The following is a 72,089-nucleotide window of genomic DNA, read 5'->3' as shown; positions in this document are numbered from 1 at the left end:
GTATTGCTTGTGAATTTCCCCCTCCTCTTTTTGTTTATATATGAAAAAAAAAAAAAAAAAAAAAAAAAGCCTGGTCATACTGTGTTTTTATTGCCATTACATTAGGATGACAATTATATATTTAATCAAAACAGCTAAAAATAGAGACTCATAGAGAATTGTTAATGCTCAGGATCTGTGGTAAAATGACACTGTTTTCACCTAGGGCTCATACAATCTCAAAATATTCAAAAGGCAAACCGGAAAAGAGGCCTCTACCTGGTTATATAAATGTCTGTGACATATTATGTGAGAGACTGAGACAGAATTGAGGAATAAATCAATTTAAATAAATTATTTTTGGAACAAAATACATGTCCATTCCTTCATTAGCACTACATAGAAACACAGATGCATGAAAGCACTCCACAAAATTGTAGAACAGAACCTAAATCTTCACAAAGCTATTAACCCTTTCACCTTTCTTTATTCATCTTGAATTCAACATCCAGTTGTCAAGATATTTCCCTTTAGGTTTTATCTACAAAGAGATGTTTAGAGAAATTAATCTAAATCAGTTAATAAGTTTGATTTCCAGAGGACTAGTTAAACACTACTGGCTCCCTGTATAGACATTCAAAATCAAAAGTGAGTTAAATTGAAAGGGTTCTAACTCACCTGGAAAAGAAGTGAGTTAAATTAAATAAAGAATACTTTCCTTAGGAAGAAAAGAGTCTCCATAAATGTTTAATGTATTCTAATTAACCCTTTTAAAATGTACATTTTTGATTAATTTGAATGAGTTTTCTTGATTGTCTTTATAGACAATGACAGCTAATAAGCATGGATCATATATTAGACTAGTTTTTGAACTTCAATATGTTTATATCTAAGAAAGAAAGAAATTGTATCGGGGTTTCCTAATTAAAAGGAACACTTCAAAACACTAATTAAAATGATTAGGAGTGATAAAAAGCAGTGCCAGGATCTCTCCAAATATTATTTACAGTTAAATTATATTATCTGAGGAACAGAAATACATATTAAGTGTGTAAAAAAGATATACCATTTTGGATTAAATAATAAATTTTGAAAAAAAAAAAGTCATTTCTTCTGTTTTATTTGTTGCATTTGTTATTGTATTTTTTCTTGTTTTATTTGTTGTTGTGTTTTTTTATTGTAACTGTATTTTTTCTTCTTTTTTTTTCTCCTGATTCCTTAGTCCTGCCTTCTATTAGCTAAATTGCAGCTTAGCTTCTAAACTTTAATAATATTTTAAAATATTGCTATATTTTAATATATTAATATTTTAAAATATAATAATATGCTTTACCAAAATGAAAAACAACAACAACAACAACAACAAATGCCCTTTAAAGTTTATTTCAAGCCCACAAAAATAATAGAGAATATTTTCAGGAATTGTATGAATAGTAATTTTCCAAACTGCTTTTGAGTAACACTTTTTGTTGAGATTTGTGATCCACACAAATAAATTTATCTCTAGAGAAGGTTTGCCAACAGTCATTGCTACCTAATTCCAGTTTCATGATTAAGAAATTAGAATTCAGGATGTCCATGTTTTATTGAGATAATTCTCTTTCTTGGAGCTATTCTGCAATACTTTCGGGGGCTTTTCCCAGTTTTGTTTGTAGATTTAAAAATGTATATATATATTTAGGAGAGCTGAATATTTGTGGGGAATCTTGAGAATAATAGCCATTTTATTCCCATTGCTTCTTCTAGTCTTACAAGGCTTTTCATGAAAGGTCTGATAGTTCATCTAGTCAGTTTCCCACTTCATCATTATTCCCTGAGTTACAACTACTACAACTACTTTTTTTTTTTTTTTCTAGTCACAAAGCACCCTTCCACACATACATCTCTATATATTTAATTTTATTTTTTTCCTATACCAGTAAACATGACACTATTTGAATATCTCATATCTTCATATAAATATATCCAATCACCAAAGTTAATCACTTTGACAAATAAGGAAGAAGACATGAAGAAATTATCCGTATGTGGTGCTAAAACCAATGTGTAGAATATAGAACAATAATAGGGAATGTTACTGGCATGTACAGGATTCATTGCTTCACTATAAGCATTTCCCATTATATGAAGTTTTTCTTCTTGAAAATATAAATTGATAAATTCCTTTCATACACTTAATAATTTACTTATCTTCTTAATTCACTGTTTTAAATAATCATGGACTAAATTAACAACAATTACAAAAACACAGCAGAATTAATGAAAATATACTACCTCCTTTCACTGATCAACTACTATATTCAATTATAGTGAAATATTTTACCACTTGTGCAGAATTCAAATATTCATAAATCTCCCAAATGCCAACAGATACTCTACATAACACTCCATTCAATAACAAATACCTAAATAAAGAAAATATGTCATTTAACACACCTTGACATCATTAATAAGAAGAGTATCTGGGCTATCAAATAAATAAATGTTGAATATGAGAAAAGGAAATAAGAAAGAAAAAAAAAATGGAAGGGCTTGGTTCTGATTTTATCAAACACAATATAGAATTTTGTGAAGTGAAAAGTGAAAGCAGAACTCACCACATCAGACTTTCCTGCACTTGGAGAGTGACAAACTAGTAAAGGGGATGACCAGAACAAACCTAACACAGAAACAATGTAGGTTTCCTTTCAAATAGACTTTTGCAATGACAAATAGCTGTAGGCTATCATGGAACAACCTTTTTTTTTTTTTTTTTTTTTTTTAACATACTTCTCATTTCCTTAATCTAAAATTGCTTCTGCTTTGTTTTGTTCTAACGTTTTACATAGGTTTTGTTCTAACATTTGATTTCTGGAAGGATAGTTCAAATACAGTTAAAAAATAATTTAAGCAGACTGGCCTAACTATGCATGGTTCTTGCAGGTTTTACTGTCTTCTCTTACACAGTTTTAATTTTTCAAAAACGTATTAATTCATAGAATCATAGAATACCCTGAGTTGGAAGGGACCTAGAAGGATCATCAAGTCCAACTCTTGGCTTCACACAGGACAACCCCATAGAGCTTTGTTTAAATGCTTCCTGAACGCTGTCAGGCTTGGTGCCATGACCACTTCCCTGGGGAACCTGTTCCAGTGCCTGACCACCCTCTCAGTGAAAAACCTTTTCCCAACATCCAGCCTGAACTGCCCCTGTTGCAGCTTCATGCCATTCTCTTGGGTCCTATTACCGGCACCAGAGAGTAGACCAGTGTCTGCCCTCTGTTCCAACTTTGTGAGGAATCTGTAGGCCACCATGGCACTGTACCTCAGTCTCCTCTTCTCTAGGCTGAACACACCAAGTGACCTCAGCTGCTCCTTATAAAGCTTCCCCTCTAGACCCTTAACCATCTTTGCAGCCCTCCTTTGGATGCTCTCCAATAGTATTATACGCTTCTTATATTGTGGCACCCAAAAATGCACACAGTGCTTGAGGTGAAATTGCACCTGAACAGAGCTGAGTTGGGTGGCCCTTCTAGCTTTAGGCTGCCAGGGCACGCTGTCGACTCATGTTCAACTTGCTGTCAACAAATCCCTAAAGCTAAAGAATTTTACAGAATCACATGCACCCTTTGACTCAGCAAATCTGAAGGGTCCCATTTCCTATGGTGTATTTAAATCTTTAAAATGTTTGCAGACAATTCTGGTAGGAAGCACAACCTGAGTGGCATTAAGAGCACAGGCCTCAGGCCAAGAGAAGTGATTATTCCCCTCTATTTCACACTTGTGATACTGAATCTGAAGTACTGTGTGCAATTTTGGGCTCCCCAAGAGGAGAACGAAAAAGGCAGGAAAGGCTGGAGACCTAGCTTTGTTTTACCAGCAGACTAGAAGACTGAAGGAAAATATAATTGCCTTCTTCAGTTCTGTATTTCCCAGTTATGGGAAAGTTGGAGCCAGACTTTTGTCAGAGATGCAGAGTGAAGCTGACGAAAAAGAAATTCCCATGAGGCTGAGGTAAAAGAGTTTTCCTCAGAGGAGTCTTTATTAGGGTGGGGGCCTAGAGAGGTTGTGGAAGTTCAGACCCTGGAGGGTCCTTAAGAAAACTTAACTGACATGGTCCTGGGCAACCTGCTCTAATATTACCTGACTTTTACCAGGCCTATGTATTAGACAACCTCCAGAGCTCCCTTCCAGCCTAAAGCATTCAATGGGTTTATGAATTCAAGAAGGACATGTAGGTTTCAGACTGGTTGTTGTATTTATTCATTTCTGCAAAACAAAACAAAATAAAGCAAAACAAAAACAAACAACCCCTCTCCCCCAACTAAAAATATACACTATATAATAATTCCATGATCTTATTTATAGAACTCAGGGCATTTTATTCACAGACTTAATTCAATTTGTTAAAGTCAAATATTTTATTCTGAGTTTTTGGGTGGAGAAACTCTGTTCTGCTTATATGACTAAAAATGTTGTACAGTATAGTGAACCAGGTTTATGCAATTTCTATTAAATTTTAATAATTCAATGAAAACCTATGCTATTTCAACAACTCATCCTGGAGCATTATTCAAATTGTTCTCTATGATGAATGAGAAAATTAATAATTTCCCTATCTTTCTTAAAGCAATTCTTCTTCCTCTGTTTTGACCATTACTTTAAAAAATATATATATAAATAAATTTTTAAAATGAGCATTGAAATATATCTGGAGCTTTTTTTACTTGTCATAAAGTTTTATTTAAATGGAAAAGCATTGCAAAAGTACATAGTATGTTGCTTCAAAAGAAAGCAGATCAGAAAACAAATCATTGGAGGATGAATCTTTTAGAGTTTTAAAATAAAGGTGAAGTCTTTAATTTGGCATATATATATACATATATACATACAATATCAAAATAAGTTATAAAAAATGTTTGACTTTGACTACTAAAACCATCCTGAGAGTCTTTAAATAATTCAATTTTCTTTATTTTCCCTCTATGACTGAGGACTCACAATATCTTTTTATTTTTTATTTATTTATTTATTATTATTATTTAAGTTTTGATCAAGTGCATTGATATTTCTTTCTATCACAAACAGAACAAAACAATTGGAATACGGGCACATTAAGAAGTCCCCCAGAAATCTTTGGAATAGATTATCTTTTATTGCTGGCTACAGAGCAGAAGCTTTTAGTTAACTCTGTTTTTAATACTTTTATTTTATTTTATTTTATTTTATATTTTATTTTATTTATTTTATTTTATTTTATTTATTTTATTTTATTTTATTTTATTTTTATTTTTATTTAATTTAATTTAATTTTAATTATATTATATTATATATTTATTTATTTATTTATTGCCAAAATGCATGTTTTAAATATGGGAAAACAACTTTTCCTGTAGATTCTGTTAGCTTCTCTCATACTTTCAAATAAGCGCTAAGACCCCATACACTATTTTTAACAAGGATGATTTGCTCTCCTGTCATTTTATTTATTTATTTATGAAGTATCATGCTTACCTACAGTGCTAAAAAAGAAATTAACAGTATATAATGAGTCATAGTGAAAAGCTGACATGCTCGATGTTATATGAATTCCAAATGGTCTTGATTTACAAATCTGGTTCATAACTTCCCTTCTAGTGATTAATCATACCCTACCTTTTACATACAGTTGTTATTAAAGGGGGTCTCAAAGCTCTTCACATCAAATATAGGCAACTATATCTGCTTTGCCAGTATCTTGAGATTTAGTATATACACTCACTATAAAAAAAGTGGTGAAAATGATAAAGGGAAGGTAGAAATGATGCTCAATATAACTGTCTTGAATGTTGACATGGCATTTTAGCTTATCTCAAATAATGACAAGGTATACAGTAGAAGTTAATGGCAACTGCAGTGTTCAGCTAAATCATCATTAATTTTTAAGGATATATATTTTTCCCATTATATCTTTGAGATAAAAGAATCGGTAATTTGTGAATAATTCATTCACATCACTGGCTTAATGTGTTGCTTCCCCTCCCTCCCCCCTTCCATCTTTTCCAAGCCTACTTTCTTTTTCTTCTCAATTTCAAATTAAATTTCTTACTGTTCTCTCTTTCTCTTCCTTTTTCTCTTTTGAGCATTAATTGTATATATCCATGCTAATAACTTGAGTCTGGAAGTAATATTATTCTCATGCTCCAGTTTACAGAGACTACTCAAAAATGAATTGTGTGTAAAATGAGGCGCCCCTTTCAATAAAATGGATTTTTTCATTATACTTGTATTGTATATCAATTCTGCACTATATGTGGCTATTGTTCAGGTGAAGTTCAATGTGCCTCATCTTAAAATCCATTAGTAATAGAAACAATAGAATGTCCTTAAGCTAAGTAGCTACTTAGTTAATGGAGACTTTGCTCACCTCCTCTGCCATACTGCCAAAATTTACACTGTCAGAGGTACTGGAGATGCTATTTCTGTGGTCCAGTTGAATGTACTGACAACAAATCTTTCCAGGCTACAGGTTCTGAAATTCACTCCCCTGTCTGCAGGTTGCATAAATCTAGTGATTTTAGAGGAAACTTGGAATTCTTTCCCTTTCTTAAATTTTTGAGGAAGACTTAAGTATCATTGGAAATCTATTTGTAAACAGAGAACTGAAACATATGATAACTTTACATATATATATATATATATATTTTCCTTAACTAGTTTTGGTATCCTTGTTTATCCTTGCTTAAAATTGCAATATGGACAATATATAGTGTAGGTGTTATTTCCTGATGATTAAACAAATCTAAGCCTTCCTTCCTAAAGTTTTACCCCTTCTCTCTTAAAGCAAGATATGTTAACTCTGTAGTCATACAATTGTTTTGTTTTGTTTTATTTTGTTTTCATGAGCTTGAGGTAGAAATAACTGAGGACTAAGCACCATGTGTTTCTGAACCCTAAGTCAGCAAAATTACAATCTGCAGAAAGTTCCAGTATAATACCTTTACAAAAAAAAATAAACCATAGGATATAATCATAGAATCATTAAGGTTGGAAAAGACCTTCAGGATCATCTAGTTCAATGTCTCCCTGCCACCAATATTACCTACTAAACCATGTCCCTAAACACCACATCCAACCTTTCCTTAAACACCCACAGGGACGGTGACTCCACCACTTCCAGCACCTGACTACTCTTTCTGAGAAGAAATTTCTCCTAATTTCCAACCAGAACTTCCCCTGGTGAAACTTGAGGCCATTCCCTCTAGTCCTATCACTAGTCATCCATGAGAAGAGGCCAACCCCCAGCTCACCACAGCTTCCTCTCAAGTAGTTGTAAAAAGCAATAAGGTCTTCCCTGAGCCTTCTCTTCTCCAGACTTTACAACGCCAGTTCCCTCAGCCGCTCCTCATAAGACTTGTGTTGAAGACCCTTCACCAGCTTTGTAGCCCTTCCCTGGACATGCTCCAGGGCCTCGATGTCTTTCTTGTAGTGAGGGGCCCAAAACTGAACCCAATACTGTGGTGGTTTTACTCAGCTGGGCAGCAGAGCTCCACCACAACCGCTCTCTCACTCCCCCTCCTTGAAGGAAAAGGGGATGAAAATATGATGAAAAGAGCTCAAGAGTTGAGATAAGGACAGGGAGATCACCCAACAATTATCGTCACGGGCAAAACAGGCTCAGTGTAGGGAGATCAGAGAAATTCATTGCCTATTACTAACAAGCTAGAGAACTGAGAAACAAAGAAAACAAACTAAAAACACCTTCCCCCCATCCACCCACTTCCACCTCTTCCCTCAAGCAGCACAGGGGAACGGGGGAATGCGGATCACAGTCAGTCTACAGCACTTTGCCTCCGCTGCTCCTTCATGGTCATTCTTTGCCCCTGCTCCAGCCTGGGGTCCCTCCCAGAGGATGCTGTCCTTCCCAAACAGGTCCTGTGTGGGCTTCCCACAGGCAGCAGCTCTTCAAGAACTGCTCCAAATATGAGTCTGTACCATGGGGACCATCCATCAGGAGCCAAGTGCTCTAACATGAGTCCCCCACAGATTGCAGCTCCTGCCAGGTCGCCTGCTCCTATGTAGGCCCCTCTCCACAGGCTACAGAGTCTGGGGTTCTCCACAGACCGCAGCCTCCTTAAGGTCAGATCCACCTTCTCCACCATGCACTCCTCCATGGGCTGCAGTGTAGAGATCTGCTCCGCCATGGTACATTATGGGCTGCAGGGAGACAGCCAGTTCCACCATGGTCCTCTCCATAGGCTTCAGGGGAACTTCAGCTCCAGTGCTGAAGTATGTTCTCCCCCTCCTTCTTCACTGATCTTCGTGTCTGGAAGGCTGTTTCTCACTCCTCACTCTCCCGGCTGCTGTTGTGCAGCAGTTTTATTCCCTTTCTTAAATCTGCTCTCACAGAGGCACAAACAACATCACTTATTGGCTTGTCACTGGGCAATGGTGGGTCCCTTTGGAGCCAGATGAAACTGACACTTATCTAACATGGGGCAGCTTTTGGACTCTTCTCACCTGCAGCCACCCCCGCAGCCCTCCACTACCAAAACCTTTTCACATAAACCCACTACAAGTGCTTGAGGTGTGGCCTCACCAGAGTTGAGTTCAGGGGGACGATAACCTCCCTGGTCCTGCTGGCCACACTATTCCTGATACAAGCCAGGATGCCATTGGCCTTCTTTGCCACCTGGACACACTGCTGGCTCATGTTCAGACGAGCATCGACCAACATCCCCGGATCCTTCTCCTCTGCACAGCTTTCTAGCCACTCTCTCCCAAGCCTGTAGTGTTGCATGGGGTTGTTGTGACCAAAGTGCATGATCCAGCACTTAGCCATGTTGAACTCTTTGGCCTCTGCCTATCAATCCAACCTGTCCAGGTTCCTCTGCAGGGCCTTCCTACCCTCTGGCAGATTGATACTTCCCCCCCAACTTGGTGTCATCTATAAATTTACTGATGGTACACTCAATTCCCTCATCCAAACAGTCAATAAAGATATTCAAAAGGATGGGCCCCAATACGGACCTCTGGGGAACACCCTCAGCAAGTACACTGGGGGTATGCAAGAAGTTGAGAGAGCTCATATCTAACCTTGGATATCACAGGATGTGGTGGTTTTACCTTGCTGAGCAGCTGTACTCTACTGCAACCGCTTTCTTACCCCAACCCCCTCAATGAAAAAGGGGGAGAAAATATGATGGAAAGAGCTCAGGGGTCGTGATAAAGACAGGGAGATCACTCAGTGATTATCGTGACAGGTAAAACAGACTCAGCATCAGGAGATTCATAGAATTTATTGCCTACCACTAGTAGACTAGAACAGTGAGAAACTAAAAGCGAACTAAAACCACCTTCCTCCCCCTCCCACCCCCCACTGCTGTCCCACAGGTAGCAGCTCTTCATGAACTGCTCCAACATGGGTCCATACCACAGGGTCCATCCATCAGGAGCAAACTGCTCCAGCGCGGGTCCCCCAGAGCTGGCAGCTCCCCCCAGACCCCCTGCTCCTGCGTGGGCTCCTCTCCACGGGCTGCAGCTCTGGCCCGGGGCCTGCTCCTGCGGGGGCTCTCCATGGGCCGCTGCCTCCTCCAGGCCACATCCACCTGCTCCACCGGGGGCTCCTCCACGGGCTGCAGCATGGAGATCTGCTCCATGTGGGACCCACGGGCTGCAGGGGGACAGCCTGCTCCAGCAGGGGCCTCTCCACAGGCTGCAGGGGAACTTCTGCTGCGTGCCTGGAGCACCTGCCCCCCTCCTTCTGCACTGACCTTGGTGTCTGCTCACACCTCCTTCCCAGCTGCTGTTGCCCAGATTTTTTTTTTTCCCTTTCTTACATCTGCTCTCACAGAGGCGCAAAGAGCACTGCTTATACGCTTGGCTGTGGCCAGCGGCAGGTCCCTTTTGGAGACAGCTGGAGATGGCTCTATTCTGACATCACAGATGGCTCTGCTCACAGAGGCCACCCCTGCAGCCGCACTGCTACCAAGCCCTTGCCACATAAACCCAATACACAGGAACATCTTTGTAATGACTGTGCTGGCAGCCAGGTTCTAGAACCTCATGAGTTTTTTGAAGCTCTGACACTTGCTAATTTTTGTACCTGTAGTGGTGTTTGCACAGCAAGTATTAATTTTATTTAATTCTGGCTAATGTTCTGAAAAGGAGCTGCTCTGGCTGCTCTGGAGCTCAGAACACTGATCCAAAACACTGAGAGGCTTGGTGGAACTGCTGTCAGGAATGCTGGCAGAAAGGTATATGAAGCACCATTTGTCTTTCCAGATAGCTGTTTGAAGCAATGAAGTTGCGTATCCTGCGGTGCAAGGGGAGTGAAGCCTGCTATTTTAGTTTAGGACTGAGAGTCAGGAATTGGACTTGATGATCATTGTGGGTCCCTTCTAACTTAGGTTATTCAATAATTCTATGATTCTAAGGTGCCATGCTTAGCAATAAAAGCTCAGGAAAGGGAGGATGAAGGGAGGATATTCAAGGCTATGTCGTTCATTTTCCCAAGTACCTGCTTTGTGTGTTGAGGCCCTGCATTAGCCCCAGTAGCCCCAGTTAGGCCCAGCATTCCCTGCTGATGGGAATTAGTGAAAATTCCTTAAATGGCTTTGCTTGCATGCACAGCTTTATTTAACCCATTAAACTGTGTTTACCCTGGCTCATGAGTTTTATAACTTTTGCACTTCTGATTCCCTCCCCCATCCTGCTGGGGAGTGCTGAGTAAGCAACACAGTAGGGGCTTAGAGGCTGGCTAGGATCAACCCACCCAGTGTCATTTTACAATCTATGTTTTGAAGTCTGAGCAGTTTATAAGACTGCAATGCTAGTATTCCTAGCACAGATATAAGCCAAGTATATACTAACGTATCTCCTCACTTCCCCAAAGCAAATGAAAAGCCTCTGTACTTTGAATAAGCTTCAGTAATTTAAACTTTCTTCAAATCTTAAGCAGGCTTAATCAAGGCGGATGAAGAAAGTTGTACTCTATGCATCACTGAAAATATCCAAGGGAAAGGGAAAAGAAATACCAGCTTATATAAAAAGACAACTTGGCCAGAAGAAGATATCAGGAACAATATCAGGAATCTTTCTGGAGCATTTCATAGAATTACATCAGAATCTGATATGGAAAGTTTTTTTTTATTCATTTTCTCTGTGTTAGATTTATTTTCTGGAATTCTGTCGAATGATAAAAAAAATACATTTTCTCTATTGTTTTGTTCTTATTTATAGAAGTCATTAAAATTTAAAAGGTTTGAAATTAATTAAAATTAATCAGATAGTTGAAGATCATTTAAAGACCTTTCTTGGAAGGGCACTTCAAATTGTGTCTGAACTACTTTGGCCTTTTCAATGATAATTTAGGAGCAAGAAGTAATATCCTTATGTTCCACTCCTAGATGGAATGTTAAACAGTGTCGTCTTGGGGAAGTAAAATACATCCTTTTTGTAGGAAATAAATTTTCTTTCAGGTAAGTAAAACTTTTAGATATGCATACGGATCGTGAAAACAACATTAAAGAGTACATTCTTTATTCTATTGTGAAGATATTTAGAGAAAATGAGCTACTTTTTCAGTGCCAAAACAATAATTCGTGTCTGCTTACTGTATTATTTAAATTATGCACCTTTTATTATATATATATATATATATTTATGGATAACATTCCACATACAAGTTATTCACTAGCTTCTGCTGTATTTATGGTACTGACAATGGGTTATTTTAGTATGTGTCCTTTGCAGAATGTAGTAAAGTTGTATCCACAACTGACTATGATAGAAGAATAAAACACAAAATTCTTACAGGTAATAAAACATAGTCTTGAACTAATGGCAATAAAAGGAACATAGAGAAATTAAAAGATGTGCTGCATAATTGCAGGCATACCATTCATGCCTGTCAGTCCAGATTTTTGCTCCTTCATTTAGTGAACAGAATTTGTTATTGCTATGGATTTCTGAAACATGCCAAATTTGGGGCATGCTAAAAAAGGATGAGGAAATCAGAAGAAGGAAGGAAGGAAGGAAGGAAGGAAGAGAAGAGAAGAGAAGAGAAGAGAAGAGAAGAGAAGAGAAGAGAAGAGAAGAGAAGAGAAGAGAAGAGAAGAGAAGAGAAGAGAAGAGAAGAGAAGAGAAGAGAAGAGGAAAAGGAAAAGGAAAAGGAAAAGGAAAAGGAAAAGGAAAAGGAAAAGGAAAAGGAAAAGGAAAAGGAAAAGGAAAAGGAAAAGGAAAAGGAAAAGGAAAAAAAAGAAAAGAAAAAGAAAAAGAAAGAAAAAGAAAAAGAAGAAAAAGAAAAAGAAAAAGAAAAAGGAAAGGGAAAAGGAAAAGGAAAAGGAAAAAAAAGAAAAAGAAAAAGAAAGAAAAAGAAAAAGAAAAAAAGAAAAAGAAAAAGAAAAAGAAAAGAAAAAGAAAAAGAAAAAGAAAAAGAAAAAGAAAAAGAAAAAGAAAAAGAAAAAGAAAAAGAAAAAGAAAAAGAAAAAGAAAAAGAAAAAGAAAAAGAAAAAGAAAAAGAAAAAGGTGTTTAGAAAAGTAAAATGAGACAACATTAAATGTGTAGAAAAAATCAGAGAATAATTGAAAGGAAACAAAAAAGGAGATGTGGCTGATACACCAGAGATTTGTGCTGACATCCAAAGGGACCTCACCAGGCTGGAGAAATGGTCTGACAGGAACCTCAAAGTTCAACAAGGAGATAAAAAGAAGCTCTACACCTGGGGAGGAACAACCCCATGCACCAATACATGCTGGGAGCCATGTGTCTGGAAATCAGCCTGGCAGAAAAAGACCTAGAGGGTCCTGGTGGACACTACGTTGGACATTAGTCAGCCACTAAGAGCCCTTGCCACTGAGAAGACTAAAAGTATTCTGAGCTGCATCAGGCAAAGTATTGCCAGTGGTCAGGAGAGGTTATCCTTTCCCTCTGCCATGGTTTCAGCTGGGATAGATTTAATTTTCTTCCTAGTAGCTGGTATGATGCTGTGTTTTGGATTTAGGTTGAGAATAATGTTGGTTACACACCGATGTTTTAGTTGTTGAGCAGTGCTTACACTAAGTCAAGGACTTTTGGCTTTTTATACCGCCCTGAGGAGGCTGGGTGTGCCCAAGAAGCCGGGAGGGGACACAGCAAGGACAGCTGACTCAAACTGGCCAAAGGGATATTCAATAACATGTGGTGAAATGCTGAACAATGAAACTGGGGGAGTTGGCTAGGGGGTCTGCCATTGCTTGGGGACTGTCTGGGCATCAGTGGGTGGGTGGTGAGCAATTGCACTGTTCATCACTTGCCCTGTTTATTTTTATTTTTTTTTCTTTCAATTCCTTTTTTTTTTTCTTTTTTATTAAACTGTCCTTATCTCAATTTTCACAAGTTCTTGCACATTTCATTTTTCTCCCCCATTCCACTGTGAGGGCTGGGGGGGGGAGCAAACAGCTGTGTGGTGTTTAGCTGTCTGCCAGGTTAAACTACAACACCCTCTGTTCAGCACTGGTGAGGCCACACCTGGAGTGCTATGTCCAGTTTGGGGCTCCACAATACAAGAGAGACATGGAGCTACTAGAGAGAGTCCAACAAAGGGTCACAATTAAAGTACTGGAGCAACTCTCCTATGAGGAAAGGCTGACACAACTGGGACTGTTCAGCCTGGAGAAGAAAAGGCTCAGGGAGGATGTTATCAAAGTGTATCAATACTGCAAGGGAGGGTGCAAACAGAAAAGGGTAAGACTCTTTTCAGTGGTGCCCAGTGACAGGACAAGAGGTACAGGCACAAAGTAAAACACAGGAAGTTCTGTCTGAACATCAGGAAAGACTTTTTCACTGTAAGGGGGCCTGAGCATTGGCACAGGTTTTGCAGAGAAGCTGTGGAGTCTCTAAGCCTGGAGATATTCTGTCTGTACATGGTCCTGAGCAACCCACACCAGGTGACCCTGATTCAGCAGGGGGCTTGGACCAGATATTCTCCAGAGGTCCCTTCTAAACTCAACCATCCTGTGATTCTGTGAAAAGTCATTAAATACACGAAAACATAAATAAAGGGGAAAACAAACAAACAGACAAAAAACAAGCAAACAAAAAAAAAAAACAGTTGAGTAGAAGAACAAAGTAGAAGAAATGATATAAAAGCTGACAATTGTAGCTGACAATAGTCAGTAAATTCTATTAATCTCCCTATGCTGAGTCTGTTTTGCCTGTGACAGTAATCGGTGAGTGATCTCCCTGTCCTTATCTCAATCCTTGAGACTTTTTTTTCATCATATTTTCTCACCTTTTTTCTTTGAGGAGTGGGAGTAAGAGAGCAGTGTGATGTTTAGCTAGCCATTAGTGTGAAACCACCACATCATGTGATTAATTTTCTCCTTTAATATTCTGTACAACTTAACAAGAACCTCAAAACAGACTTTTTCTTCTCTTGTTCTTGTCTTCATCTTTTTTTTCTGTGTGTGTGTGTGTGTGCCTAAACCTACAATATCTGTTTATCACGTAACATGCTTTCACTGTTATGTTCTTTATGAAAGCTCACTTCCATTGACATATACAGAATACTGATATTAGCTTTAAAACTGTCCAGTGAATTTATTCCCCAGATTCTTCAGTGTGTCCTTTTGACATCCTTGTTTTTAAGATTTTAAGTTCTTTGGGGCACAGATTGCAGTTGCTCACTGTGTGCAGCTGTTAATGTTTCCAGTTAGGAAACAATATTAGAGTCTGATTTCTGTTTTCTATTTTCATGCTAGGCATGCAACTAGACAAGAGAATTTATGTATTAGTATGAGGACAGGAATTAGTGCTCTCATTTTTTGATTGGCTAACAGCACTGTAGACTGATTTGTAAACCTGATTATACTTAATGATTGATAATGGTTAATTTATTTCTAAGACTAAAAGGAGAATCAGCCAACAAAAACATCACTTTATCATGCAGATAACTCTATCCATATTTTTTTTTTTCACTTTCAGCTGTATTAAAACATTTTAAAAATACAGTCCTTAAACAAAGAACATCATGGTGCTGATTCAAGGCTCTATTTAGCTGAAAATTATTCATACCCAATAGAAATGACATTTTAGTTTTAGACTGCCAAAGTGAACTTTATTAGTATGTCATTAATCATTGTCTTGGAGGTGACACCTAGGAAAAAAAGATTTAGTGGAGATTAGAGCACTCAAATGTAACACTGAAAATATCACATTTATTTCCAGCATCAATCAGTCAATGAAACACATATTAACAAAAAAAATGACATTTATGTATATTTAAATCTGCTCATAACAAAATGCCCTGCTTTCTATTCAGAAGCATTTTTTTCCACATTTTACATTGAGTTTATAGTTCAAAAATCTACTGTTATCAATGTGTTCAGTTTTAAAACTCTGTAATAAAATAAATTTGCAAGAATATAGAAATTGGAAAGTAGAAATAGAAACATTTGTTGGAAAAAAAAGCATTTAAAAAAAGAAAAAAGAAAAGAAAAAATCAACACCTCTATATTCTACAAGTGTTGCTGAAGACAATATTTAACTCCACAGATTTTAAATTCTTTTCACTTTCTCAGACTTTGCTAATGTTATAATAACACTAATGAGAAAAACAACAGCAAACAGAGAAACACACACAAAACAACACAGGTTTTATATCATGTGGGAATTATTCCATGAAACAGCTGGCATCAAAGTAAGGGTATACTTATTATCCTTTGAAGAACAATAACTTTTATATAGTTTCCATAAAGTCATATGACTTGACTAGACAGTAAAAAATTGCTTCTTAAATTGCTTTCTTTCTTTCCATTTCACCCTGTTAACACCTATTTTTATCCCATCTTTAAAAGACTCAGGGCGTCAAAATCTTATGGTAAACTTATGGTTTCTAAATTAACTTATTTCCCCTAATTCTCCCTAGGAATCCATTGTTAAAACTGCAAAAGTCAGGAAATCACACTTTTCTACATGAGGTGTTCTGATGGTTTGCAGTAGAGGAAGGCAAAATCAGCCGTTCCCTGCTCTTTAGTCTTTTTAGAATGAAATACTCTCCTGATAGAATTAATCAATCAATCAATAAATAAATCTGTTACTAAAAAATCAAATGTACCATTAGAATGATTTATGTCTTTCTGAAAGTTTAGGTCACTGCAATTTAAAAGCAAGCATATTTAGTAGTGATAACAGTTTTTATACATAAAGCTAGAAGTACTCAATATTAATATATGTTTTATTCTAAAGAGTTTTTATTTTTCTTCCACATTAATGAAAATTATTATCATCTGATTCTTAATGGAAATATTTTCCCAAAAAAATCTCAGTATGTTTTACTGTATATTAAAAGCACACAGTAAGAATTAGAGACCTTTAGAGATTTTTTTTCACCATTTCAGAGAAAAACTGAACTTGTTCATTTTCAAAATGGGTGGCTGCTACAGAATCTGGAAAACAAATACAATTCAGAACTCTTAGAATGCAGAGGCAGTTCAAGCAAGTGCAAATGAATTGGTGTCTATGACATCAATTTAAAAGGTACAGACAAAAAATAATAGCACCCATCTAGTTTCTCTAGTCAATAAAACATGAGCTCCCTAGAGCTGCTGGCAGTCCAGGTGTATTTGCTTCACTCAACAATAAGCATTGTCTCCATACATCAGCAATCCACAACAGGGAGAAAATATGAATAACTATGGCTACAAATAAAAAAAATATATATATTTTACAAGCTAGTAATTTTTCTTAAATAAAGATAGATACTTGTAATCCACAAGCCTGTTTTTTTTCATGCTGGCAGCAATGGCACTGTGAGAAATAAACATTTTTGCCACAATAAGGGCTTTGGGAGTAGAAGATGAAAGACAATGAGAGAAAGTGTTAGAAACTGTAAAGAAAAAATGAATGACTTCAGAACTGAGTCATTAGGAGTAGAAGCTACAACCTGAAGTCTTATCTGATATGAAGCACATACTTCCTAAATGTAACTTTCACTCCTGCCTTTAAAAGAAGATTGTCCCTGTGCAGAGGCAACTTACTGCTGAGAGCTCAGCAATGTTTCAGGATAAGGTGAGGGCAGAGTAATTTCTGAGGAGCAGCAGCAGAGTGCAAAGCTAGATTTAGTTGTCTTTTCAACCAAACACAATCTTTTTATTGATAGACTATTTAGTCCTTCACCAGTCTAGAAAAGTCACAACTGCTCACAGAAGTAATGCCCTTTCCTTTACAGAGTGTTGCAGTATTTCCCTCCATTTGCTGCACAGAGCACACCTTGAACAAGTGATCCTCACTGTCCTGTGCCCCACTCTCCTCATTGATTATAAGAGAACTACAAAGTCTGTGAAGCGCAATGCTCTTAAGTAAAAGGTGATTTATTAACACACAGTAGAGCTCAGAATTATATAAAATGAGAAGTAACCCCAGGAAAAATGTTTTGTTTTCTTCAAACATATATGAACAGTGGTAACACCAAGCCCCTTTGGACCAATCGCTTGAATTTTTATAGTAGTACAGACTGATTATAAATTAAACCAAACAAAACAAAACTTAATTTAAGGCTCTGTGAAAGAATTTTGACATTAGTCACTGTATTTTGACCCTCATGAGAACATATTCGTACAGGAAAGAGCACATGCTACTAGCAGACAGAAACAACCCCTAAATAAATGATATGAATCAGGGATATCTCAAGGTACTACAAGTATTAATGTTTGGCAGAACCTATTTTTCTTCAGATAAAGGTCAGGAATTCATTTACAAAACCATTACTGCAAATATGAAATTTAGCATGGAAGGAAAGTCAAACTGCAGCTGGCTGCTATAGGTTGCTACAGCAACCTGTAAAGGTTGAAAACTATGTTCAATGAAGTCAAAAGTCAGGAAGTTGAAGTCAGAAGAGACTTCATTGTTCATTTTATGTTATTTTACTAGGCTAGTATATGCTTTATATTTTAAACACAGTCAAACCAGAAATGGTTGATTTATCTGTGTGATTTTGCTTTGGGAATATTTACTATTTAACACATCAAAATGTATTTTGTTATACTGGAAGCTGTGGTAACTTGTTATCATATCTTTAAAAGAAGAAACATAACTTTTTATTAGTGAAGCAGTAATGCCTCGGTTCCATGAATGGTAACTATACATTTATTGAGACATGGGAATACTAAATTAGCTTTTGAGTGAGTATTGAAGTTGAATGATGGTATGCAAAACAGAGAATATTTTGCCTTTAGGCTCTATGATTTTTTTGGTATTAATAAAATAAAATAAAATAAAATAAAATAAAATAAAATAAAATAAAATAAAATAAAATAAAATAGCTGCCCTGTTCATATGTGGATGAAGATTTGGTATAATATGGAGATAAATTATTTTCATAGACATTCCTGGATGGCAGGAGGTCTCTTCTAGGAGAGAGATTCCTATTAAAATGTACATTTTTTTAAAAAAATATACCTTACAATTTCACAAAATTTTAAAAATTCTTTGAGAGGCAATCTTTTCTGAGGTCCCTTTAATCAAGTTAACCAAAATTCCTGATAAGCATAGACTGCTAGGTCAATAAATAATGATGGAAAAATAACTTGTGGTTTGTTTCTTTTTTTTGTTTGTTTAGTACATCTAATAGTTACCTTTATAGAAGAACTTCAGGAAGTTCCACAAATACTCTTATTTTTAAGAAACTTGTCTTAAGAAAAAGGATTGTCCTAACACACCTAATCATTTTGATGATTAAAAGAGGCAGTTATTCCAATGACAGTAAATACTAGTAGTAGAGCAATCATAGTGAAAAGCCATAGTAATATGGCTTACATTTTTTTTTCCCCGAATTTCTTTTTAGGCATTTGTTTAGTTCTCATTTTGTTTTATTTTCAGAAAGTAATTATTAAATATGACTCAATCTACCATACTGTCACTGTTTGTTTTTCCAGCCTTCTCTGTTTGCATTACATGAAGAACAATAATTTTCACAAATGTCTTTTTATTCATTAGTCCCCTAAGATGAGACACTAGTGATGCCTCTCTCCTCTCTCTGCCTCTCTCAATAATGCTTTTTGTCCATTGGTCTAAATTATTACAGGCATCTCATATAATCCAATAACATCTGAATAAACCTTTTGCTGTTTTCATAAGTTTTGTCTGATATGGGCCCTGCTATCTTGGGAAAGTTATGGAGGGAACACAGAAGGCTTGTGAGACCTCAGAAGAAATGATTGTGAGTATGGAATTCATATTAAGATTGAATAGTAAGGTTAGTTTATATTAGTATGCAAAGAAATATATAAAAGGACACAAACATACACAAACCTTAGAAAACAAATGTTGCTTCATAAACATCCCAGGCCCTGATTCTTTTTTTTTTTTCTTTCTTATTTTTTACAGCCCGGGATTGCTTTCAACAGTGATTCTGATTTGGACTTCTGAAGTTATTGCTTTGTTTTCTCCAGCATCCATAGGTTAATGTCACTAGTACACTACCGAGAGCGTTCAGTCCTCTCAATAGAAATCTCATTTCCAAAACCTATTTCACATATCCAGCTGGGAGAGATCAACAGACATATCTTCACCACCATGTTTTTCTAAACGTGGGTTTCACTCAAATTTTCTGAATTTACTGGATGATATCTTGACAGGGTGATAACACTATCCTTTGGGTCAATAAACAAAGTTATCTGTATAATTTCTCAGAAAATTTGAGTAAGGTAGAGCTGATAGAAATGTATCTTACTTTTACATTTTTTCTCCCTAACTCCTTTTGTACCATTCTTTTCCCACATAAAAGTCATGAATCTTGTTTACTGAGAACAACCCCCCTCAGCGACTCTTATCTTTTTAAGTTTCAAAGTTGTAGAAAACTTTTGAAATGCAACAGATGAGTAAAATGTAAATTTATTATTGCCTTCCCACTCCTAATACTGTAATAGTCATAGCCATCTTTGACCCTCCCTATGGCTAGTAACATACTCTACACACTAAAAATGAGCTTTGCTAGTCTAAAAGTTGTATATTTGTATGACTAGAAACATAACAGAAAATGCCAAAAAGCCAGTTCGTGTACAGCCATGGTATAATGATCTTTATAACATATAATTATCTGTGTTATATAATTATCCAAAGGCCCTTTAAACTGAGACTCCAAGTTTGTACAAAATGTACCGAAATACGTAATGAAATCAATGAAATCACGTATTGCAAATAGTAAGAAAGAAGAAATCAAAAGAGAGGGAAGACAGGGAAAACAAACTGGAGTAATATGCCTAACGAATTATTCCTCTTTAAACTATTTTCAAATAATATATTATTTCCAATCAGAGTACAAACTCATTATTGGGAAAAAGAGATTTAGGGCTGGCTGAACCATTTCTCAGGGATTATTCAATCCCTATGACGGTAATAGCTTACTCATGTATTTGTTCATCCATATTGGAAAGCTCAAGTTCAACTCACTTTCTGTAGAGTAGCTTTTTTTTTTTTTTTAAAAAAAAAAAAAGTGAGTCTTTCCTGATCTTATGATATTTTTGTTGTCAAAATGAAATATATAGTGCATTTACCATTAAATTCTTCACATGGCTCTTGCACATCTAGCCTTTACTTAATAAGATCTGTGAATTGTATAGTCAAACTTCATAATATAGAAAATTCCATTAAGAGCATGTCTTTACAGTGGAAGTTGCAGGCAATTCTTGCTATGCAGATTCTTTCTCCTTCCACTTTCAGTTCTCAGTAAATGTAAACTGAAACTCAAGTCTGTAGGTTTAGATCAATAGAATAGCTCAAGGTTTTAAAAGAGTAGAAGCAGGTATAGTTTGGTTCACAGATCATATGCTTTATTTTATACACAAGTCAGAATTTGAAAACAAAATATGAGTACCTATAAGTAGTTTTTTTGTCCAATGTGGGTCATTTGACTTTAGTGGCTATTACTCTCCTACCCAGTATTTGATTAGTCCTGCTAGTTTAAAATTACAGGGAAAAAAATGTCATTGCAAACCAGGGACAAATTGAGGGTTTTACAGAAACTCATTTCTTTACTAGGTCTTGCATTTTTTATTTAATTTTTTTCATCCATGTTAACATCTACCAATTTTTTAAACTAGGGCATTTTTTCTCTAGAGTAAGCAAACTAATAAGGTATATTGAGCAATAGCACAAAAGAACACCTGTGCAGTAATGAGATAACAGATCTCCCAAATGAATATAGAAAAAGGAACATATTGCCTAACCAACCTCTTTACCTTTTTGAAAGAGATAAGAAATGATGACAATGGTAGCTGAGACGAGAACATTTACTGGGATTTTCTTAATCCTTTGGTAAATTATAGCAACATGTTTTGCTTTGCTTTGGCAGCCAGAGTGAAAAAGGACAAAGGATGAAAAGCTGATTTTAAAAATATCATATGAAGACTTTTTTTGGCACAAATGGGAAGTTGCACTGTTCATTAGTGAAGATCCAAGTAGGTAGTGGTACATGGAAGAAATATGTCAAACACATGATAGAAAATCATTGCTCAAATCCTCTAATTATGTATAAATTTCCTGGCAGAAAAAACAGGTAACAACTTGTGGAATTTTCTGATCATTCAGAACTTTGAGGAAGTAGTAAGCAAAGACTGCATGCATCAAAAGGAGTTCAGATAGATAAGAGTCAACTGTATAATTGGCTTCACACATGACAAATGAAATCTAACATTAAAAAGCTTAAGGTATCACACATACAATTTCAAGAATATAACAAGTAGAAAATGAATAAGGCTGATCTGAGAGCAGGAGGCTTTGAAAAGTGCCTGTAAATTAAAATTGATGTCAAAAACTAAGCCTTGTTTTTGTGATTAAATGGATTCAGCAATGTAAGATGGGTAGAATATAAACCTCAGGGAGATCCATAACATCACTAGAATGAACATGAATATGGTAGTAGTGGACAGGATTGAGTGAAACTTTTTTAAAAGCTGTTTTACTACAGAAAACGGTGCAGTTTTGGTTTTATTTTTTCCTGTCACATGAAAATTCTCAGGATAAATTAGACCTTTACATAAAAAAAAAAATCAGGGTTGATAATTTCCATTTTGGGGTTTTTCATTAAAAAGGATATCACAGGTAAAACCTATGGAAGTTATTTGAAAATTAATCCCTCCCTGTATCAGAATGGATTAAGTAATTTAATGAAACTGAAATGTCTTCTGGCTGAAAAGGGTAGATCTCTGCCTCAGCTCATCAGCACAAAATGCCTTAACAAGAAATTTAATCTTCATGTTATCAAACATTCAAGAGGCCTTAACAAAAAATGCAGTCTTAATATCATCAAGCATTCTTTAGTTATCTGTTGATGTCCTGTCTTGTAAGCAGAACTGATTGAATAATAGTTTATTCAATGAAAAACTGAAAACAAAAAAAATTATTACTTTTTACAGAATGTCTCACTTAAAGTGAAATTAATACATTGTAATATATGAAAAATATATGTATATATACAGTGTGTTACATAAGTGAGAATGACTTTGCAAAAGTAATATAACTTTAATATGTTATATATAGTTTAGTCTAAAAACCTCAATTTATAGTCTTGAAATATCTCTTTTGTCTGGCAATTTCAATGTTTTTTAAACATGGCTCAGGTCAGTCTCATCATCATTTACAGAGAAGGCAATTATTTGTTCTTCTTTCTAGCTTGTATGCAGAATTCAGGATATATATTTCTAGCTTCTGATTAAGAATGATTATTAAGAGGCTTTTTAATTCCCAGCAAATCATTAACTGTGACCAGCAATATCGTCTCTTGATTCTATTGTGCAGTCTTGGGCTCCACAATATAAGGATAACAAAATATTAGAATGTGTTCAAAGGAGGGCAACAAAGATGGTGAAAAAAAATAATAAAAAAATAAATAGAAACCACACTAGTGGGCATGATATATGAGGATCCTTGGTTTCTTCAGTTTGGGAGAGGCTGAGGACTGACTTCATTGTTGTCTAACACTTCCCCATGAAGGGGAGTAGAGACCAAAGTGCTGATCTCTTATCTCCGGTGACCAGGTAGGGCATGAGGGAATGGCTTAAAAACGTGGCAGGGGAAGTTCCAATTGGATATGAAGATTTTTTATTATTATTATTATTATTTATTTATTTTTTTACCAAGAAGGTGATCAAGCAATGGAACAGGCTCCCCAGGGATGTGGTCATTACCTCAAGCCCAAACAGCATTTGGACAATGCTCATAGACACGTGGTTTAACTCAAAGGTAGACTTGTGTGGAGTCAAGAATTGGACTCAATAACCCTCGTGGGTCCCTTCCAGCTCAGGATATTTTCCAATTCTGTGAGTCTATGATTCTAAGAATTAAAAGCACAATTTCAATTTTAGTAAAGCCAAAAGGAATTGCAGATTATTTCTATATACTACAAGGATTCTAAAGGGTTTTGATACCAGCTGAACTTGATGTCTTATTCTACATCTACTTAGGCAGATGCTGCATTCCATTGTGAGTATTAAAGTAATTCTGAAAAAAAAATTTGTGATTGTAGAAAAGGGTTCTGAAGATGAAAAGGATATGCTTTTTTTTTTTTTTTGATTATGTGTATGCTATCTTTACATAAATCACAGTAAAGCATTATAGATGATTTTTAAGAACAGTGCAAGTCATCAGTGACTGAGTTCTTAGTATTTTCAGAGCACATTTTTCCATTCAATCTACAACACAGCAGCTTGAACTAAGATATTTTGTAATTTCTGTTTTTATTTGAAAAGATTATATAAGTCTGTTGTACCACCCTGAATGTATTTATGTTAAAATAACAAGACAGAAACCTATTCTTAAATTAGTTCAGAAAATAGGGGTAGAGTACACAGGGTGCTTTCCCCTCCTTCATTGAGTATAGAAGGCATTCATAGCCCAGATAACACAAATATTTAACTGAATATATTTGTGAGAATGAATAATAAAAGTCTAAGGGTTATTTCATTTGTATTTTTATAATACCCAGTAAAGTCCACTTGTAATTCACACACATGCACATTTATTAGAGCACTGCACAATATAGTCAGCTAAAATATGACTAAAATTGTTTTGTACAGGGTGCTCAAATTTATGGAATCAATGCACTCTGAACAATGGAGTGCAAAAAAAAGTGTTTTTTTGTTATATTTTACTTTTACTACTAAATTACATCAAGGAAAAAGTGAGAAAAAAAACAACACAGGTTTCTGACTTTTTTAGTACTTACTTGTACTACTTTTTTTTTGTGTGTGTGTGTGAGAGAATACACTTTTTGAGGTATTTTCAAGAATAGAGTTTTTTTTCTGATCACTTTCAATACCCATTTCTTTGTAATTATGTTTTGACTTCATCTGTGGATAGAACACACACATGAATCTATTGTCTATCAGATGAACAGCAAAATGCATTTGCAAAGTCTGCTGGGCTGACCCAACAGGTCTACAGCAGATGTCATGTTCAATAATTCCAGCACTGCTGGACTGTTCTGAAAAACTGCTATGGACATTACTGGGGCCTTCTTAGAAAATTGTATACAAATATACATTTTCTCAGGTATCTGGACAAATTTACAAGGGAAATAAAACAAGTTGTGTTAGTTGCCATCATTTTTTTTTTTGTCCTGCACAAAAATAAATCAGACTGTGTGACTTTCTTAGTGAAATTATAGAAGCACCAGAGATAGACATAGAAAATTTTAGTAGTGCCAGACTGTTTTGAAGTCAACTTAACATGTTCATAAACATATTTAACCACTTCTTCTGCAGGAAGAGATCATAAAATTATGGGTGTTTTATATAGCCATAAAGTTCCTGATTAATACAGTTTTTAACACTCAAAAATAAATAATTTATATTATGAGAACCTTCCCAATATTCTAAGAATGGAAGTAATTTTAATTCAGATATTCATCTGCTATTCAATATCATGATTAATGGAAAACAAGGCATTAGACATACCTTATACTTTTCATGATTTAATGGTGGACTTGGCAGTGCTAGGTGAAAGGTTGGAACAGATGATCTTAGAGGTCTTTTACACTCTAAATGATTATATGCTTCTATTCTATGATCCTAATGTTCACCAGCTAACAGTAAATTTAAATCTTCAGCTATATTTACCATTCCTAACAAAATCATTACAATAATTACAATAACTGTACATTTTCTTGAAATCCACATGCATATCAATCCAGTATATTGCTGATTCTGAAAGACTGTTTACTAGCTTCAGAGCAATGACTTCCTGCTATAATAATCCCTTAGAATCAGAACAGACTTTTCTCAAGGTCTTCGTTTGTGACCCTTTTAAACATTTATACAATGTAATACAGTCCTCTTTCATCCTTGAAGAAAGAAGAGTAAACATATTCACCACTTGAAACCTTTTCTAATAGGACTTCTAATCCCCTACTAAGCCTTGTAGCCCCCACACACCTAACACCTTCTGTCCAAGGCTGCAAACAATGTGGTCTTCCCATAAATTGTATAATTGAACCATTATACTTTAAACATAATTAGTGCCTCTGCTTATGCACCTTAATCCTAGCCAGAATGTTTTGGGCCATCTTTATATATTCATTTTCTCCCATCACAGAACTATGCCATTATTTTATTACCCGTATTACCTGTTTTATTACAGCATTGCTTTTCTCATGTTCATTAACCTGAACAGGACATAATGGAGTAACATTAAATTTCCTTCACCTCTGTGATGGGTTAATCATGGTTAACAGCTCCCACCCAGCTGCTTGCATAGTCTCTGACTCAGAAGAACAAAGGAAGAAAATAGGAATAACCCAAGCAAGAAAGGTTGTGGGTCACGTTGAGACAGGCAGATCATTTTCCAGTTATGGCACTGTTGTGGGCAAAACAGACTCAATATGTAACTTCCTGCCAATTAAAAAACAAACAAATAAATAAATAAATAAATAATAATTTGTCCAGAGGGAAACAAAAAGACATACATTAAAGCAATGCCTTTCTTTTCCCCTTTCCCAGGCCCAGCTTCACTCCTGACTCCTCTACTCCGCCCTGAGCAGCAGGGGGGAATGTGTGTGTGTGGTGGGGTGGCAGTCAGTACATGGCAGTTTCTATATGGTGCTCCTTTCTCTGCGCACTTTTTAATCTACTGTGCTCTGGGGCGGGGTACTCTGCAAGCTGCAGCATGGATAGCTGCTCCCCTGTAGTACTCTCCGCAGGCTGCAAGGGAATCATCTCCTTCAGCTCCTTCTTCTCCAACGTTGATGTTCCCTCAGCTCTATCTCACTGTTTCATATCTGTTCTCCACTTTTACTCCAGTGTTGTGTGTTTTTTTTTTTTTTTCCTTTCATAAGTTTGTTTCCCCAGAGGTGCCACCACCTTGGTGGCCAAACTCAGCAGTGCCCTGCAGTATTGCTCATTGGAGCCAGCTGGCACCGTATGTGTCTGGCAAAGGGCAGCCCCTCCTCACAGGGGCCTCCCCTTACAGGGGCTGCACTGCAGCCCCTGCTGCCAGCACCAGGACACCGACATGCAGTGCAGCTGCAACATCTATAATCCCAGGACACCTCTAGGGCATTTTCACCTCTTTGATATAGTCCCTTTTTTACATTTTCCTTTCACAGGACCTCTATAGCTGTAGTTGTAGTTGCCATCCTTTACTAAGAGTTGAATTTTGCCATATTTTCATTGTTTGTCCACTTTCAGGACTTTCATTTGTATTCCTTCTAGAGGTGAAATACTTCTGCCAAGAAACCTATACAGCATTTGCTGTTCCACACAATAAAAGGTCTGATATTGTGGTGGTTTTACCGTGCTAGACAGCTGAACTCACCACAACTGCTCTCTCACTCTCCCTCCTTAGAAGAGGAGGGGAAGAAGTAAAGGAAAGAACAACTCACGGGTTGAGGTAAGGATAATTTAATTAAAGAGAAAATAATAATTATTAAGGAAAGATTATTATTAATTAAACAATTTAACTAAAGGGAAAAAAGGGAAAGGGGAAAAGGGAGGGGGAAAGGGAAAACAAAACAAAACAAAACAAAACAAGTAAAGGCTGTGTGGAAGTGCAGAGGAAAGAAATTACTCTCTACTTCCCACAAATGAGCGGTGCTTGACCATGTCCTTGAAGCAGGGCCTCAACGCACATAGCCGGTGTTCGGGACGAGAGACGTTTTCACAACAAGAGCCCACCCCTTCCCTCTTCTTCCTTTTTCCACCTTTTATTGCTGAGTGTGACATCATAATGGTATGGAATATCCCTTTGGTTGGTTTAGGTCAGCTGCCCTGGTGATGTTCCTTTCTCACTTTTTTGCCCACCCTCTAGGAGGGTTAGAGAGAGTCCTGATGCTGTGCCAGTGCTGCTCAGCAGCAGACACAACACTGATGTAATACCACACCTGTTCTAGCTACAAGTGCAGATCACAGCACTGTATGGGTTGCTGCAGGGAAAGTTAACATTCCAGCCAGACCCAGTACAGATATGTGATAGAAAATGTTATTTACTTAAGAAAGAAAATGAAGAAATGAAAATACAGAAAATATTATATAAAATATTTATTAATGCTTATGAAGCCATCTGTTTTTTCACCCATTGAAGAGTTCTGACCCGGGCTATACATTTATTGAGTGAGAACATATATATCATCCAACTATCATGTTTTATTTTTATTATTATTATTATTTTTTAAATACTGTTGGTGGATATAATATATTAGTGGATGAAAAAAAAATAGAATAATAGAAATGTAAACATTAATGTTTAGGGAAAGACCTTGATTGGTCTCTGTGGATCAAATCATCTGTTATTCCCAACAGAACTAGTAATTTGAGGTTAGTGATTGTGGGAACTTGTGTGTTACTCCAACAACTTTCAAAGGAAATGCCTATTAAAGCTAGTTTATTTGGGTTTTCAAACTATTCTTCTTAAATTGTTCTTCTACAAGATGGATGAAAACAGATGGAAAATAATTGTCCATGTGGGGTGTGCATCCCTTCAATGCTGACTAGATTGAATGTGACAGGATGCTGGCAGTTGCTAATAAATTTCTATCATAAAAGACATGACTTCCTTTTAGGTTAAAAAAGACAAGTGATACAATAGTATTTTAATGCTAAATCTATGATTTTAGCCACCTATGTATATGCCAGGTTTCCATTGCTTATTAAGGCATGAAGATTTAACAAATATTGTGAAATTCTCTGAGGGGAGCTTCTATTTTTGGGGTTATAGAGTACCCTTGTACTTTAAGTTTGAAACCTGTGAGCAAATACTTATGATCTTGCATATACAGCTATGTTCAAATGATGACTAACTAGTAAGGTAAAAATATTCTTACATCAATATTTGTTACTAATTGATTTGAATATGAAAAAGGCCCTTTACTATAAACAAGCCTTTCTGTATGGTCATAACACTCCTATGCAATAATTTTCGTATTAGCCCCTATAGTAACATGGTGAAAATTTGCAGAATCCTTTCAGACTTCATATTTGAAATCTTAATTGTGAAATTTAGGCAACAGCCTAAATGCTGCCTAGAGCACCGCCTTTTCCTGGTATGAGATATGTGATAAACATTAACATCTAACATAAAAAAGAGAGAGAGAGAGACAGAGAGAGAGACTGTAGACTTGTAGCTTACTGAATATGGTGCAGCCTTTACAGCAACAGCCCACAAGTCTTGTGCTATGCTAAAAATGACAACCTCAGGGCTTGTGAGGCTTTACCTGGACTTGGATTACATGGAAGTTTCTTTAAGCTTGTTTAGCTTTAACAGCTGTCCTAACAAGGTGACTGTTATCTCATTTCCTTTAGCTTTTGCTTAGCTTTGATTGATTGCATGGTATGACATCTATTGCTATGTAAACAATTCTTTGTAAACAATAGGCAGCAATAGCAAGTGGTTATGCTGGGTGGAATGAACTATTTATGACCCTAGAATAAAAATGCAATGTAGAGGATTACAGGAGATTATAGCAGAGGTCTTGAAAGCACAGGCAGAAGAAGTTACCAGACAACTTAAATAATTTGCCAGTGGTTAAATATCGGTTATTGAATGATTGCATTCCTGGGACTTAAGTATAACCATTTCAGGGATAACAATGAATAAGTAGCTAACATGTAATATATACCATATATAGCAAATTTGGGGTTAAATCATGGAATTACATAGCAGTGAAGAAAGAGTAATTTCTAATGCGTAGTAGAAAATGTAGAAAAACAATCCTGAGTAGATCCCAGGGTGGAGCAGAAGAAATCTTCATTGTTAACATCAAATTCCTTCCAGAAAGGACTTTGGATCACCCAATGCAAAATTCCCCAAGACTGAGGTTATCTGAAGTTGAGAACTCAGAGGTGCAATGGTAAGGTCCAAAAAGTGTGCATAACACTTTTAACTGTGATATTGTTGGCACGTTTTATGTGATAGTAATATTTTCTTTCTTTTTCTGTAATAGTTAAATCTGGGCTGAAAACAACTGTTTAATTAGACTGTTTCAATTAGACTTGCAATAAATTCTTGTCTTTTAAAATAAGGTGTATTCATTTAACCTACAGAAACAGCCCAAGTTTAAGAGCAACAAGCTGATGAGAATTTAGGCAACTTGACATGTAGTCGGTGTACAATAAGAACAAACAATTAGTGTCAGACAGATTCAGACTTCAAATCTATGATGACTCTACATACCTGGAAACCCATCAAAAAGGTCGCTTTCTGATATTCTAAATTACTTACCAAATTCTGTTTCCATTTCTCCACAGTATATATGACATGAATTTTGTCTGGCCCTACTTGTTAAATAGTTAGCATTATGTAAAAAATAATGCTTACAAAACAAATGCAAAAAACAAACCCTACTGTAAGGTAAAGACACAAGAGAAGGCCGGAATTCTTCCACATTGCATGCTTGTCTTGTTCTTTCGTATTTATCATTTCAATTCAGTCCTACTTTGTGACAAATTCTAGAACTATTGAAGTGTTCAGACAGTGTAATGGATGTATTTATTCCTACTTCCTTCTATGCATTCTTCTTTAGTCTATTCTTTCACACACTGTTTGCAGTTTCAATCAGAAAAACTGAATGATTGGGAAACAGATTATCAGTATAGAGACTTTTTCTCTTTAATTGCTCCATGATGTTACAATTTAAAGGCAATGGATCCCTTCTATCTGGAGAGCAAGGCCAATAGCCCGCTGGAGTTACATGTGTAGGACAAAGAAGTACTTACACCCTGGAAAAAAAAAAAAAAAAAAAAGCTTAATTGGTGGTCACCAAAGTGTTCATCTTTATGATAGCAATAAAGCCAACTGATTCTCTCTTCCCAAAACTGAGTTGCACTGAGCTACTCAAAATTAATTAATTTTATTGTCCCTAAATCAAGCCAACATCCCAAAAGTCAATTATATGTTTATTGAAAGGTCTCCAGTGAAACCCATTTAAAGGTACAGACTACCATTAAAATATTAGATAGCAGGTTCAAGCACAATGAGCAACCCAAACAAATGTTGCAAATCCTGGGGATGTCTAACAGCTGAATTAACACCTTGCGGTTAAACCAGTTGGAGGGGATAAGCCCATTTGGATTTAGTGAGGCACTATTCAGGCAAAATAGCGTGTTAGCCCAGAGATGAATATCCTTTTAGCAGAAGCAGACAAACTGAAAACTAGTGCATTTCACAACCTAAGTTCTTAATTACCATGTTTCAGTTTAGACTACTAAAGGCTTTGAAGTTCAGTGGCTGTCTGTGAACATACCTATTCATCCCATCCCCCCAAGGGTAGACACATTTTAAACTAAAGCATTGTAATACAGTATGAAATAATTGAACCAAAATGAACCCAGGCATGGTAGTATCATGACTACTAAGAATGCTTTTTCTATTTACATTTCAAAACAACAACAAAAAAATCATTTACAATGCCAGAGAACAATGGCTTACAAAGTTAACCATTCTAGAGAATATATATGTATATTTTTTTACAGTTGTATGAAAAACACACAGTATGATAAATCAGCAATGATGATAAACTTCAGTGTTTTACACTAATTATTTCTTTTTCTATTTTTCATTTGGTAAACTCCAATGGTATTGAAAATGCAGAATTGATCTCTCCTGGGCAGGCAAGTAATTGATACAGGCAGATTGGTAGCTTACAGCAGTCAATGCTTCTTTCATCACTTAGTCATGGCTGTGGTAGGAATACATTGTTACTTGTTTTCCACCTTACATTTATTCAGAAACATTGCAGTGATACTGCAGGGTATTTGTGGCAGCTTGGAAAATGTCAATGCAAAGTATGAGATTTTTTGTTGATTTCATGAAATTGTTAGATCAATGAATCGTATATTCACTACTTGCTGACACACCTGAAGTAGTGTCAGTACTAATTAATACCACTATCAATCTTTGCCTGAAAATGCTGCCATATTTCTTTGCTCAAGGACTAGGGCTAGGGATAGATAACAGACATATATACCTGGTGGCTTTTGAAATGGAGTAACGTGGAACTGCAGTGTGCAATTCTAGTAACTAAATGTCTTTTTCAGGTTATAACTTCTGTTTAGAGACTAAAGAGTAATAGGATTGTTCTGTAATTAGAGATATTTAATCAATTCCATACAGGTTTTGGAAGCAGAATATATTTCTTGACGTGAGGGAGAGGTCCAGATGTTTCTAACATTCCGCATCTGATGTGTTACAAATTGCATATAAGAAGGTTACCCTAAAAGGAAGTTACCTCAGTGCATAATAATTCTTAAATACATTACAAGAAAAAAAAAACACAACATATTTCATGACATATTGAGAGTACCTTCTGAAAAATTTGTTAGAGCTGTCTGAATGTGTAACAGATGAGAGAAAATGAAGCAAGATATCAAATCACTTTCATGTCAGAACTAGAAAGGCTCCTAACTGAGAACTGATTTGTTAGAGTTCTTGTCTTTTGTATTTCTTAATGTCCTTATAAATCTTATAATTAAGAAAAAATAAATAAATTTCCTAAACCAAAATACAGGAAACTTTCCTCCCCATGGGCCAATCGGTCTTCCCTATGGGAAAGAATTTAAAGCAGTGTTTGAGAGCCATGTCTTGAGGGGTTAATGAGATGCCTGCATGTCTGGTTTGATAAAGACTTAGAAATTAGCAGTTTTCATTTTCTGAAAATGTTTCAAAATATAGTGTAGTTTTAGGTTGTTTTCTTCAGTTAATCTTTTACACAAGTTACCATTTTTTTAATGCAATATCCTCTTATTAGATTGGCTGAACCTTGATCATGGTCTCTAAAAAGCAGGGAATTCTGATTAATTTTCTGTTTTAATTAATTATTTAATTAATTAATTAGTCAGTCTGCTTTTGGGCTTCTCATCCTCCTAGTCTCTGAACACAATAGTTTTCTTTGACGTTTTTCTTGTATTTTCCAAAAAAGAAAAAAGAAGAAAACTCAGGGTATCAAACTATTCAGTACATTATTTTGAAGCTTAATAAAGAAACCAAAATCTACTGAGGGGTCATTCTAGCTGTAATAGTTTTTTTTTTTCTTTTTTTTTTTCTCTGAGTTAGAAACATTTCTCTCTTTTCCTTTAACTTTGATCCTTTTATTTTAGACTGTATAAATAGTTTGCCTTGAAATAGAGTTCAAACACATCTTCTGTATACGCAAATGCTTTACAAAAGTAAAAGTTGTATGCCTGTTTGATGGGAGAGAGAATCTCAAAAACAAATGAGAATTGCATCAAATCAATTCTCATCTGCAGAGAGCAATAGTAGTATTGTGTATTATCACAGAATCATAGAATCATAGAATGGTTGTCATGGTTGGAAAAGACCTCAAAGATAATCTAGTTCCAACCCCCCTACCATGGACAGGGACGCCACCCACTAAGTCAGGTTGCTCAGGGCCTCATTTAACCTGGTCTTGAACACCTCCAGGGATGGGGCATCCACAACCTCTCTGGACAACCTCTTCCAGTGCTTCACCACCCTCTGAATGAAAAATTTCCTCCTAACCTCTAATCTAAATCTTCCCTCTTTTATTTTAAAATCATTCCCACTCATCCTGTCATTATCCGATTGAACAAAGAGTTGCTCCCCATCTTTTTTATAATCACAGAATCATAGAATCATAGAAATAGAGAATATCCTGAGTTGGAAGGGACCCATAAGGATCATCAAGTCCAAGTCCTGGCACCACACAGGTCTACACAAAAATTCAGACCATATGACTAAGAGCACAGTCCAAATGCTTCTTAAACTGCGACAGGCTTGGTGCCATGACTACTTCCCTGGGGAGCCTGTTCCAGTGTGTGACAACCCTCTCAGTGAATAACCTCTTCCTGATATCCAGCCTGAACCTCCCTTGTTGCAGCTTGACACCATTGCCTCGGGTCCTATCACTGGTCACTAAAGAGAACAGATCGGTGCTTGCCCCACCACTCCCCCTTGTGAGGAAGCTGTAGACCATGATGAGGTCTCCCCTCAGACTCCTCTTTCCCAGGGTGAACAGGCCAAGTGACCTCAACCGCTCCTCATACGTTTTCCCCTCTAGGCCCTTCACCATCTTTGTAGCCCTCCTCTGGACACTCTCCAACAGTTTCACATCCTTTTTGTACTGTGGTGCCCAGAACTGCACACAGTACTAAAGGTGAGTACTTGAGGTAAGTCCCCTTCAAGTACTGAAAGGTTGCAATGAGGTCCCCCTGGAGCTTTTTCTTCTGTAGTCTGAACAGCCTCATCTCCCTCAGCCTTTCTATGTAGGAGAGGAGTTCCAGCCCCTTGATCGTCTTTGTGGCTCTCCTTTGGATTCACTCTAACAGATCAACATCCTTCTTGTCCTGGGGGCCACAGACCTGGACGCAGTACTTCAAGTGGGGCCTCAAAAGGGCAGAGTAGAGTGGGGCAATCACCTCCCTTGACTTGCTGGCTACTGCTCTTTTGTTGTAGCCCAAGAATTGTGGGCTGCAGTTGATGCAGTGTTGATACATAAATCAGCATTGTAAGTTTTGAAGATGCCAATAAAAATAAGCATAGAAGAAGTTCTAATGGAACTGAGACTTTTAAATTAAATCCAGGGATCTATTTCCTGTTGGTTAAAATCAGCAAAGACATCTCTTGTACCTCCATCTTTTACCTGGTCTACTGGGAGAATAAATAAATGAGGGATAATCAGAAAAAAGAAAGAACAAACAAACAAACAAACAAAAACAGTGTTCTCATATTCTGGGTTTTTGATGTCCCTTCCGTGTTCTACACAGGTGTTAGCCTGGTCTTCCACTAACTTCACTATTTGCAAAAGAAAGGATGTCATAGTTGCTGTTGCATGTATTTTGGTGGCCCCCTTCTCATTACATTTCTGCCAAATTACCAATTCCACGTCAAATTCTGTTTTCTCGGTCAATATTTAGGGTGAAAAAATATTAATAACATGCCCCAAATACATGGAAATATAAATTTATGCTTTAAAAATGAACAAATAATTGCATATTTCTCCATTCACGGCTTTTGAAGCTTTACTGAATATACTGTCATAGTGCCATCCTTTGATTTAGATTCCGGGATTAATTTTGTTAGAAAGGTTTTAGTACGAAGATATATTTTTACTTTTTTATTACTAAAAAATATGTAGGGAAAGGGTAAAATGGGTAATAACTAGACATGCATGAGAATCATTTTTGTTTCTGACCTTTATGCAAAGAGCACATTAGTGATGTGGTGCACCAGAGGTGTTCTCTATGGTTTAAATTTTCCTTGCATCTGTACTTTGAGTTTTGCAGCTGCTACCTGAGTGTAAAAATGGTGCTCTTGTGGACCCAAGGTTGAAGTCACACACAAAAACACCTGTATGCAAAGTCCTCTGGGAATTATCTTTCTATGCCTGTACAGAGAAAACCAAGGACCAGCAATAGGTGTTAAGCTCCTTTGCAGAAAATGTGGTACGTGGACTTGTCCTGAAACCATGAGAGGTTGTCAAAGGTCAACCTTGGCTGGCTGCCAGGTGCCCACTAAGCTGCTCGCTCACTCCACACACAGAACAGGATGGGAGGGGGGATGGGGGTAGGGACACAGTGAAAAAAACTTGTGGGTTGAGATAAGGACAGGGAGATCACTCAACAATTATTGTCACAGGCAAAATGGACTCAGTATAGGGAGATTAATATAATTTATTACCTATTACTAACGAGCTAGAGCAGTAAGAAACTATAAAAGCAAACTAAAAACACCTTCCCCCCATATATCACAGAATCACAGAATTGTAGGGATTGGAAGGGACCTCGAAAGATCAAAAGAACCTGCCAAAGCAGGTTCCTTAGAGCAGGCTGACCAGGTAGGCATCCAGACAGGCCTTGAATATCTCCAGAGAGGGAGACTCCACAACCTCCCTGGGCAGCCTGCTCCAGTGCTCGTCACCCTTACTGTGAAGAAGTTCCACCTTCAGGGTTGGAACCAGAAACCAACCCTGCAGCCCCCGTGCTGCCAAGCCCTTGCCACATAAACCCAATGCAGAAATACAGGTAAACTAAAAACACCTTGTCCCCACCACCCTTCTCAAGCCTTCTCTCCCCAGCTGGCACAGGGGGATGGGGAATGGAAGTCACAGTCCATTCATAATGCTAAATCTCTGCAGTCTCTTCGCCGACTCCAGCATAAAGTACATCCCGAGGGATAGTCTTTCATGAACTAACTTAATATGGACTTTGTACAAGATGCATTTCTTCAAGAACTGGTCAAGCATAGGCCTATATAATGTCTTAAAGTCCTTTAAGTGCCAGACTGCTCCAATGTAGGTCCCATATGGGTCACAAGCCCTGCCAGTTAATCTGCTCCAGCAAGAGATCATCTCTGAGGTGTTCTGTAGTGCCTGTTGGAAACCTGCTTCTGCATGGGCATTCAACAAGCTGGAGCTTCCTTCAGGCCATGTGCAGCTGCTTCAGCATGGGGTTTTCCAAGGGCTACAGCATGCATATTGTCTCTGAAGAGGTACTTGCAGGGGAGCAACCTGTGTAAACATGGTCTTTTACATGAGCTGCAGGGGAATCTGCCCGGCACTAGAAGCCCCTCTTCCTATTCCGTCTTTAAAGACCTGGGATTTTGTACCATTTTCAAAATTCCTTACTGATCTCCAAGAGCTGTTGCATAGCATATTTTATGTTACATGAAATAAATTATCAGGAAGGCACAACAAGTATCACTTATTGGCTCAGAATTGGCCAACTCTATCTCAAAACCCTAATTCTAATCCTAGAGAAGGCTCGGGTCTAAAAACACCCAACCTGTAGCTGCCATGAAAAAGTGTTGGCAAATGATAGATTTTGGTGAACTTCAACCATGTTTTAAAAGACTCCTTGAAACCGCAGTCACATAGGGGGCTCTGTGATTCCTCTCTCTGTAAACCCAAACCTTAGACCTAGACAGCACCCAGGTCCAACACCTGCCCCACCTAGGGCTCCCATGAAACAGTCAGTGCTTGCAACAGAAGTCTTTTGGTAGACCTCAACTTCCTTTGTCAGCCCTTTCACAACCCTACTCACAAGTGGAGTCTGTGCTTTCTCCAACGCTAACCCTAACCTTAGACAGTGCCGAGGTCCAATGCACACCCCACCTAGGGCTCCCACAGAAAAGTGCTCAAAACAGCAGCTTTTCAATAGATTCCTTTGGCATCTTTATGAGCATTTTGACCTCAACTTGCTTTGGCAGCCAGTCGGAAAACCCCGTGTCACAAGGGCTCTGCTCTTTCTCTCTCTCTAAACTGCAACACTAGCAATAGACAGTGCCCAAGTCAAATACTGACCACACCTAGGGATCCCATTAAAATTGCCAACAACTGAAAGTATTTTGTAGACTTGAAGTTTTGTTTTGTTTGTTGTTCTGTTTTGTTTCCAGCTCCTTTGCAATCCCAGTCATCCAGTGTATTCTGTAATTTCACGCTCCTTAAATCCTAAATTTTACCTTAACCCTAACCCTAGATACTTATCAGTTCCAGGAACTCTGCCTGCTAGTGTTGGTTTAGACACTGATATTTAAGAACATATAATAGCATATCATATTCACATTTTTATTTACATCTCTTGGATGTGAGGCTTATACAAGTTTTTTATTACTAAGTCTTCATGCTAAGATGTGTTCCAGAGTATAAACGGAAGCCATGCTTTTATTATGGAAAAAGTATTTTTATAAGCAGTTTTCTTAATGGAATTATTAATAAAGTTAAATAATAGAGCAGAAATTGTTTACTTTAGGATGACTAGAATATTAAAGGTTATCTCTAGTTTTTAGGGAAGAACATACTGAGTGAAATAGAGATTTATCACAGTAATCCAGAACTGATGAATATGGGATTATCCATCAGAATAGATCTTTACCAATTTTTGATGAGTGATAATTACCACACTTCTGTTTTGCTTTTTTTTAAATTATTTTTAGTGTAAATTTGTCTGCTTTTCCTTTAACTTTACACTGCTGTTCTTTGAAGAGTGCCTCTATTTTTTCATGACTAGCCCCAAAAGTCAGTTCAAATTTAAAGAACAAGAGTTGTGACTGTTCTCTGCTTTTAGTTCCTTATTGTTTCTGTTCAACCACAGGTTCATTCACATCTAATAGCCTTTCTATAGTTCTGTGCTTGCAATCACATGCTAAAAGCAGGTCCACAGGTAGCTAGAGATTTTCCTCTTCCCTATTTCAAGCAGTATTGTCATTCTGGGTCCTAGTTTCACTCATGTTTTAGACTATTTCTGCATCTGTACCTGCTATAATGCATAATGTTTCTTTTACTTTATTTTTATTTATTTTTTATTTATTTTTTTAAAAATCCTTCTTTTTATTCTTAGTTTTGTACTGTGTGTCCTGATTTTCCAGGGCCTAGTTTTCTATCTGTAGTTTTTGTGTATTTTTTTTTTTTTCATTTAAAGCTTTAACAAATTATGATTCCAATACCCCAGCTGGGCTGGAGTTTGTTCCTGCTGCTTAATGGGATTCTAGTTGTTTGCCCATACCAACTCCCAGTCTTGATGTTGAATTGATTCTCTCCTTTGTAATCACATCCATTATGTGATTTTTGGTTCTTTTCCTGGCTGACTGGATAGAACTGACCAATTATATATGACTTACTAAATCACTGAATGTCGAAAGCTATGTCTAGACTAAATTTCCAAATGCCACAATGCAATAGGGTTAGATTTAGCATGTGGTTGTTGTGAGAACCCAATACACACCTTGGATGCAATTTTGAGGCATTATTCCAGGTTAGATCTGGGCTAGTCATGTGAACTGAATGAACGCTCATTAGCAGTTAACGTGCAGAAGGCTTATCTATCATTTAATTTAGTGTCATCCAAAAATACTATCATTTATGTGTTTTCAGGTGGCTCTGCAATGTGAACTAAAACACAGGAAGTGTATATGTTCAGAAAATACCTGCCTAAATAAACCTCTAATCAGAAAAAAAATGCTAATGTGTGTACACACTGAGTTCCTTTGTTTGTCCCCAGGAGCTGTTTTTTTTTTTTTTTTTTTTTTTTTCTGGTGGTGGTGGTGGTTTTTTGTTTGTTCATTTGTTTGTTTGTTTTTAAATCATATCTCTTTTCATTTGAATTATAGATTTACTGAATAATTTAGAAAGGAAGAGATTTTTGAATCCAGTCAGATCCCTCAATCTCTCCTCATGCTCTCTGCTCCATACCCCCTGATAGTCGTGGCAGCTGCACTCTCACACTCACACTGCTGCACTCACTCCAGTTTGTCACTGCCTTTTTTTTTTTTTTTTTTTTTTGTAATGTGGAGCCCAAGACAGGCACTGTATTAAAGTTGTTTCACACATCCTACTTGGAGAAGAATAAACATTCCCCTCCAGCCTTATTAGTACAGCCCAGTATGTGTTTATCACTCATTGCTGCAAAGGTGTGCTTTGCTGTTGGCATGTATTGCAAATTTACCTCTTCGCATGAAGTGCCTATGAGACATGATCTTTTCCAGATGCTAGATACCTGTACCTCTTGTGTTTCTTCAGATTGCTTCTGACTGTGTTGGAGTTGAGTATTCTGTCCTTGGTTCTTCAACAGGGCCAGATCCCCTTCTGTGACTGGCAGTATTTCCATGCTACCACCGATTCCAGTTGTGCCAACCACATTGGGCCCAGGGCTGTGAAAACAAAGACCCGGTGTATTTACTTTTTGATCACAGTGAAAAGCATGATGGGGTGGTCAAATGCGTGTTAAGTTCTTCATGCCTTAATTTATTGAAACTCCACGGTTGGGGCCAAGGAGTACTCTGTTGTTTTGTTCATTAAAGCCACACAATCTGCAGCAGGAAGTAAAATAGAAATTCAAAACAAGAATTCTCAAGAAGGTAATCACTGTTTATAGATGGCAAAGTAAAATCAAAACTACACAGACTACTGACACTAATAAAAATTCAAAAAAAAATCTCTCTCATTTACTCACTCATTTTTTTCTCTCCCCAGTTCCCTGTGCCCTCTTCCTCTCCCCAAAGACTTCTTGTTCTTTCATGGGAGGTCTTATTCATGATTTCAGTCTCTGAGTGTATGTGGAATATTGGGATGGATCTGTTAGGAAAAATTCCTACATCCATCAGACAATTTACACATCAGACAAAAGTTGCCTAGCTCCATGTATAACTGTTGTGGTTTAAACTGGCCGGCAGCTAAGCACCACACAGCCGTTCTCTCACCCTCCCCCTCCTTCTCTGGAATGGGGGAGAGAAATAGGAAAATGAAGCCTGTGGGTTGAGACAGAGAGAGTTTATTAAGACAGGGAAGGGAAGGGAAGGGAAGGGAAGGGAAGGGGAGGGGAGGGGAGGGGAGGGGAGGGGAGGGGAGGGAGATAATAGTATTACTAATAACACAAAAATACATGAAACAAGTGATGCACAATGCAATTGCTCACCACCCGCTGACCGATGCCCAGCCTATCCCCGAGCAGCCGGCCCCCCACCCCGGCCAGCCACCCCTATCTATTGTTTAGCATGACGTCAGATGGTATGGAATACCCCTTTGGCCAGTTTGGGTCAGCTGTCCTGGGTCTGTCCCCTCCCAGCTCCTGCGGCACCCCTAGCCTGCCTGCTGGCAGGACAGAGCGAGGAGCTGAAAAGTCCTTGGCTTAGTCTAAGCACTGCTCTGCAACAACTAAAACATCAGTGTGTTATCAACACTCTTTTCATCCTAATCCAAAAGATAGCACCCTACCAGCTATGAGGAGGAAAATTAACTCTATCCTAGCTGAAACCAGGGCAGCTGTTTTCTGGCAGGTCATGGGAAGAAGATTGTCTGGCTTGGGGGAGCTTATGTACACAGGGCTTTTAGGCTGCAGCCAAAGTGCTCCTCTAGATCTGGAAGTTTGAAGATAGTTGCAGTCTCCAAGCTCAAAGCCAACCACATATCAGTCTGGCACAACTGATTTTTGTGTTCCTTGCACTAGCCGATCCTTCACCTCCTCTTCAGATACAAGGACACGCGTCTCTTTCATGCTCCTTTATTAGTAAAGAAGCCAGGATAGATTAAAGCCTCTTTCTTCAAGTCAGTAAGATACCTGTCTTCGGTTTCAGTGAGAATTCAGGCCCTAGCAACTGAAATTCCTTCTAGATAGTGTTTCTTCTGTATAGGATAATTTCATTTCCCTTTTGAAGACTTACAAGGATGTAGTAACAACAGCAAAGGCATGAAACAGTACCTGAGGCATAGGCTACTTTTCAGCCTGCAGCAGGCTATAGGTATGCTATTATCATTTCAGATAAATATGATCTACGTAATGTGAAGGGTTCCGGCATGCTTACAATCTGCCAAGGGCCAGAAAATGGGACCTTCATTTCTTCCCTATGAAGAAAGGCTGAGAGACCTGGGACTGTTCAGCCTGCAGAAAAGACGACTGAGAGGGGACCTCAACCATGTTTATAAATACCTGAGGTGTGGGAGACAGAGGGATTTGGCCAACCTCTTTTCAGTGGTTTGTGGGGACAGGACAAGGGGTGACAGCCACAAAATGGAGCACAGGAAGTTCCGCACCAACCTGCGAAAGAACTTCTCCACGGTGAGGGTGATGGAGCACTGGAAAAGGCTGCCCAGGGAGGTTGTGGAGTCTCCTTCTCTGGAGATATTCAAGGCCCGTCTGGACGCCTACCTGGGCAGCCTGCTCTAAGGAAACTGCTTTGGCAGGGGCATTGGACCCGATGATCTTTCGAGGTCCCTTTTAACCCCTACAATTCTGTGATTCATTTTAAGACTGTATGGAAAAGAACACAAGAACAACAACAACAGAGAAGGAACTTTTCCTTCGCCTAAATTTTATTATTATTTAGCAACTCCTTCAGGTGTCCACAAGGAATGTTGCCCCCTCCACCCCCCCCCCCCCAAAAAAAAAAATAAGAACAAAGACAGCGTGGAGAGAGGTATAATTTCAGTTCACACCAGAAGACATTCTTCTCACTGAAGTACAGTTAAGCCCCACAAAGTGCCAAAAAACCTGCCAAAAAGTAATGTATTTACAAGTTAATTTTTACATGTTGGAATTATTTACTTGTCTGATCTTGCATTCAGGGCTTGATCTATCTGGAGGGGAACATGTAATGGCGTGCAAGGTTGTTCGGTTGCTTGACTGACAACACAAATTAAAAATTTTGCACTGTTTGTATAGAAGCAAAATACAGAAGAGTACACTATCCCCCAGGGAAACGTAGAAAACTACGTGTTGCTTCTCCGGTTTAAAAAGTTTTCCCTTAACAGATGTAAGCATCTGTTCAGGTGTAAGAAAAGGTGTAATCAGCTGTTTGAGTACAATTCTTATGTATACGTGAATGTTTTCCTCTCCAATTTCCAACTTGGAGCTCAACATTTTTCATCATACTCTTAGATCAGGATTCTGATTCTAACACTGGTTGCTAGTGCAAATTTCCAGAGAACAGAGAAGCACACCAGTCCTCATTGCTTTGAACGGGATGGAGATAAGAAACAAATGTAAACGAAGAAAATAAACCTGTATGAAGTTTTCAAATAATTGTCATTGTCCAAAAGCTTTAAATTGGTTGAATCCTTGAAAGTTAATTAAGGCAAACTCAGGTTGCGTCACTGAATTTGATGGAGTAAGATAGACTTGCACCTTTGCAGAGCCTCAGTCACCATTTAAATTGGCACTGCCTCTAACCTCGCAAGAATGAGAAGTATAAAGATGTCCTTTTCTCTTGTCAGCTACTGGCAGAGCTAGAGGGAAAAAGAAAAATTGCTAAAATTAAAAAGACATTTCAACGAATATGTAATCTTTAGTCGTAAGACAAGAAATGAAAGGAAAGAGAAAAGAGTAAAAGGTACTTGCATGGCCTTAAATAACTTGGTAATAGACAATAACCACAATCTGCAATGATTTATAAGTGCCATACTCCATTCACCCTTGAGACAGACTAATGGGATTCCCACATTATGTAAAGGGGAGCGCAATCCCTCTAAAATCGCAGAGTCTGGGCTACACAACTGAGAACTGAAAAACTTAAGACTAGGCAGCACTGAACTCAACGAAGGAAGGAGGATAAGTCTCTCTGGATGTTCAAGTAACAGAACGGAAACTCAGATTTTAGCCCTAAGCAACTATTTTCCGAGACAGGCTGGAGCTGACTCCTTTAAGCAGGGGACAATTTCAGAACCCTCAAAGGTAAAGAAATGGTAGAGTGCTCATCTGAATAATCTTCCTAGCAAAAAAAGTCTGGGGACCAGAGCTCTCAGGTTCCACCCACCTGAAGTTGGAGTTGGAAGTTTCTCATAGAATTCCTTTCCCCCAATTTTTTTTTCTTGCCACTCACATACCCCTGCCTCAAGTGTCGAGTTTGATTTTCCGTCCTGTTTTCTCATATGTTCTCCGTGGTCACTCACGTCGGTATGGTGAGTGCAGGTACGCGTGTGTGTAGGTTCCACAGGGTACGACCACAGGTTGGCACAGGCTGTGTATGCGCTCTCTTGTCTTCCTTGCACAGAAGTGGGCTTACCCCCAATTGCTGAGATATTGCTTTGTACAGGTGAGGAGGAAGGTTAGTTCTCTTTATGTTGGTCGGGCTCTTCAAAATGTTTCTGTACAGCCGAGATGCAGGCCTGTAGGAAAGAGGAAAGACTGTCTTCGTACTGCCAGACCTGTTTAGCCACTTCATCCATTGCGGGTTCCTCATGGTCTTTCCAGTGGAGGTGCGCCCTGCTCTAGGTACCTGCCCATATCCTCCCACTCTCCTTGCCACGCATAACTATCCTGCATCAGCACCGATCTCTGGATGACACTGAAGTATTTGTTTAACCTTAAACAAACCTCAAGTGCATTGAGGAGACATACTGATAAGAACACGCTGCTCTGAGCATTCCAAGTATAGTCGAAGTTTTGGAAAGCTACCGTAACTCATCTGGAGGAGAAGAAAGGGAGAGTGAACACGTGGGAAAACGCATCTTCCCCTGACCCTACCTCAGAAGCTATTAACAATTACACCTTTCACGCTTTTTCTTCAGGGAGCCAGTCTATGGAGGGGTCGGGGGAGATGGCCAACAATAACTTCTTTTAAAGAAAGAAGTTATCTCCTTGAAACTATAACTTCCAGTAATTTAAAGGCTTTTGACTAGCATATTGTGAACACAGCATTTCTTTTATGAACAGCACATTCTCACAATTGCCACTTAGCAAAAGTAATGATAATGCCACCAGTATCTACCAGTATCAGTAGTACCAGTATCTACCCAAATCTGTTTCTACTTATCACAAGGCAAAATTTGAATTCACAGTAAGGCACCTTTTTCACACAGCTTGTTGTTCAAACACAGACTTAAGAACATTCTTTGAAGCCAGGCTTACCTGTATGCACTTAAGCTTCTGTGGTTTGTTTTTTTTTTTCTTCTCCTGCTAGAAGGAAGCTTCAAATCCATGCAAGTAATTTCGCTGAAAACAGACAAGGTGAAGGAAGTACTCAAACTCCTCGACATTAAACAACTGTAGAACCCAGGAACACTTACCTGCCAGCTTCTGAACTTGAGTCACCTCCTAACTACTTCACAGTGAAGTAGTACCACCAGGGTTTTACTGTCCTGAGAAGGCACCACCAACGTAACTAGCTCATAGAGTCTCTAAAACTATTTCACAGAGACGGTAAAAAACATGAAGAAAAAGCAGCCTACTGGGGAACACTGAGTCCATTTCACTCTGGTAGAAAAGCACCCCAGATAACCTGAGCCTCAAACTCCCCTGGGGAGGCAATTCCCCCCAACTCCTCATGCTTCCTATATAGCAAAGGTCAAATGATCCACACCTGGCAGATTTCACCTAACAAGTGTGGAGCCAAGAGACCTTGTGGAATAGCCTCATCTACCTGGCTTCAATGTTTTAAGGTCAATTGCTCCTTATCACTGATAGAAGTAACCTGACAAGAGGCTTAGTGGTTAGAATTGACCTAATGAATTAGCTGCAAAAGGTGCATAAGGGTCATATTTCTGTTAGTCATTCTGTGAGGAAAATTAGTACAGAGCCTGTTAAAAAAATTAATACATAAAAATAAAGAAATAAATAAAAGAAAAAATAAAATGACCTTAAGGGAAAAATTGCTATCATAGATCTTCATCTGTCTAATCATGACAGATAAAGAATATAGCAATCAGAATTACTTTTCTTGACATTAAAGTTTTTTAAATTTGCTTTTCTGAGATCTCTTCTTTATGCAGGACTTTTCAAAATCTAGCCCCATGACCTCTGACTATAGTATTTACTTTGGCTGCATATAAACTCTCACGTATAAATGGCAGGATCCGGATCCTCACTCACTATTCAGGTCAAGGACTGGGCTGAAAGTTTTGGCTTTAAGTTGGTTACGTGACTACATTGCTGTTGTGGTTTAACTCGGCAGGCAGCTAAGCACCACAGAGCCGTTTGCTCACCCTCCCCCCTCCCTCTCTGGGATGGGGAGAGAAATAGGAAAACAAAGCCTGTGGGTTGAGACAGAGACAGTTTATTAAGACGGGAAAAAATACTAATGCTAATGATAATAGTACTACTACTACTACTGTGTATGAAACAAGTGATGCACAATGCAATTGCTCACCACCCGCTGACCAATGCCCAGCCTATTGCTGAGCAGACGGCCCCCCCATCCCAGCTAGCCACCCCTATCTATTGTTTAGCATGACGTCAGATGGTATGGAATACCCCTTTGGCCAGTTCGGGTCAGCTGTCCTGGGTCTGTCCCCTCCCAGCTCCTGCTGCACCCCTAGCCTGCTCGCTGGCAGGACAGAGCGAGGAGCTGAAAAGTCCTTGGCTTAGTGTAAGCACTGCTCTGCAACAACTAAATCATCAGTGTTATCAACACTCTTCTCATCCTAATCCAAAACATAGCACCCTACCAGCTACGAGGAGGAAAAGTAACTATCCTTGCTGAAACTAGGACAATAGTAAGACAATTTTCAGTTCTTAAACACTGAATTATAATAAATTTCTATCAAAGGTTAAATGCATGTATAATTTCAGATCACTCGATTGGGTTTATGTGGCAAGGTTATGATAGCGGGAGTCTGCTGGAGCGGCTTCTGTGACAAGAATCCAGAAGCTGCCCCATGTGTGATAAGGGCCAGTTTCAGCTGGCCCCAAGGGAACCTGCCCCTGCCCAGTGCTGAGCTAGTAAGTGATGTTGTTTGCACCTCTGTAAGAGCAGATTTATGAAAGGGAAACCAACTGCTGTGCAACAGCAGCTTGGAGAGTGCAGAGTGAGAACCAGCCCTGCATACCCCAAGATCTTTGAAGAAGGATGGGAGGGCAGGGTTCCAGAGCCAAAGTTCCCCTGTGGCCTGTGGAGAGGCCCCTGGTGAAGCAGGGTGTCCCCCTGCAGCCCATTGTTTCCACAGCAGAGTAGATGTCCATGCTGCAGCCTGTGGTGGAGCCCCTGGTGAAGCAGGTGGGTCTGGCCTGAAGGATGTTGCAGCCTGTGGAGAAATCTTGCAGGAGCAGGCCCCAGGCTGGAGCTGCAACCCATGTAGAAAAGCCCATGGAGTTGCTGCCCACAGGGGACCCATGCTGGAGCAGTTTGCTCCTGACAGAAGGACCCTGTGGTATGAACCCATATTTGGAGCAGTTCTTGAAGAGCTGCTGCCTGTGGGAAGCCCCTTCAGGATCAGCTCAGGAAGGACAGTGTCCCGTGGGTGGGACCCCTCATGGAGCAGGGGCAGAGAGTGACCATGAAGGATCGGCAGAGGCGGAGCGTTAGGGACTGACTGCAGCCCCCATTCTCCTGTTCCTCCATGCTGCTCAGGGTGAGAAGGTGAAAGAGGGTGTACGGGGGGAAGATGTTTTTAATTTGTTTTCTTTGTTTCTTACTTCTCTAGCTTGTTAGTAATAGGCAATTACTTTATTTAATCTCCCTACACTGAGTCTGTTTTGCCTGTCACGATAATTGCTGGGCGATTTCCCTGTCCTTATCTCAACCCTTGAGCCCTTTCCATCATATTTTCTCCCCCTTTCCCTTAGAGGAGGGGGAGTGAGAGAGTGATTGTGGTGGAGCTTGGCTGTCCACCTGAGTAAAACCACCACAATCACCTGACAGATTACTCTTTATTAAAGGAAAGAACTACCGGCACATTGCATCTTTTTTCCTAATGCCTGAGAGCATTTTGTAACATCCACTACTGGACAACAAACATTAACATATCTTTTGGACCCTGTCTGTTTAAATTTGCTTGTGAACTGTGTTTATCTTTTCACAATTTTACAGCTATGTTATAGAGCGAAAGCAAATCCATTCAGTCTTCTAAATTCCAATATAGAGATTGGAGATTTGAGAAAGTGTATTGCAATTATGATTGCTAGCATTTTTACTAATTGTACTAAAAAGTTTCAGCTTCCAAGCCTTTAAAAGAATTATATAACTAATTATATGAATATAAGCCTGGTTTTTTAATTCTAATTAATAGTTGTCTAGATCGTTGTCATTTTATAATGACACATTATAAAATAGTGTTTATAACTCTGAGAAGATTTATCAGGTTAAAGGGGTGAAGCAAGATAGATATATACTTTTTATTATTATTTATTTATTTTTTAGTGCATTATAAGCTGGGATTTTTCAAGGCTATGAAAGGAGATTTTTATGTTGCTCATAACAGAGCACAGACACCAGAGTTAATAGTATTGTGCGCAGTTCTGGTACTGGGGCAATACAGCCACATCATGCTTACTCTATGCTTAGGCTAATTAGCTCTGTGGAGAAGTAAAGCCCATTCCTTTTTTTTTTTTTGATGCCATACTGCTGTAATGCAACTATGCAGATTTTAAGATTGATGGTTCAATATACTGCTCAATGCATAGCTATTGAGTTGTATCATGTGGCCATGTCAGCTTTCTGTAACACGACCTTTTATCAAGTCAAAAAAAAAAAAAAAAAAAAAGTGGCAGAGAGCACATTCTGTTCAAAGACACCATCCCCAGGACTGCAGGCACTTCTGAAAACCTCAGAATTTCTTACTCCAATGATACCTGTTCGCAGTAATTAATCCAAATATATTCCCAGTGAGACTAAGATGTTTGCATCCAATATTTAGGCATTGATGAAATCTGCGCAACACTGCTCAGTTGTTACCTAACCCTTAATTTGCCCATGAGCAATTTTTCCAGGTACCTGATGCTATTGATTTTGCTCAGAGTCCTAAATCTTGCTTAGCTCAGCTTTCTGTACCTGTAGGGTTTTTAGAAGACAGCTCTCTGTGAATTACATGAAGAGTCTAAACTCTGATGATTTTCAAAAAAGTAGCAGGAAACCAAGGTCTCTTTGCGGTTTTAGCTGTTGGAATTTCTGAGACACAGAAAAAGATGTTTTATTTTGTTTGATTGTTTGGTTTCCATTTCCTATATCTCAAGGAGCTGTTACATTGTTTATACTTGTGACATATCATCATCAGAGAACTTATATGATTAAACTATTGTTTATGTAAATGTATAGTGCTGTTTATAAGTACAAATAACATTGCCACAATAATCAGGGATCAGTGTTTTCACATTAATGTCCCAATAGCTTCTTCATTTGCTTAGTGTCGACTGACTGTATTAGTTAATACTCATCTTTTTCAGTCAGTTATTTGTAAGTTCCACCTATCTTGGTCTCCTGATGGTGTTTGCACTTTAATTTGTTCTAATTTGGCATGACATGTAACTGTAAGTCAATCTTAATCATAGGGAAAGGATCATCTAATTTGAATGGATGGATAAAATGGTTTAAAAGTAATCTACTCTATATGTTTCTACTATTTCAGAGGTTATAAAATCAACATTTTGAAAAATAATTCCTTCTTCTATGGCCAGATTTTGAATACAATCCACAACGTTTGGGTAGCTTGTGGTTTAGACATGTTTTCAGGCAGATTGGTTTTTAAAAAACATTGCAAAACAGAAGTCTTCTCCAGTATTTCATGCTGGCCATCTGCTCCCATGCCTCTGCTTTTGTTTTTTTTTCCTTTGTTTTTAATACCCAGTTTGTAAGGTCCCCTGTGTCCCTTGAATTTGCTAGAATGTCTTTGTATGAATTTTTCCTTGCACTGTTACAACTTAAGTGACATTTTAAAAGTATTTCAATTTTTAATATAATAATACTAATTAATAATAATTATTCAGAAACACATGCAAACATAATCCAAATCCTTTTTCAAAAATTATATTTTCTTTGATTGTTATATTGCTTGAGAGAAAAAGGCTGAGTTATTTTTGCTGTTTTTTTGTTGTTTTTTTTTTTTGGGGGGGGGAGTATTTTTTGGAATTTTTCACCTTTTTTTCAGCACTCTGGCATGTTACATTTGATCAAGGAAAGCAACCATCTAAAATAAGTTTCTATCACTTAAAATTAACAGTAACTGGAAGAACAAAGCTGTCATTCCTCATTTTTTTCATACTACAGTTTTGTAATAAAACTTTAGTCTGAATGGATGTAACCTAATTGTTATACTTTTAGTTTTTAACGTATGAAATCTTTTAAACTAAGATAGTGAATTTGTAATAGTATGTCAATAAATTTTATTATCTTTTGCAGTTTAATGAAATCTATTGATTTTTTCCTTGTTTGAAATTTTATAAAGAAATTAAAATTAAGGACTAATAATATAATCAGATGTGATGGAAGTATTACTTTGTGATGAATATGAGAAATAGGTCATGATTTTTACAGCTCTTAGTTCAAATCTGAAACACTAATGAACTGAAATATAAATCCAAAAGCTTCTGTTCTTTTTAAACCAATGTACTGTCCAATGTCACAGTACTTAGAATGTCACAGTACTGGCCAGATGAATCCCTATTAAGCAAAGATTTTTCTAGTCCAGTCGTACTTAGGTAATTAGAAACTTCTCTTGGTTTTCATGACACTAGGCCAGTGAGCCATGAGATGTTATACTTACTATTTCCTAATTTAATTCTGAGAATTGATCAACAAGATGCTAAGACTAATTTAGGATTTCTGAACCTGAACTGTTCTTGTATAGATTCTAAAATGTGTAAGTCAAAGCTGGCAAAATGTTATGCTCAGAAGAGAAATCCCTTGCTGGGATAGTATTTCAATTTTTCCTATATAAAACTCATTTCTCTGCCACTGTTTGCCTGCCTGGCTGTTACTCTCATGGCTGCTCTTTTCTGTAAAATGGAAATACTGATACTTTGTAAAATTAGTACATCCTGACAAAAGGCACTGCTTCTGATCTTTATGGTACATCTCTCCACTCATGTTAAGTTTACTCGGGGTGCCTGTCAAGAGCATGCTGAATGTGAATCAGCAGTGTGAAACCTGGCAGCCAAGAGTATAAACTGGGGTATGTATTATACACAGCATAGGCAGCCAATCAAAAGAGGTAATTTTCCCCCTATATTTATCATTGGTGAGGTCTCATCTTAAGTATTTTTGTACAGTTCTGGGCTTCACAATATAAAGAGGATGTTAAGGTCCTTGAAAGCATCCAGAAGAGAGCACAAAGCTGGTAAAGGGTCTGGAAGGCATATCCTATGAGGAGAGACTGAGGAAACTTCCTGAGGAGAGGACAAGGAAAGGGAGATGCTGGTCTCTTCTCTGTGGTAACCAATGACAGGACACGTGGGAAAGACTCAAAGCTGCACCAGGGGAGGGGGAGATTCAGACTGGATATTAGGAAAAAATTCTTCACCGAGAGAGTGGTCAAACACTGGAACAAGCTTCCTAGTGATGTGGTTGATGCCCTATGCCTGACGGTGTTCATAGGCATTTGGACAATGCCCTCAATAATATTCTTTAGTTAGTTGGACTAGATGATCTCTGAAGGTCCCTTCCAACTGTTCTGTTCTGTTCTGTTCTATTCTACTCTACTCTACTCTACTCTACTAGCAGTACTCTACTCTAATATTCTACCTGATTGAAATAAGGTTTTGCTAAGAGGAGCTACAACACATTTCTTCACATTGTTGTAGTTTCATGTAGTAATACATTAACTTTGAAAGATTAGATGTTAGCATGATTATTTTGGTTAGTCAGATTTTCAACCAAGTGATTGTCACTCTGTACTCGGTTCTGGTGAGACCACACATCAAATACTGTGTTCAGTTTTGGGCCCCTGACTACAAGAAAGACACCGACGTGCTGGAGGGTGTCCAAAGAAGGGTAACAAAGCTGGTGAAGAGTCTAGAGAGCAAGTCTGATGAGGAGTGGCTGAGGGAGCTGGGGTTGTTTGGCCTGGAGAAAAGGAGACTTGGGGGAGACCTTATCGTGCTCTACAATTACCTTAAAGGAAATAGCAAGGTGGTGATTGGGCTCTTTTCCCAGTCACCAACTGATAACAAGGGGAAATGGCCTCAAGTATTGTCAGGGAAGGTTCAGGTTGGATAATAGGAGAAATTTCTTTACTGAAAGTGTTGTGAGGCATTGGAATAGGCTGCCCAAGGAAGTGGTTGAGGAAATCCCTGGTGGTCTTCAAGAAACGTGCAGATTTAGGACTTAGTAGTATGGTATAGTGATGGACTTTAGTACTAGGTAAAAGGTTGGACTAGATGATCTTAGAGGTCTTTTCCAACCTGAATGATTCTATGATTCTATAACAAGGTGGGGATTGGATTCTTCTCCCAAGCTCTAAGTGATAAGGCAAGAGGAAATTGCCTTAAGTTGTGCCAGGTGAGGTTCAGGTTGGACATTAGGAAAAATTTCTTCACTGAAAGGGTTCTGAGGTATTGGAACAGTCTGCCCAGGGAAGTAGCTGAGTCACATCCCTGAAGGTCTTCAAAAACTGGATAGATGTAGAGTTCAGTGGTTTGATGGTGGACTTGGCAGTGGTAGATTAAACATTGGACTAAATGATCTCAGAGGTCTTTTCCAACCTAAATAATTTTATGATTCTATGATTTGTGAGGACTGTTTGCAAAGTAAATGACTGGGGAGTCTGTTTTCTAAATACCGAAACAGTTCTGGAAAATGTTTCTAGCATGTTAAAATAGCCTATTTTCAGATATCTGTATCCAAACAACTAGAACACAGATTGGTGTGGCTTGCTCCTAAACACTCATTTTTTTTCAAGCTATGAGGTAATTTTTGTAATTCATGTCTGTTGCCTTCATAACCTATAATAATGCTACTAGTCTATTGATTAAAATCTTGTATGCTACTTACTCATATACTTCTCACTCACAGAGAAATAATAGTACAGAACAAAACTGGTAGCAGTCAGGAACAATGCAATAGTTGATTAAAAATGACCTTTAAAAATGTAGATGATCTGATCCTTTGGAATTTGTTTCAAGTGTTGTTTTTTTTTTTTTGTGTGTGTGTGTGTACTTTTTGTTGTTTTGTTTTTTTTTTTGTTTTTTTAAACTTGAAAAGTTTTTGTATGAAATTTATATCAAATGAAATATGAAGGAAAAAAAAAGCTTAGAAGCCCCTCGTTATAATACTAACAACCATGAAGATGAAAATCAAATTCTTCAGAGGTACCAAGTTTAATGTCTAAAATGTAATGCTAAAGCTATTGCTCAACTTCCTCATTTATCTGTTGAGTCTTTTTTTTTTTTTTTTTAAATTGAAAACTTTAAAAAAAAAGTTTTGAACAATATTTAAGGAAGTCAAAGAAGTGCGCTTTTTTTTCTTCTTGTTAAAAGAAAGAGAAGTGGTATATGCTAAACATCAGAAAATTAAAATTATGAGGAATGGATGTTTTTTTCTAAAGTACATAGTACATAAACCTAATGCTCACCTCAGTATCTTTTCTTATGGAAAAGAATCTTTCTACAGACTATGTTGAAAGGCCAGTGAAATTAGATATATTCATCAGATTATAGAAGTTGTTGCCCATGTCATCACTTACCAAACCAAAAAAAAAAAAAGGCAGTTTTTAGATTTCTTCCCCATAACAAGATAAAGTTGAGTCTTCAATTTAGAGCTTACATCAGTCTATGAATTGAAATGAAAACAGTTTCTTTGTTTCTAACAGTAGGATTTCACTATAACTTGTATTAAAAAAATATATATATATATGACTTTTAGTTCTATTTATTTTTCAGATGATCATAGCATCTCAGTGAATTAATGTAGCTTAGGAATCTCTTTCCTTATGTAAGCAGGGTAGCTAGAAGTAGCTAAAAAAAGTGTTCTTTTAACTCCAAATATCTGAAATGAAAGATGGGTCCCTGTTGTGGTTTAACCTGGTAAGCAGCTAAACACCACACATTGTTTTCTCTACTCCCCCCTTTCCCAAGTGGGATGGGGGAGAGAACTGGGAGGGAAAAAGAAGTAAAACTTTGTGGGTTGAGATAAAGAGAGTTTAATAGGATGAAAATAAAGGGAAAAATAATAATCACAGAATCACAGAATCACTTGTCCTGTCCCCACAAACCACTGAAAAGAGGCTGGCCAAACCCCTCTGTCTCCCATACTTAAGATATTTGTAAACATTAATAAGATCCCCTCTCAGTCTTCTTTGCTCAATATAATTTTAATAATGATAATAACATATATATATATAACACTAATATAATACATAATATAATAATATATAATAAGTAGTAATATATTATTATTATCATATATAAAACAAGTGTTGTAAAATGCAACTGCTCACCACCCACCAACCAATGACCCAGTCCCCGAGCAGCAGTGTGACCCCTTCTTCACTCTTGCCAATCCTCCCAGTTTTCATTGGCTTGTGTAATGTCATGTTATGGGCTATCCCTTTGGCCAGTTTGGGTCAGCTCTCTTGGATGTGTCCCCTCTCAGCTTCTTGTGCACCCCCAGCCTCCTTGCTGGCAGGGCAATGTGAGAAGCTGAAAAGTTCTTGGCCTAGTGTAAGCACTGCTCTGCAACATCAGTGTGTTATCAACATTATTTTTCTCCTAAATCCAAAACATGGCACTTACCAGACACTATGAAGAAAACTAACTCTATCCCAGTCAAAACCAGGATGGTCCAGATGAGTTGATGGGGAGCACAAAGAAACAATAAGACAATCATGTGGTGTAGAAATATCATTAAGATTCTCGTCTTTTTATTGCCTTGCTTCTTAGTGGGTCATGTAAGTTAGCAGTTTTAAGAGTGATCTTCAGGAGAACACTGAATTTAACTCCTCTCCAACTGAAGTAGATTTAAAATAATAATAATAATAATAATAATAATAATAATAATAATAAAACAGCTAAAGAGACAATCGGAAAGACAGAGTTGAGAGTCAATCTGTTGATAATGAGAGATAAGAGTTTGTGCTCTGTAAGGAGCCTTGATATGGAGAAAGTGGAGTAGCTATGCTGCAAGATCAGCAAATATTCTTTGGAAATATTTTTCTCAGACCTCTGCCAAGGGACATAAGATACTTTATTCCCAGAAGAAATTGCTCTTGGCAACACATTGTATTTTCCAACTTAAGTGCTGGACTCCCATGATGAAATCATGACTCTTTGGAAGTCAGCACATAGATAGGAAGAGATGAGGTGTGAGATTTTATACCCATTTTCTTTAATCTGCTAATACATATTCATAGACAATAAAACCAGAAACATATAAATGGAAAAGATATTTTAAAAATTACCAGGAAAAGATGGAGAAGTAAGAATACTATTTTGCAAAGAGTTAATGTGAAAAATGTGAAGTAAACCAGAATTTTAATGCCTTTGATAAAATCTATTTACTAGCAATGCAATATATAAAACTGGTAGAGGGGAAACACTGAAGACACTTAAAAATTGCTCTGATTATTTTAGACATCTGATTATCTGCAACTCTCATTGATTTGCATCAGAAATTGAACGATCAAATTTTCTAAAAATCTGTCCCACATGGCTGAGAAACTAAAGAGGCCTGACTTTAAGCTGAGTTTCAAAATGTTTAAGTCCTATTTATTTATTTATTTATTTAATTTATTTATTTATTCATTGTATTAAGCAGATTTCAGATGAATGAACAGATACGTTAAGTCACATTTTGAAGAGGCAATTGTTGAATCACATTAACTCAAAATAGCTATCCTGGTCTAACTTCCTTATAGGTATTTCAAGAATAGTATCCTGTGTACCTTGAAATCTGAATTTAAGTTGATGAACAAACTGCTGAGCTTGGAGCTATTTTCTTTTAAATAGGATTTGTCAGGTTCTGTCCCAGAAGTCAGGAAAAATTTTAGGTGTAGATGCAGAGTTCAGTTACACTTCTGACACATATTTGCGTGTGTGTGTGTGTTTGAACTTGACCTCAAGCTGACATTGAATTTACACAGGTGAAGAGAACATTCTGTGTCTGAGGGCAACTACTATGGATAACAAGGTGAAAAAGATAACAAGGCATGCTACACAACCATGCAGAAAGCTAGTATAAATAGAGAGGAGCTGAATATGCTGCATAGTTGGGTATATTCAATAGAAGAACAGTCATAGTGTCAGGGGAATCCCTAGGGTACCTTTCTAGGGCATCCCTAGTGACCTTGAGATATTGAGGGCAAATACAAGTTTTAGGGCTAATTTGGCTTTAGAAATAACTTTTTTTTTTTTTTTTTTAAATTCAAGTCTTTCACAAGGTGTCTGTTGCTATTTTCACTGGAAACCAGTTATAGTTTTCTCTTCCTCATAAGTAAGTCTCTATTCAGAGTGTCACTGCAAACATGCAACTCAAGTAGGTATTTTGGTGGTGAGTGGATATTTACATGTATAACTAGAATAACCAGTTATCAAAATTAATGTAAAGTGTGGTTTTGCTGCTCCTCTTAAGCCAATCTGATTAGATGTTAATTTCACATCTTCATGTGGATAGTTGGTACCTTCTGTAACTACAGAGTTTATCCTGGGAAATGTAAGCATTAGTTCCAAATTTCAGATAAAAGTGCAGTTCTTCTTAGCGTTAACTATGAAAAAAATGAAAAATAAAAAAAAAAAGGAATTTAGATGTGTTGTTATTATTTATAAAACAAAGTGGGCTGGTAATATTTTCTTGTCTGATGAATACACTGGAGATGCATCATCCTTTTCAGACTTCTTTTTATATAACAAAGTATTTTTTGTTGCTAGCACTAAATTAGATGAAAGGAAATTGAATCTCTCTTTGCCAGCCTTTGAAAAGTGAAAGTTATCAAGATGAAGAGAATCACTATGAAATGTACAGACAGTTCTAGGAAATCTAGGGACCTAATCTGGGAGGTAACAGTGCTTTATTTTCACCAGTAGAGGAAGACACAATTTTTTAACTCCCAATTCTAGGACATTATTTTTATGTTCTCTTTATGCTCCTGCTATCTCACCTGTATCTTTTTCTGTGACAGACAAAGTTATGCAAGCTTGGAGACGAAAGAAAAAGCTCTTAACTAGGAGGAGCAGTTGGTAGCATGGAAGTGGCTATTACTTGAAAAGATTAGACACTGAGGGTAGGAAACAGTTAGTAGGAGATTTATAGTGAGAAAAAAAGTGCAAGCCCTGGAGGCACTGCAGACCAGTATATAGCTTTCCTTCATTTTTGTTCTAGAAATGACACCTTTTATTTGACAAGAAGTGCTGAGAGAAAAGCGCAACAACATATTAAGGAAAAGCTTTGAGCCTGAATTAAATAGAGATATTTTTAAGGCCATTTATTCCCATTCATATTTTCTGAAAACCGATATTTAGTTATTTTAACTATATTGCAACTGACATCATCTACCTGGACTCATGCAAAGCATTTGACGCTGTCCCCCATGATATGCTTGTTTCAAAACTGGAGACACATGGATGTGAAAGATAGAACACTCAGTGGGTAAGGAATTGGCTGGATAGTCCAGGTGAAGATCAGTAATGAGTGGTGCTTCTCAGGGGTCACTTTTGGGACCATCACTATTTAAGATCTTTTTTGGTGACGTGGACACGGGGATTGAGTACACACTAAGCAAGTTTGCGCATGGCACCAAGCTGTGTGGTGTGGTCAACATGCTGGAGGGAAGGGGTGCCATCCAGAGGGACCTGGACAGGCTTGAGATGAGGTTCAACAAGGCCAAGTGCAAGGTCCTGCATTGGGGCTGGGGCAATCCTAAGTACAAATACAGGCCATGTGGAGAATGGATTGAGAGCAGCCCTGAGGAGAAGGACCTGGGGGTGTTGGTTGACGAGAAGCTCAACATGAGCCAGCAATGTGTGCTTGCAACCCAGAAAGTCAACCATATCCTGTCCTGCATCAAAAGAAATGTGGCTAGCAGGTTGAAGGAGGTAATTCTCCCGTTCTACTCTGCTCTTATGAGATCCCCACCAGGAGTACCATGTTGAGCTCTGGGGCCTCCAGCACAAGAAAGACCCAGATATAATAGAACAAGTCCAGAGGAGGGCCATGAAGTTGATCAAAGGGCTGGAGCACCTTTCCTATGAAGAAAGGCTGAGAAAGTTGGGGTTGTTCAGCCCAGAGACAAGGCCTTCCAGGAGAGGGAAGGAAGACCTTATAGCAGCTTTCCAGTACCTAAAGGGGACCTACAGGAAAGCTGGGGAGGAACTTTTTGTCAGGGAGTGTAGTGATAGGACAAGGGAGAATGGCTTTATACTGAAAGAAGGTAGATTTATATTAGATATTCAGAAGCAATTCTTTACTATGAGGGTGGTGAGACACTGGAACAGGTTGCCCAGAGAACTTGTGATCTTCAAGGTCCCTTCCAACCCAAACCATTCTATGATTCTATGATTCTATGATTTTAAGTTTTTATGATTCTATGATTCTATTATTATATTATTCTGATTATGTGATTCTGCATTTCTATATTTAAAACATAGATGAATAATTTCCCATTAGCTTTTTTAATTCTTCAGATATTTGTTCATTGTTGAAGAAATATGTATTCCCTTATTTTTTGTTTTCAGTTTATTTTTATTCCAACTGTGCATTATATCAGATGAACCAATATTAATGAATTGTACTTCATTTGGTGTTGTCCCTTTCCAGATTAATTAAAATAACATTTCCTTTGTTAATTTTTCTCTTTTTATTTTAGCATTGATTTTCCTCTAACATTCAGAGCTATTTTGTGTGTGTGCTTAGAATATTAATTAATATTCTGCATTTCTATACTCAGTTTTATTTACTGTCTCTCATCCAGAAAATACGTAAATCATCTCTTAATGTCCTTTGAGCAGTATGCTGAAAAGTATGGATCTTACTTACTCTTCTGTAATCCATAAGAGATATCCTCATAGGTCAGACTGCTGGTCCATCTAGCCCCACATTCTTTCAGAGTGACAAAGGAAATGTTATTTAGGGCAGGACAATGGGAGATGGTAGTATCCAGCAGTTTGTTTGTTTTATATAGAAGGCTTTTAAGTGGAAGCAATTTTCATTTAGACTATCTTCTATTTTGTCTGCCTGTCATGAAATGATCCTAGCATTAATGGAAATCAAGCTGTATTGGCCAGTGGAATAAGTTTTTCACATTTCCTTAAAATGTATTCTGGGCCCAAGTCTTTTTTGTAGAGCACGTTTTTTTTTATTTTTTATTTTTTTGGTCATTCACATCACAGCATCCTGTGTGTTTACTCTTCAGCTACTACATGGGTGAAAGGAGAAAGATCACACTGTTTCTTTCAATGGGTCACCTACAACGATATTAAATGAAATCAATAGGAATTTTGCAAATACCGTAAAATAGAGTGAGGTCCTATCCATTCTCTTTTTTTTTTTTTTTTTTTTTTTTAAATAGAAAGCAGAAAAACATCTGCAACTAAACTCTTTAACACAGTTGTATTGTTCTCAGGAAACATTGAGAAGGAATTAACAATAAGCCATTGATAAAAAACAGGAACTAACAAGTGTTAATTCAGACTAATACTCAGCCATAGATAGACATAGATGTAATTCTATCTCAGGGAGACGGAACCGAGAAGGGGAAAAAACCCTCCCTGTATCTGCTGAAAGAAAGCAGGACCTTTTCCAACATCTTGTTGTTACCTGTCACACAGAAGTTGGAACGTATGGTATTTAAATAGAGAGAGTAAGGCTGTCCTTCCTTCTTCTTTACCTTCTATGATATTTTTATTTTCCTAACAATATAAAATCTATTCAGAGATTTCTTTTTTTTTTTTTTTGTCTTTCAGCTGAATTAATTATTTAGCCATCATCAGCTATTGTCCATAAATTGTTGGAAGCAGCAGGGAGGCACTAGAGCAGAAGCTGTGATTACTTTCTAAAATTGCAGATGTCTACTCAGTTCAGCAGTCATTACCACATAAGGTCACTTAGTGATGAAGTGTAAAAAGGAATGGGGTGAGAAAATATAGGTTGGAGAGCATAATTTATCTCTAAAGCACCTTTCAAAAGCCTGATTCTTCAAGGTGCTGAGCACCTCCCAAGAGGCACCTAGTGTTATAGTAAATTGTTTTAAAATGAACTTGATTTAAAGAGACTCAGTGCTTCGGAGGATACACTCAGAGCCTCCCCAGAACAGTGCCTTGTTTCAGACTTAATTTCTTTATTTTGCACAATTGACAGGGTGGTTTTATTGTTTGTGACATCTGAACAATGTCCTATTTTCTAAAATGCTAAGCCTAGCACCAGCAACCAGCCTGACAGCAGTGACTGGTGGTACGCAGTGTGAGGCGGAACAAAAGAGCATTAAATTCAATATCTGACCTCTTCAAGATTCTCTCAAGACACATAGAATCATAGAATAGAATCATAGAATATCCTGAGTTGGAAGGGACCCTTAAGGATCATCAAGTCCAACTCTTGATACCGCACAGGTCTACCCAAAAGTTCAGACCATGTGACTAAGTGCACAGTCCAATCTCTTCTTAAATTCAGACAGGCTCGGTGCAGTGACCACTTCCCTGGGGAGCCTGTTCCAGTGTGCAACCACCCTCTCTGTGAAGAACCCCCTCCTGATGTCGAGCCTAAATTTCCCCTGCCTCAGCTTAACCCCGTTCCCGCGGGTCCTGTCACTGGTGTTAATGGAGAAAAGGTCTCCTGCCTCCCGACACCCCCTTACGAGGAAGTTGTAGACTGTGATGAGGTCTCCCCTCAGCCTCCTCTTCTCCAGGCTGAACAGGCCCAGTGACCTCAGCCGTTCCTCGTACGTCTTCCCCTCCAGGCCTTTCACCATCTTCGTAGCCCTCCTCTGTACACTCTCCAACAGTTTCATGTCCTTTTTATACTGTGGTGCCCAGAACTGCACACAGTACTCGAGGTGAGGCCGCACCAGCGCAGAGTAGAGCGGGACAATCACCTCCCTTGACCTACTAGCGATGCCGTGCTTGATGCACCCCAGGACACGGTTGGCCCTCCTGGCCGCCAGGGCACACTGCTGGCTCATATTCAACTTGCTGTCTACCACGACCCCCAGATCCCTCTCTTCTAGGCTGCTCTCTAGCGTCTCATCGCCCAGTCTGTACGTGCAGCCAGGGTTTCCCCGTCCCAGGTGCAGGACCCGGCACTTGCTCTTATTGAACTTCATGCGGTTGGTGATCGCCCAGCTCTCCAACCTATCCAGATCCCTCTGCAAGGCCTTTCCACCCTCATTCGAGTCCACAACTCCTCCAAGTTTGGTGTCATCAGCAAACTTGCTCAAAATACCTTCTATTCCTACATCCAGATCGTTTATAAAAATATTGAAAAGTACCGGCCCTAAAATGGAGCCTTGAGGGACCCCACTGGTGACCGCCCGCCAGCCTGACGCAGCCCCATTTACCATAACCCTTTGGGCCCTGCCCGTTAGCCAATTGCTCACCCATCGTATGATGTTTTTATTTAGCTGTATGGTGGACATTTTGTCCAGTAGGATCCTATGGGAAACCGTGTCAAAAGCCTTGCTGAAGTCCAAAAAAATCACATCAGCTGGTTTCCCTTGGTCCATCATACGGGTGATCTTATCATAAAAGGAAATCAGGTTAGTTAGGCAGGACCTGCCCTTCACAAACCCATGCTGGCTGGGACCAATGACTGCTTTGTCCCCCAGGTGAGCCTCAATAAGTTCGAGAACCATCTTCTCCATGATTTTACCAGGCACTGACGTGAGACTGACAGGCCTGTAATTGCTAGGGTCTTCTTTCTGACCCTTCTTGTAAATCGGCACAACATTTGCCAGCTTCCAGTCTACCGGGACCTCTCCAAATTCCCAGGATCGTTGAAAAATAATTGAGAGAGGTTCCGCGATGACCAGTAGCGGGTAGTAGTCAGTGGGCCGTACCAGGCGCTGGACTTTCTTGGCGAGGTCTCTCACCCGAGCCCCAGGGAGGCAACAGACTTCTCTGCGGGTTGGGTCCGGTCGGCATATCGGTCCCTCTGTCCCTTTCAGAAGGGAGCCCCCCATAACAATAGCCCTTCTTTCTTTTTTGAAGGATGATGTGGCAATGCGGTGTGTAGGTCGCCTTGTCTTAGGCGCCCCCTCCAGCTGGGACGGGTTTTTATCTACTTTATCATTCGGATTGTCTTGTTCTAGTCCTTCATATCGATTATTTAAGGGTAGATGAGAAGGTGAGGTGGGCAGAGAGAGGGCTCGCCTACCACCCCGAATAGGCACCTGCCTCCATTCCCCCCCTTGATCTAGGTCTCCTCCCGCTGCCTGGCAGGAGGAGGGAACCTCCGTCTTCTGCATAACAGGAGACGCCTGTGCTGTGGCAGGCTCATGAGCCTGCCTCAGAGAGGGTAGAGTGCACCTCCACCAGTCAATTTCCATCTCCGATTCCCTGATGCTTCTGAGCCTGTTCACCTCCTCCCAGAGCACCGCTACCTGGCTGAGCAGTTCTTCAACCTGGGCACACCTCCCACAGGCATACCCACCACTGCTGTCGGAGACCGACAGAAGGCTGGGGCACACTCTGCAGCCCAGGACCTGGACGGCTGCGTGTTTCCCGGGTCCCTCCATCTGAGTAGCCACCGTGGTGACTGTGGCTGGAGATGCCGCTCGAGATGCGGAGGCCACGGTTTTCTGCCTGGTTGATACCATGGTCAGGTTCTACTCAAGCAGGTTACAAGCACGGAAGGGAGAGGTAGCTGCAACAGAGCGACGCTGGATCCCCGCCCTTCTTGCCCGCCCTTCCTGCCCGCGCTAACTGCCTCGCTAACTGCCGCGTCTCTCCCCCGCGTCACTCCCTGTTTGCCGGCCCTGGTCGCTCGCGCTCCCTAAGGGCTGCCTTTGAGCGGCCGGGGGGAGGAGCTGTCGCTGACGCTGCTGGCCCCGCCTACGCCTCGTCAGCCTCCCTCACGAGGGCTGCCGGTGCCTGGCGGCTCCCTCACGTAGGCTCGATGCCCGAAAAATAGCCCTGCCTGTCCCGATCCCGCGCTCCGCTGCAGCACGCGTCTGCCCCGGAGCCGGTCGCCTCGGCAAGGCATTTGCATTACAAAATGCAAAGAACAAAGATATTATCATTTCCTTTGCGAATTCCATTTTTTCTATTCTTAAAAAAAAAAAATAAACAAACAAACTAAAAACAACGAAGGACTTTCTAGATTCATTGATGCCTTACTATGAATCTGGATTTTTTTGGCAACACCTCTTCTACAGCTGTTTTATACCATGTATGGCATATTACTGTAGACTCAAACACAGTAGAAACAATCTGCCTATCAAAAATTTTACTTCTCAAACACAAGATGTGCATGTGTGCCTGGGACTTTGTTTTCCCAGCTGTGGGATAGCAGCTACTGCTGCCTACTCCAGCAGGGTCTGCTTGAATCCTGAATGTAAGAACAGTGTCTCTGGGCAGGTGTCTCTGTCTTAGATGTGCTTTTATTTACTTAGTATTGTACTGTCAAATAAGTACTATTGCCAAAACCATATTACTAGTCTTTCAGTAAATATAATTGAATAATTTAGAGATATAGTTTTCGTTTTTAATATCAGAAATCAGATCTGCTGTACATGAGTATCAAATAAACAAAGGAAATCAACACTCAGTAGGTTTTCTTTTGCAAGGTATACCAATATTGAAAATTACCAGTCTCACATCAAAAGTTGAAAACATTTATTTAAGTTTTCTTAAAGGAAAACCAAGATAATCTTAACCAAAAAGAAAAGTATGTATGTTGCTACGAAAAAAAAAAAAAAAAAGACCTTTTCTGTTAAAAAAATGCTATTTTTAAAATACATTTAAAAAAATCTCGTTAACTTCAGTATGAAAGTAGTTTTTTAACTGATGTATATTTAAAATATATACACATTTTTCATTCTATTTCAGAACAGCCAGGTTTCCTTTGACCTTAAATTTTGCATACAGCCTTTTACATAGTAACATTTGTTGTTGGTGAAATATCTTTAGGGCTTATAAAGGAAAGATGTTGAAGGTATTTTTTAAAAGTTTTAGTTGTAAGCAAATAAACGGTCAGAAAAGACTAGTGCTCAACTAACCTGAGCTGAAGTACCTTACTAAAGAGAGAATTTGCATTCTGAGTTTGAAAAATAAATTTGATATAAGTGTAAAATGACTAAAAACACATTCCTGTAGTGATTTTCATCATTGCTTGAGATACGTTTTATTGACTTCTTCCATCTTATCAGGACGTTCTGTAGAAAGATATTTTTCTGTAAATTATTTCTTCCAAAATGAAATTCCAACTGACAGATCCAAAAGTTAATTCCCAGCTTCTAGCATATGAATAATTAACAATGACCTTGATGATTACAGGCTTTCACTACACATCTGAATAACATAAGAGAGAAATCTAAGTAATAGAATAATTCTATGGCATGTGTTAGCCATTGAAATTTGAGTGTAAGGATTTTTTTTTTTTTTACTTACATATTTTAAACACAGATAATCAATTTCTTCATATAAGAAAAGACGGAAATGCAAGTTAAGACAGAAATAAATCAACACTCATTCACACTCTCCAGTGAAGACTCTCAACATACTGTGAAGCTTTTCTTGCAGGGAGGCCATAGGGAGGCTTTAAGCAGGACCAGGGCTTTCAACGTGGCTTTTGGACTCTCATAACTGCCTCATGTAAGGGAAAAAAGAACTGGAAAGAAGGAAAAGATAATAGGTTTTTTTTTTTTTGAGTTCTAAGACAGATATTCAAATGGGAGGAAATCAAGAATGAGGTTCTTGTGATGTATTTTATGATTCATATTTAACTTGCTAATTCTTTTACATAAAATGGCTGTATCCTTAATCTGATTACATAATGATTGTGAAAGCCAAATTGCATGAAAAACATTTTGTATCACAAACTATGCATGGAGAAAAAAAGTACAATTTGGATGACACTGAGTATTCAGAAAATAAATAAAAGCATGCTGTCAGCTCAAATAAGCAGGAAAGTTATATGCTTGAGGCAAAAACAGCACAGAGAACATAGTGATGCTGTAAAGTCTATAGAAATAATATGTTAGTGATATTGATGCAGTAAAAACAGCAATGGTTTAGTCACAGTCATCTTAATCTAAATCTCTACCTTTTTTGGTCTAAATAGAATTTTCTTAGTCATTTTATTTTAAAACAATAAAATTCACAATCAAGGAATATTTAAGTGATACCAAAGTTGATATACTAATTGATTTTTAAGAGTTTGATAAAGAAGAAATGTGCTAGTGTTTACAGTTTATTTGACTTATAAACAACATCTGTTTTATGTCCTTGAAATTACTATTTCATAATCAAAAAGGGAGATCAGCCGCTTACTATCCTCACAACTAGTGCATGATCAGTTTGTTATTAAGCTCTCTTATTCATTATTTTACATATAGGTCAAGAAGAGATTCATTACTTCAGAAATTAAAGGCAATGGAAAGTCAAGAAATATTAAAAGTCCATTACTGAACATATTTAAAATGAAATCTTCTAAGTTCAAAATACAATCATTCCATATGTACTAGAACAGACAAGTATATAATGTTTAAAGATTACAACATCCCAGATTATGTATTCATTGTTTCTAATACTGGGCTAAAATGTTTTCTGCTGTAGATCTACTTACTTAACAAATGAAAAATATTTTTTTACATCAGGCATTGGTCTCTATTGGAATCAAATAATTATTACTACATAGTGTAAACACAAATAAACTTCTGTTTCTTTTGTCCTTGTACAAAGTAATTACACAAAATCAGGAAGTAGATTTCTCACAGGAGGGATTCTTACAACCTTCTTACAAAGGAGATTTGCATTGTGATATTGCAGAAGGTTTTTTTTTGTTTGTTTGCTTATTTTAACTTACAGATAGAAAAATCTTGTACAAAATGATCAAAATTATTTAAAAATATGCTCAGAATAAAATGCACAAATAAAAAGCTACCTTAAATTACATATTACTATATTTATAAAATATCAAAATATCATTACTCATATTGTAAGAGGCTGTTCTAAACAGTCCCCCCTCTTTTTACAAATTCTCCAAAATATTTTTACAATAGTGTCATTGCAGAGTTTGGGCTTTCTATCAGAGTTACTGAAGTTAATTCTGTCTGTCCTCTTCCCGTTTTAGTCTACTTCTCTGGCTGAGGGATTAGTACAGTGATATGTAGCACCTCATGTAAAATGGACATTTTCACCTCAGTAGAGCTCTTTCTTGTTCTGGTGCGATACCTGTGGTGGGTTGAAAGAGGGAAAGAGGTTTACTGAGAGCTATATTAAATTACAACCGTAGGTGTCCATGTTTCCTTTTTGTTCACTCATTTAATTATATCTCACATGTCTTGTTTATAATAGCTACATGGATTTTGGGAAGATGCAATCTATCCAGAGTCCAATGAGGTAAATGAAGAAAAAAAATCAATTGGCTTCAAGAAATTTTGGATTGGGAAATAGACAATAGCATTATGTATTTAGACATAATGTTCCTAATATCAATTTGAAAGCACAAAGAAAGACATGACACAGGCAGTGTCAGAATTTAGAAGGCACAATGTTTGTATGGAAGGCAGGCAGGAAGCAGGAAGGTGAGAAGTTATTTATCAGCTGATAACAGCCTGTCTTCTTGAAGAAAGGGAATCTCTTCTGCAACCACAGCAAACTCTGGCAATGTGACACCCCATATTTTGTGTTGTGCAAAGGGTGAGCCGACTGATTTATTCACCTCAGTCCCAAACACAACAGCAGAGATGGAGGAGAGGTCAGGCTAAACAGCCCACTGCTGGCACTGGAGAAGTAAAACCCACTTGTGAGGCCACACTCTTCTCCCATTCATTTCCTCTCACAGCTCCACAGTGCACAGAGACATGTACCTGCAGGAAGTTGCTCCCTAAGTCCCAGCATAAGCTCTTTTTCGCACAGTACCTCAAAGTACTGAAACAGAATGTTTCATGAAGTTGCTAAGCCACTACCCATCATATTTGAGAAGTCGTGGTAGTATAGAGAAGTCTGCACTGACTGGAAGAGGGGAAACATACTCCCCATTTTTAAAAAGGGGAAAAAAGGAAGATGCAGGGAGCTACAGACCAGACAGTGTCACCTCTGTGCTAAGGAAGATCATGGAGCAGATCCTCCTGGAAACTGATAAGGCACACAGAGAACAGAGAGGTGAATAATGACAGCCAACTTCAGCCCCTTCACCGGGGCAAACCATGCCTGACAAATATGGTGGCCTTCTACACTTTATTTCTTACACCATTGGTGGATAAGGGAAGAGCAGCTGAAGTCATCTACCTGGACTTGTGCAAAGCATTTGACACTATCCCACATGACATCCTTATCTCCAAAGTGGAGAGACATGGATTTGACAGATGGACCACTTGGTGGTTAAGGAATTGGCTGGATGGTCACACTCAAAGAGTTGTGGTCGATGGTTTGGTGTCTACTATGGTTTAACCTGGCCAGCAGCTTAGCACCACACAACTGCTTGCTCACTCTCCCCAGCTGGAATGGGGGGGAAGAATCAGAAATGTAAAAGCGTGATGCCATATGGTATGGGATATGCCTTTGGTCAGTCTGGGTCAGCTGTCCTGCCTGTGTCCCCTCACAGTTTCTTGTGCACCCCCAGCCTCCCCGTGTAAGAAGCAAAAAAGTACTTAGCTCTGTGTAAGCACTACTCTGCAACAACTAAAGCATCGGTGTGTTTTCACCACTCTTTTAATCAGAAATCCAAAACACAGTATTGTGTGAACATCTACAAAGAAAATTAACTGTATCACTGCAAAAATCATGACAATTTCCAATTGGAAAATGGTGATGAGCAGTGTTCCTTGTGAGTCAGTATTAAGACCAATATTAATTAGATCTTTGTTGGTGACATGGGCATGGGGATTGAGTACACACTAAGCAAGTTTGCGTATGGCACCAAGCTGTGTGGTGTGGTCAACATGCTGGAGGGAAGGGGTGCCATCCAGAGGGACCTGGACAGGCTTGAGATGAGGTTCAACAAGGCTAAGTGCAAGGTCCTGCATTGGGGCTGGGGCAATCCTAAGTACAAATACAGGCCATGTGGAGAATGGATTGAGAGCAGCCCTGAGGAGAAGGACCTGGGGGTGTTGGCTGACGAGAAGTTCAACATGAGCCAGCAATGTGTGTATGCATCCCAGAAAGCCAATCATATCCTGTTCTGCATCAAAAGAAATGTAGCTAGTAGGTACTACTACTCTGCTCTTGTGAGTTCCCCACCTGGAGCACTGCATTCAACTCTGGGGCCCCCAGCACAAGGAGGACATAAAGTATTAGAATGAGTCCAGAGGAGGGCCATGAAGTTGATCAAAGGGCTGGAGCACCTTTCCTATGAAGACAGGCTGAGAGAGTTGGGGTTATTTAGCCTATAGAAGAGAAGGCTCCAGAGAGACTTTATAGAGGCCTTCTAGTATCTTAAGTGGGGCCTACAGGAAAGCTTGAGAGAGAAACTTTGTCGGGGAATCTAGTGACAGCTAGGACAACGTGTAAGAGTTTTAAGTTAAAAATATGTAGATTTAGAATAAATACAATGAAGAAATACTTTACTATGAGGGTGGTGATACACTGGAACATGTTGCCTAGAGAGGATATGGATGCCCCATCCCTGGAGTGCTCAAAGCCGATTTGGATGGGGCTTTGAGCAACCTGGTGTAGTGAGAGCTGTCTGCACATGGCAGGACGGTTTGAACTAGATGATCTTTAAGATCCCTTCCAATCCAAGCCATTCTATGATTCTGTGATTCTAATAATAGGATTTCAATGGAGATGGTAACAGGCATAACTGAAATAAAATTACCATTTTAAAAATTGCTCTTACTAAATAGTATACTCTGTCACCTCTGGTCTATCAACACATTGCATGGAAGTTAGAAAGGAGGGGACTGCAGTGCATGAGATGAGGATTTCAGCTTTATGAGTGGAGAAATATCCAGACCAGTAGGAAAATTTTCTGAAGGAAATCTTTACACAGGCTGTCTTAACGATTCTGGTCTTCAGGAATTATCAGTTATATAATCCAACACCAACCTAAACTTCATGCAAATAAGGGATGTTTTATTCTTTACATACGTGCGTTGGAAAATGGAAAATAATATATTAAACTATGATTAAATACTGAGTTATTATGATGTCAAGATATTACATGATGCTATTAAAAATATTATACACTACCTTTAAAATGCAAAAATAAAAGGAAAAAATAATTACAGAATAAACAATCAGTCAAATTCACATCATTGTCTTTCCTCTAGAGTAATATGATTTATGAAAAATTGATGGGAAACTTATGACTGTGTATATTCAATAAATGTTAAGTATTTTGATATTAATCTTTGTAAATATTATCCTTTAATCTGAGTTTTCACAGTTTGCATTTCAAGTAGAGGTGGGAAAATAGTTTAGATTGATATAGTAACTCCTTTCCAGTTAAAGAATGCTCACGTTAGCAATGATAATTTGGAAATTCTGTCAGACAACAGTCTATGAATTCTGACTATTTCTGTCAATTCATGAAAAAAAAAATACCTAGTGGGATACTTGTGTTTTTGAATAGAAAATCCAGCCTTTGCCAATGGAGATTATGTTTCTACATAACACAGGAACAGGAGACAGTTCTTAATCTGATAAAATATTCAGGTGATGCTCCAAACAACAGTATAAGAAGGTCAAGCCTGCAGATACCCAAATGCAAAGCAAAGAAACTAATTTTTCTTTTGCATGACCAGCTCACAGAAACTTGTACAGGACAGAAGAGATGAGCATGTTTCATAGCAGAAGCTGTAGCACTATCCCAAGTTAGAAAAAAATGAAGTGACATAAGAGGTTGTCCTAGAAGGACAGCAGGCTGATTGTCACTCATAGATATGTATTATTTAATAGATTCATATTTCAAAGCAAATGTTTCATAAGGTTTAGCTATGTATTTAAAAACTAACAGCACCCTCCAATCCCATGTACAGTGAAAATAATATCAGAACAGGACAGTGACTCTTTCTTCCCCAGTAGGTCATCATGCCATTAACAGTGACAATGGAGTGAGAGTTAACTTCTGGCTTACTTACCTACCTATGTTTCAGGATAGCCACATGCTCTTTCAACAAGAAGACAACTCACCATCTACAGGAAAATAACAGCTAATAGAAAAGTCAGATGTGACAGAATCGGTCTTAAGCCCATCTCCCCCAGTTTTTGCTTGAGCTGGATGACAAGTATACTTCTGCCCAGGTCCACCCCATGGCATTTCTGCATTACTGGCTGGACTTCCTGGGCTGACTGCAAAACTGTTTTGTCACCTTACTTTTGTGTGATGTTCATTGCTCTACTGATGGGATTTTTTCCAGTCACCAGCCCTGCTCTGCTCACCTTGCTTGGGCACATTGCGTCTTGCAGGATGGGACACCGCCCATCCCTGCAGTGGCATGATTCACAGCTCCTGTCTCAGTTTCCCTACTGGGGCAGGGAAGATGTTGCTCCCTGACGGTAAACTGCTGCACCCATCCTGGGAGGGTTGTAGGGGGGTGTGAGCTAGCAAGGTTTGGTTTCAAACAGCATTAACATTGCTTAAAAAAACTTCTCTGCTCAAAGTAATAATTCCTATTTATAGTTATTCTGTGCAGTTGGATTGTAATGTCTTTGCAGTGTTCTCTTCTCAAAAGACTAGCCAATGTCCTTATTAGGACACTAAGATATTAATATAGTAAAAGCATTAATATGAATTACAGAGAGGTGTTAGGAAGGAGGATGTGAGACAAAAAAAAGTGAAGAAGTAGATGGGTGGGTTAGTTAGAAGTGAGTAAGTACCTATAAAAATTGACTAGGTGGGAACAAAGAAGATGGGGAGGTATTATTTAAGATTATTAAAAGCAATAAAAGTGAGAGTAATAGCCTGAAACTCAAACAGAAAATATTAGTTTACATATTAATACAATAAGTTATGACAGTAAGGTCAATTAGAAAAAAGAATAATTTTCTGGAGATTACAGTTCTATTAATATCACCTAAGGTGTCAGTAAGACTAACATAACCCATATCTGTATTAGCAAAGAGAATCCTTTTACAGAAGAGTGAACTGAAGATAGAGTTGATTTGCAAATTACTCATCTGTAAAGATATTTTTTGATATTTGGGGATATTTTTGTCTGCAAAAGGAATGTATAGTTCCTTGTTGTTTTCTTTTTTCCTGGATGGATTTACTTTAAAGTCAGTTTCCAGTCTAGTTTTTATTCTGTGGCACTTTTTACAGCATATAACTCCTACATTTTGTGCTTATTGGTTTATCTTTAATATTTATTCTATATATTGCATGATATTCATTCCAGATAATCTTATAAAAATGTTATTAATTCTCTTTCCTGCTTTTTTTGTCTTTCAAAAAATTAAAATTAGAAAATTAAAAAAAATCATATTTATTCCTAGATATCTATCTGATTATATTTTCATCCTTTTTTTCTTTTAATTTCAGAAATTATGTGTGATTCTCCAACACTTTTGTAAATACACAGTTATTACTTTTTACATCACAAATAAATACTCTGTAAGACATTGTTTTTTACCTTCTTATCAATGCTGTTTGCTTAAGTGGTCTTGGAAGTCCAATTCTGCCATTTAATATTGATAAGGATATCAATGCTTGCTTATTTTAATACAGTCATTTATCAGGTATCTCACTCCAGACAAACTAAAGTTGTCCACAGTGCTAAGGAATTCATTGCCACAGAATGTTGTAAATCCCCAAACTTCCATTGTGGTGGGTGGGAGTGAATCAATACAAGATGCAAAAAGTATATAATATATATATATATTAGGTGTATAATATATATACATATATATATATATATATATATTAGTTACTGGTGCAGCACAAAAAAAGGGACTTAAGTTTTACCTGGCCTAATCACTACAGTTCCTGTGTGTATGTCCATATTAAATGTTAACAAGCAAAGAAGTTATTGTGGCTTAACCCGGCTGGCAGCTAAATACCACACAGCCGTTCACTCACCCTCCCCCCTCCCTCTCTGGGATGGGGGAGAGAAACGGGAAAGTGAAGCCTGTGAGTTGAGATAAAGACAGTTTATTAAGACAGGAATATAATAATAACAATAATAGTGATAATGATAATAGTATTAATAATAATAATGTGTATGAAACAAGTGATGCACAATGCAATTGCTCACCACCCGCTGACCAATGCCCAGCCTATCCCCGAGCAGCCGGCCCCCCACCCCGGCCAGCCACCCCTATCTATTGTTTAGCATGACGTCAGATGGTATGGAATACCCCTTTGGCCAGTTTGGGTCAGCTGTTCTGGGTCTGTCCCCTCCCAGCTCCTGCTGCACCCCTAGCCTGCTCGCTGGCAGGACAGAGCGAGGAGCTGAAAAGTCCTTGGCCTGGTGTAAACACTGCTCTGCAACAATTAAAACATCAGCATGTTATCAGCGCTCTTCTCATCCTAATCCAAAACATAGCACCCTACCAGCTACTATGAGGGAAAATTAACTCTGTCCTAACTGGAACCAGGACAGAAGTTCACTGCATTTGACAGGAGTTGCACAAACTGTGCATGCAGGCAGTACGCACGTTACTTCTATCCATTTTCCTTGTTGCTGCTGATTGAATCCTAGATATGTTGTAGAGACTAAAGTACAAGGGGAGTACCTTGCTGTAAGGTAAGTAGGACACAAAATTTGGCACACTGATGACTGTCTTCAAATTTAATTCTACCAGGAAGAAAACTGCTTAAACAACAGTAATGTTCATTGATAATCAGTTGTGATAATGCAATAGGAAAACATCCCTGCGTATTTACCCTACCATTATATTCTTCTTTAGGACTTCGCTGATGGCCACCATCAGAATTGAAATATTTGAATGGATGGACTTGACTCTGATCTTTGTTCTAGTATGACAGATCTGAATTTGTATGTTAGTTTTTGTTAAAAACAAGAGATCCTGTTTAACTAAATAATAATATATATGAGCTTTTTTTTTTTTTGCGAGGAACTGATCACAGAATCACAGAATCACAGAATCGTCTAGGTTGGAAGAGACCTCCAAGATCACCTGGTCCAACCTCTGACCTAACACTAACAAGTCCTCCACTAAACCATTTCACTAAGTTCAACAGCTAAACGTCTCTTAAAGACCTCCAGGGATGATGAATCAACCACTTCCCTGATGATAAACATGAACTTAACGTGCAGTCTGGTAATAGCAAATTACTTTACAACTCCAGCATTGAATAAACATTAACAGAAAAGACCTGTCTGGTAACAAGTGGACATTGAGGTGTTTATTTATGGTTATAGTTCTGATTTGTTTAAGAAATGGATTTGATCTCTGCCTTGTACTTACATGTTTTAACATTCCTTCTGCTAACTGGTCCTGTGGTAGGAATTTTGTTCAAGGTGATACTTCCTTGTATTGAATCTATGTGATTGGTGGCATGCTTAAAAGTATATTTTATATTCAAAGTA

At 38.1% G+C, this 72,089-nt stretch overlaps 2 long non-coding RNA genes across 7 annotated transcripts; both read right to left on the bottom strand.

Moving 5' to 3' along the window:
- Positions 1 to 15,467: 15,467 nt before the first annotated feature.
- On the bottom strand, positions 15,468 to 40,331 carry LOC310893523. Of its 5 annotated transcripts, none has more exons than XR_014579056.1 (3): positions 39,893 to 40,331; positions 38,821 to 39,025; positions 15,468 to 30,123 (listed from the first exon to the last, which is right to left on the bottom strand). It is a non-coding gene; the product is annotated as an uncharacterized lncRNA (long non-coding RNA). The 5 variants fall into 5 exon arrangements; XR_014579057.1 differs by lacking the exon at positions 39,893 to 40,331 and adding an exon at positions 39,790 to 39,830; XR_014579058.1 differs by lacking the exon at positions 39,893 to 40,331 and adding an exon at positions 39,757 to 39,817.
- A 1,013-nt stretch (positions 40,332 to 41,344) lies between these two features.
- Positions 41,345 to 44,185, bottom strand: LOC310895885. Of its 2 annotated transcripts, XR_014581025.1 has the most exons (4): positions 43,875 to 44,185; positions 43,717 to 43,800; positions 42,693 to 42,974; positions 41,345 to 42,095 (listed from the first exon to the last, which is right to left on the bottom strand). It is a non-coding gene; the product is annotated as an uncharacterized lncRNA (long non-coding RNA). The 2 variants fall into 2 exon arrangements; XR_014581026.1 differs by lacking the exon at positions 43,717 to 43,800 and having other exon boundaries at positions 43,875 to 44,176.
- Between the last annotated feature and the right edge of the window lie 27,904 nt (positions 44,186 to 72,089).

This window comes from Anser anser, assembly GCF_964211835.1.
Source record: "Anser anser genome assembly, chromosome: 2".
In the NCBI taxonomy this organism is placed as follows: Eukaryota; Metazoa; Chordata; class Aves; order Anseriformes; family Anatidae; genus Anser; species Anser anser.
Note: the sequence above shows the minus strand (reverse complement) of the source record. Positions and strands in the feature narration are given on the sequence as shown.